This window comes from Triturus cristatus, chromosome 3_1 (assembly GCF_964204655.1).
Source record: "Triturus cristatus chromosome 3_1, aTriCri1.1, whole genome shotgun sequence".
Lineage (NCBI taxonomy): Eukaryota > Metazoa > Chordata > Amphibia > Caudata > Salamandridae > Triturus > Triturus cristatus.
The window spans coordinates 933,398,768-933,470,856 of record NC_140583.1 but is presented as its reverse complement, the minus strand read 5'-3'; positions in this window follow the sequence as shown (position 1 = coordinate 933,470,856).

The window sequence follows — 72,089 nt, the reverse complement described above, 5'->3', positions numbered from 1 at the left end:
CATCCAACTATAGGCATATTAGCCTGATCGATGGTGCCCAAAAGGTCTTCTTCCGTGCACTCCTCATGAAGATCATAGAATGGATGGAGGAGATTAACTTCCTATACCCCTTCCAAGCAGGGTTCCGAAAGAAAGTAAGCACCATTGATCAGGTTTTCCGATTTTCATTACTGGCTTGGAAAACAGTCACTATTGAAAGGGGCAGTCTTTACATAGCATTCATCAACTTGAAGTCGGCCTTTGATCTCATCCCCAGACACAAATTATGGCAAGTCCTGCAGGAGATGGGCCTCCCGTCATCACTCCTCATGTTGGTCATTCGCCTTCACAAGGACAATTTCGCAAGGGTCCACTGGCGGTAACAAGGGCAGCCGACAGACCCGGTCAGAGTCGATAGAGGGGTTAGACAAGACTTCTTTCTAGTGCCTACCCTGTTCTCGCTCTATATCAACCGAGTGGTCAACCACTTAGCGGAAGTCCCAGCTGATGCCCCCTCAGTGGGGAGCCCCAAAGTAACAACTCCATTATTTGCAAATGACACGCTGTTGTTCTCAAAGAGCCCCAGTGGTCTTCAACTGTTGTTGGATCGCTTTGATTATTTCTGTAGGTCGAGAGGCCTGGAGGTCAATACATCGAAAACAAAACTTCTATTGATGAACCTCCACAAATCCTTTAATGGAAAACTGACTCCCCCTCGAGAGAGTAGTCACATTTGACTACCTGGGTGTGACCCTCTCTGAGGAAATGGCCTGGAGGCACCACATGGCTTTGATGAAGGAGCATAGACGCTCCCAGTCAAGACCAATAGCAGTGCCACTACAGATTTATGACCATAAAATAGTGGGCTCTGCTCTGTACGGGGCTGTACTCTGGGGGTTTGAAAACTTGGAGGTTCTCCTTACCACTATGAACACATTTTTGGGATCCGCTTCTTCCTTTAAGATTAGATATGGGTAGACAATCTATTGTGGATATTGCAGGACTTCGCCCCTTGCTCTTTTGGTTACGTCTGAACTAACCCCTGACCTTTCATATTACGCTGCTGCAGCCAATGAAGTTTGCAAACTTAATTGTTTTAACAAAATTGGGTGGTTTACCCAGGTCAGATCTCTACTCACAGCAATAGGCTTAGGGAAATCCAAAAGCGCACATGAGCAATATATGGAGCTTATCACGATTCCACAGGACAGAAAGCTTTATATCCAATTTAGACTTGGATTACTTCCTGTGAACTCCTTTACAACTGCGTGGCGACGGCCTCCATCTGTGCAGTTACATTGGCCTGGTTGCTCCAATTCTGTTGAGTCAATTGCACACATTCTTTTTGTTTGCCCGATGCACAACTCCCCGATACGCAAATGGTTGGCACTTGTTTGCAGGTTGCTAGGGACACGTTGTCACCAAGAAGTGCTGCGCATCTTAAAATCCGATTCAAGACCACTTGTTGCTTGCACAGTAGCTAAGTTACTTGGAAAAATGTAGATAATCAGAAGGCACACATTAAAGAAGTGATACGGCGTGCCTTAAAGCTTCTCTTTTCTACCTTTCCAACACTCTACATGAGAACTAGGCAGTAACATTATGCTATTGTAATATTGCTTGTGGTTCGACCCTTTTATTGTGATCTTATAGTGGGATCTCCACTGCACCTTATCTGGGCTTTCCCCTTGGCTACCATACTTTTTATCCTTTTTTACTAACTATTTAATTGTTTTTATCTTGATTGCTATATTTCTTATTAATAATCAATTGTAATGCATTCAATGATCTTTTGTCACTTATTCAAACCTGAAGTTTTGTACTGTAAGCACTTGCACTTTTACGGTCATAACACATTTAATGTATCATTGCAATGTATACATGTTTGCAATTCTGTACTGTAAGCACTTGCACTTTTATGGTTGGAACGACCGAATAAAGTTTGGCTTGAGCCTGTATTTTATTCACTCTCTTTCTTTGAACACAGGGCTCTTGAGTTGTTGGGCATCAGGCGTAAGTGCCTCTACAAGCCCTGAATTATACTTTGAGGTCTGCTACTTGCATCATTGTTTAGCTCATTGTAAATACAGGACTGCAAGTGCCAAAACTGCAATTAAAAACCAGAAATCAATGAGCTGCTCACACCTAACCTAATGGAAACCTGAAATCAGCGTTAGGTCAATCTTTGAAAATTGATTTGTATGATGTTTTGTCAAAACTCCTGATTTTCTTTTTAATTCAGCTGTTTTAAATAGTGACAAAATGCCACCCATTGGCTTCTTCAGAGGAACTTGTGATATAAATATAGACAAATGGAAGATGACCATAATTGAAATCTGCTAACAAGAGCAGTCATAATGTATCATTAATGCATCAAGAGGTGTGCACCAAGTGGTGGTTGGTGAGATCTCAAATTTAAATTAACATCTCCTTGAATGTTGAACATTTTGCAGCTGCCAAATGGACCTATGTTATGTGCAAGATCTTCAGCCAGCTTGGCTTAATACCTGATGGTACCTTGAATGCTTAGGGACAGATTTACTATGGGCTTGAATTGTCCTTGCATTACACGAGGAAAAGCAAGGCACTGTAAATCCTTAACTGGGATTTACTAAGCCACTGAAAGCCATTTTACATGACTCTGCATGGTTTGGTAAATCCAAAGTAATGCAAGGCAGCACATTTTGCTACCTTGTGTTACCTTGAGGCAGGGAGGCATTCCATGGGTGGAGTGTGGGGGTTCCCATGCCCCCACATACGGGTTTTGAGGAAAATGCATTTCAGGACTGTTTTCTGCAGGAAGGTGTCCCTTTCTGCACAAAAGCAATCCTGCTCATAACGAAGGGCACCATTGCAACATGGCCCAAGGGTGCCTGCATTGGCACTAGGCAGCCATAAGTGCTCCAGTATTAGGAGATAGAAGAAATACACCTTTTCTTGGTACATAAAATGCATTTTTGTTGAGTAAAATGTAAGGACTGGCTGGATTCATGTCAAATCCCATGGCCCTAACTGGCAGCTATGAATATTTTGAAAGTCAGCACAATCTTGATTGTAGGGGTTGGGTGACAGAGTAGAAGCACAACCCCTTCACGCTCTCTAAAAATAAATAAAAATTGTTCTTTCCATGACTGGTAGCACCTGTGAGAGTGCTTTAAGGAAGCGCGGCAAAGGAAATGTCTGAGATTGAAGAGAATAGCTACTAAGAAGGAACACAAAATGGTTAACTCTACACCGGCTGCATCACTGATACCTACGCCTTTGAGTTATGCCTTTACTCCTTGACTGGCCAGTTTGACACAGATAAGCCTGCATGCTGTACTTTCATGAATAGTTGTCAGGAGGACCCAAAGAATTACATTGCAATGGAGTGTGTTGGCATTTGATCGATGCATACATTTTTATATACTGCCATGAATGGGCAGTAATCACTTTACTTTGCATCTCTGGCTGGACCTGGCTGAGTTCTCCCCTTGTTTTACTGCCCTGAGATAAGATGGTGGTAAGATTAAAAAGAAGTCACTTAATATAGTTAGGACAAGATATTAACCCATCATCTCTGGATCTTTTTATCTGGTTCAAATTTCAAATGAGGATTGCAGTAGAAACAATTTCTATGGTCTTGGTTAGGATAGGTATGAAGCATTGTAATTCTTAGGCCGGACGAAGAATGTAAGATTAAGCATAGAGTTCTTATCAGAGGGTTTAGCTTTTTTTAGAACAAATTCACAAGTAGGCATAGAGCCATATAGGGTCATATCTCAGTACGTACTGCTTCGCCGGATTAGCTCTTCTACTGGCTATACGGACACTTACATTACACTAGCGAGCCAACACAGCTCTGCCACTAGTTGCATGGCAGGGTGCAGTCCATAAATAGGGAACAGCAGAGAGAACCAACCTTCAGTAGGAGGAATCATGTCACCTTCTCAAGTGCCCCACATCCCAGGAATGGGACACCTTTCAGTCGCAATTCCCACAACTCATGTCACCGGATGATTTACCTCTATGAATTAGTTAGCACCCTGCACCAGCACAGTCGACACCCGGCAAGCATATCTACTATAATCTTTAAAACATACAAATCTACTTGTTAGCTTCTAGCCCCTCTTCCCCTCAACAACACACACCATGCCAATATACTATTAATCGCCTTCGCCACCCTGCCTACACCACAGCTGATATTTGTTTGCTACAGGGCATTACTCAATGTCCTCCAATACTTCCAGTTTCCAATCTACGTCCATGCCTCTCCCTCCCACATCCAGGTTGCATCATTCCCCATTGCAGTTCCGAAGTTGTTCTTTATTATTGGTCAAATGTAAGATGACACATTGATGTATGACAGTGCACCCTAGGTTTGATGCTACCTGCTATCTGCAAACTTTCATGCTTCCCTGCGTAGGGATTGCTTTACCATTGCTGTATATCTGGATGATTGTGAGAACTTAATAAAAACATTTTCTTAAAACAAAAACGAGCTATATGGAGTCACATTGTGCTCTTTAAATGTTGTATCAAAGTCCAAAACGGCTTCCAGCAAGGAAAGCATGGGAATTATTACGGAATGTAGTGTCTTGTGTATTATAGAGCGTGGGACCCCTATGGTCCCTAACAAACTCCACAGTCTTGTGATGTAAGTAATTGGGTGTAGTTAACAAACTTCATGATGCAGTACAAGTCAGTTAACGGTTGCACTCTAGAGAATAAAGACTTGTAATACCAAGCTCCGAATGTGGCGTGATTCATTTACATGTAACCATGCTGGGGAGGACGCTATGACTGGTGACGAGATAGGGGATATGCAAACACCGCAAACCAAAAAGTCAAGAGTGCTCTCCCCAAGAGTCTACTGAGGTTCAGCAAACTACTTGTGTGTGCCCCGTGCACCTTACACGAAGTGAAGAAACAAACGTTGCCATGAAACGTTTTACTTGTCATTGGTCAGAAAATTGCTAATACAACCAAGATAAGAAGTGCAACTCCACAACTTAACACAGAGCCATCATTCATACAGTATGGTAATGCTCAGGGAAGTGACCACCAGGTACAGAAAGAACGATAAGCAACGACTTCCAGATGCACAAGAACACTGTGAGGGGAAGAAGTTGAATGCAAAGAAAGGCTAAAGGAGGAAAGAAAACAAGTGCAATTCAGAAGGTTGAGAGTAGTGAAGAACAAGAGCAAGAGACCAAACCGCTAGTCATCGTCAGAGAAGAAGAGGGTGGCTCACCACCTTCAGGTGAGCATGACAGACCAAGTGCTGATGGTCATGGCGGTGTCTAAGCTTAGTTTGTCACTCATGTAGAACTCACCTGAGTATATTATTGTTTTGCTTTATGTTTCTGTTTTTTGTTTCACCTCACAACATTTCTATACATAGTGGCCCTTAGGAGGTAGTTAGAGATCCTTAGCCCTGAAGAATGCCCCAGACCCATTTGGGCTTCTAATGTGGCCAGAAACATGTTGGCCTAACTATAAAAGACTGTGTGAGCCATCGTCCTCATTAACGATATGGTTTGTTTTTAATCTCACCTATAGTTCCTACTAATAAAGGCAGTTTGCCCGGGAAGCTTAAGGTATTTTTAATTCACTGATCTGGATCCCTCCATTATACAATAGTTTTTTATCTAAGAACTTTCTCCTGCACCCACTCAAACAGGTGTTCGAGTCAGCCTTGGTGGTACTACCCTACCATGGCGGGGGGAGGTTGCTGATGATGAAGCATGACACAATTTTGGTGCCGATTCCGATCCGTTAAAAATATTCCCCGTACGAATTGTATCCGGATTTTTTTACATACGAATCGTACAAGTCCCGTACAAACTGGCAAGTACGATTTGGATGTAAAAAAATCCATACGAATCGCATTGGGAAAATTCCCCGACACGTCCTCGGGTCGGAAAAAGTGTCCGACACGTCCCCGGACATTTTTACGTACGAATCGGGAAAATGAAGTCCGAGCGCGCAAGTACGATCCGTCCCGTCCGTCCGAATGCACAACCGTATGGAAAAAACACCGTACGGAGCGAACTCCCATAGCAACCATGGAGACGTCCAAACATGTGCCCGCATACGTGCCGGACACCCCCCCCAGCCCACCCCCCCCTAGTACGCGCCGTACCCCCAGCCCCCCATGTACGCACCGTACCCCGAGTCCCCCCACATGTACGCGCCGTACCCCCACCCCACCCCCGTATGTATGGAGCGTACCCCCACCCCCGTATGTACGGTGCATACCCCCACCCCCGTATGTATGGAGCGTACCCCCACCCCACCCCGTAGGTACGGAGCGTACCCCCACCCCCGTATGTACGGTGCGTACACCTCATATGTACGGTGCATACCCCCACCCCCCGTATGTATGGTGCGTACCCCCACCCCCGTATGTACGGTGCGTACCCCTCGTATGTTCGGTGCGTACCCCCACCCCCGTATGTACGGTGCGTACCCCCAGCGCATAGCGCTGGGTGTACGCACCATACATACGGGGGGTGGGGGTACGCACCGTACATACGAGGGGTACGCACCGTACATACAGGGGTGTGGGTACGCTCCGTACCTACGGGGTGGGGTAGGGGTAAGCTCCGTACATACGGGGGTGGGGGTACGCTCCATACATATGAGGGGTACGCACCGTACATACGGGGATGGGGGTACACTCCGTACATATGAGGGGTATGCACCGTACATACTGGGGTGGGGGTACGATCCGTACCTAAGGGGTGGGGTGAGGGTATGCACCGTACATACGAGGGGTACGCACCGTACATAAGGGGGTGGGGGTACGCTCCGTACCTACGGGGTGGGGTGGGGGTACGCTCCGTACATACGGGGGTAGGGGTACGCTCCGTACATACGGGGGTGGGGGTACGGCACGGACATGGGGGGGTGCTGGGGTATGGCGCGGACATGGGAGGGGCTGGGGGTACGGTGCGGATGTGTAGGGATGGGGGTACGGTGCTTACCGGGCGCCCTTTTCGCCGTGCATCGTGGCGTACTTAGCTTTTCCGGCACTTTTTGGGTCCCGTAAAAATATTGCCATGCGAAGTGCTGTGGGTACGAATCGTACTTGCTGGTCCGTAAAACGCTGCCTGACTCCGTGCGAATGTCGCGTACGTGGTGTCCCGGATCGGAATTGCGGATATATTTTTGCCGGTCAGTGTTTTTTACGATTCGTACGGAAATGGTGTTTCCGTACGAATTGTACTTGCATGTTTGTAAGGTATTTTTCCCGGGTACGAGTCGGACGGAGAAAACGCTCCGTCCGACGATTTGTACCCGGTTTTTCCAGGATCGGAATCGGCCCCATAGTGTGTTAGGCTTCCTCTTCCATAAGGATGACCTTCCCTTCCCCTTGCACTTGCACAGGAATTCTGTTTTTGTCCAAATTGGACTTCTGTATATCTGGCTAAGGGTAGTCATACTGTTCCCTGTATTCTCCCTATTAATACCGTACCTGTTGGTATCATTGAGCGCTCTACTGGTCCGGCGCCATGGGTGTCGCCAATAGTCGTGGTACCTAAAAAGGAGAGTGGAGGGTCTGTGCAAATCTGTGTTGACATGCATCAAGCAAACAAAGCAATTGAAAGAGTGTGACACCCATGTCCGTACATTGCTGATATGATTACCCAGTTGAAAGGTGCCAAAGTCTTTTCACGCCTTGATCTGAACAAAAGGTATCATCAGGTAAAAACTAGAAGAAGTTGCAGGTACATTACTATCTTTTCAACTCATATTGGTTTGTTCAGATACAAAAGATTGAGGTTTGGAATTTCTTCAGGTGCTGAAGATGTAATTTGTAGCATTATACAGCCTGCCACGCATTCTTTTATTTACAGTGATGATATACTAGCATTTGGGGCCACACTAAAGGAAAATGATGGAGCCCTTACACAAGTGTGCCATCTACCAGCTGACGTAGGTCTTACATTGAATGATGAAAAGTACGAATTGCACAGAACAAAACTGAGATTCTTTTGCCACATCTTTTCAGAAAGTGGAATTACTCCAGAACCAGACACGGTTCAGGCTTTGTACTCTAGCATCTCTCCACAAGATGTAGCCATGCTGCGTTCTTCTGTTGGTATGGTCAGCTACTGTTCCAGGTACATACGTGACTTTGCCAGAGACCTAATGAAATTGACTATTTAATTTCAGTGGTCACTGGAGTGTGATCAAAGTTTCAAGACGCTAAGCATTCAATTGAAAATGCTAATAAAATGGCTTACTATGATCTAAAATTCCATACAGAGATTGTGTGGATGCCAGCCCAGTGGGCTTGGGCGCAATTCTTGTCCAACATAGTGGACATGCAAATACATAAAGGAGTATTGTAGCTTATGCTAGCTGAAGTTTTTCACAAAATGAATGAGCTTAATTGCAACCTGAGAAAGAAAGCAGAGCTATTGTGTGGGCTTGTAAACACTTTCATGTGTTTCTGTATGGGAAACATTTTACGCTAGTTACTGATCACCAACAATTGCTTAATATCTTTGACAATCTAAAGGCCAGGATGCCCCCTCATATTGACAAGTGGGGTCTGAGACTGCAAAAGTATGACTACACCATTTTGCCCAAACCAGGAAAAGATCAAAACCCTGCCGACTACTTCTCTCGAGTGACCATATAGTGTCAGGGTAACCCTTCTAAGGTGGCTGAGGTCCATGTTAACTTTATTGCGAGATCCAGCACTCCTGCTGCTGTGTTTGTGGAGCAAATAAGGGCTGTTACCAATGCAGACAGGAATATGCTCATCCTCAAAGACCTTATTATGCATCAATTCCTGGAGATTATATGCTCGACCTCTTGATAACGACAGTAAATACCATAGATTCAAGAATGTGCGTGATGAACTATCCATTACACAAGAAGGTATCATCTTGTGACGGTCAAGAATTTCATTCATGAAAGTCTACGGTAGCAAGTCATCCAAGTGGGACATCAGAAACATTGTGGAATTGTCGCCACAAAGAGAGCCCTCTGAGATCGTGTTTGATTTCCTCATCTTGATGAGCGAGTTGAAAGAGCGCTCCAGGCTTGTCATTTATGTAACTGATTATCTTCCAAACAACTCAGCATCCTTTGATCATCTCAGATCTTCCAATACACATCTGGGAGAAAATTGCAATTGACTTCTTTGGGCCCCTTGAAAATGGCCATTACCTCATGGTACTCCCAGTTTCCTCTGGTGGAAGACCTCTCATCCATAACTCATGATAGAGTAATTGAAAGACCAGAAGCATATTTGCAACCTGGGGTGTTTGGTACATTCTAGAATCTGAAAAGACCCACCATGCAATGGTTGGGAATTCAAAGGCTTTCTTACTCAGTTGAATATCAAGCATTAGAAAAGCAGACCTTTTTGGCCATAGGCTAATGACATTGTTCAGCTTATTTTAAGCACTCTTAGGAAGGCTGTCCAGAGCGCTGCACTACATAGGTTTGAGCACAAGTCAGTTCTTCACTCTACACATTTATCCCCATTCTCCAACCAGCAAAATCCCGAACCCCCTGATGTTCAGGAGAGCTATAGGCACCAAGATGCCACAGTGGACATTTGAAAGAACAATTGATGCTCAGAAAGTTCGACTCAATGATTCATCTCAAAAGTCCAGAATGAGTACTCATGCAACCAAGCGTCAATGTGCTCGGGTCATTATGTTTCAGAAAGGAGAGTATGTCCTTGTCAAGCAGTGGTAAAAACACAAATCTGATGCTCCATTTGATGCTGATCCATTGCACGTTGTGACTAGTAAGGGACATATGATTACTGCCCACCATCCTGGAAAGTCTATCAAGTAGGATTCCTCACAATTTGAGCACCTGCCTCAGAGTCTGTCAGCTCCAGACATCCAGAGTGAGACTTTGTCATCAGAGGGCCAGGAGAGCTCCAGAACTACATCAATGTCTAGATCACCAGTGCCTGCTGCTGTTGTGTCTCCTGTGTTTCCCTAGTCTCATACCATGAGATCTGGAAGAGTGGTTTGAGCACCTTGATGACTCATTGAGGAAATATGATGTGTGCGCCGTAATCTTGTTTCTAAAATTAATTTATGCCATGGATTCAACCTCACGTACACACCCGCTCTTGAGCGCTCTGGCTGTGGATCAAATAAAGGAAATACAGTGAGAGACGGAGGCGCCTGGGTTTACTCACCACAGAGCTTGCAAACAATCGAGAGCGCATCTCTACGCGTCGTGCTGAACGCCAGAAGACGGAGCCGGAGCGCCCCACCGGGACAAGAGTCTCCTTGTCCGGAGGTGAGTGGAGCTTTGAAAATTAGCACGAAGCTGAGTATGAAGCCAAAGCAGCTTGTGTTGACAGTGCTCGAGGGGCTCTGATGGCACGGACTCTGCCGTCCCATTGTGGCACTGCCATAAAGCAGGATTCAACAGACAACAAGTTAGAAAAACAAACCATCAGCATCCCAGATTGCGAATTGATATCAACAAGGAAATAGGGGTGTGTGTTGTACATTTAGCAATGGAGGCACGGAAAGCAAAGCGTGCTGATAAGATAGCACTTACTTTTCAAACGGGAGCGCGGGGAAAGACAAATGCTCAAACCACTGATAACACGGAACAAGCACAAGATCAATCACTAAAACAGTGTTTTGGACAGTTGGAACGCCAGTATAAAAGAGAAATCAATAAAAGCTGGGAAATAATTGCGCTAAAAAAATACCTGGACATTGACAGAGTACCCAGGGGGTTGAGGGTTTTCACTATGCCCACACACCCGGAAACACAACCTGTAATGTTGGAGGAGTGGGGGGCCAACAACATGGCATGTTCAAAAAACAGTATTCTATATGGAGAATTCGTATGAATCAGAAGGAACTGTTCAAAAGATGAAGAGGCGAGTAAGAAAATTCTTGAAAGTACGCTTAGACCTGTCCGAGGCGAGGCAAGATGGCCGCCAATAGGCCGTAGGGGGTAGTCACAGTCAAACTCTCTCCCCTGCTGCAGTAAGAAAGAGGCTATGGAGGAATGAAAAAATGCAACTCTGCTGTTACCTATTCAGCCGTTGGATCCGGCGGATCTCCCGCAGCCGTAATCTCCAGCAGCGGCATCATGATCTGGTGGTACTCAAGAGGACTGGGACGCCGGAGTTTCTGGAATTTAGCCACACGATACAGGTGCTGTGCCGGAGTGTGATCACTGGCAGTAAAATGGCACCACGGACGAGTAAACCTCCAAAGGACCCCAAATACGCCCAGAAAGAGGCAGCCACCGCTGTACATTTAACGGGGAAAGGCGCAGCACTGTCCCGGCGAGCCCCGCGAAAAAAAACCGAGGGAGCAAGCACTGATGGCGGCAACAATGGGAAGCAGATAGAAGGACTTGATGGGAAAGGTAAGGCTCGGGAGAGCACTTTCCGGCAACCTTCGCTGACAGAGACTTTCCTGTCAGCTACAGTGTTGGGGGCAGCAATTGCAGCGGGAGCCAGCGACCAGACCGGAGCAGACATTGACACCGGGAATCCTCACAGTGAGGATACAATGTTGCACCATCATCCTGGGCTGGCTGGCAGACAAGTGGAGTTGAGCGTGGAGAGGGCGGATGAACCAAAATAGCAAGAAGTGGCAGGTTCAGCAGGAGTTGCCGGATGGTACACCAAATAGTACTCTAAATAGTGAGTCTCCAGCAAATGGCCTGTACCCAAGAGTGACAAATAAAGGGGGAGTAGAAAATAAGGATAATTTGCCCCCTAGTATGAGTGTTTTGGAAGGGAAAGTAGCAGAGCACGTATCAGGACCCAAAGGCTCTAGGGTAACGTCCAGTTCCCCTGAAGGGGACTGCTTCTTTTCACTAAATGATGACACTGACTTATCACTGTCCAGTGATGGGAATCTTTCAGATGGGTCAGATTCTGCAGAAACCTCCTCAGTCACCAGAAACACAATGCATAAGTACAGGTCTAAATCTAAAACTAAAACTAAAGGGAGTCCATTCACAACAGATGCAGCAGTGGCAATAGCGACAGTTCGGAAGCTCACATGGGATTACTCGGCCACCACCCAGCTCTATCAGGAGGATGGGGGTATATCTGAACATACCAACTCAGCCGAAGTGGCTTCACCCCCCTCAATGGATCTAGTGTATGCCACGCTGAAACAAATGCAGGGGGAGGCCAGACTAGAAAGCCGTAGGGCACAGCAAGTAACTAAAAAACTGCAGGGCTCATTACGGAAGGTCAACAAGCTGTATGAGGATATGGCAGACAGGGTAACCTATGTGGAAGAAAGAACTGGCAAATCGGAAGACGAGGTTAATAAATGGCAGGCCTTTAAGGATACTCAGGAAAAACTAACTGAAGACCTACAGTGGAAACTCGAAGATTTCGAGAACAGGCAAAGAAGGAATAACATTAGACTCTTGGACCTGGCAGAGAACATTGAGGGAGGGGATGCAAGGGCATTCGTAGTATCTCTCCTGAAAGGTGCATTTCCTGATCTGGCGTCATGGAACTGGGAGGTCGAGATTCAGCGGGCACATCGGTTCCCACTGACCCAAAAGAAAGGGTATGTGGGTGGCACAGGAGACCAGCCCAGGGTCATGTTGGTGTATGTTGGCAACTTTCTTTTAAGGCAGGCTATTATGGATAAAGCAAAACCAGACGCCAAGCGAATATTTGAGGGCAATACATTTTTTGCTTGTCCAGATTTTTTCCACGCCACCGTCGAAAGGAGATGGTGGCTTAGGCAGCTGATAACCCCTTTCCAGGGGATTGGTTGTGAGGCCTACCTACTGTACCCTGCCCGACTAAAAGTCATTCATACTGGCCAGGTCCGAATGTTTTTCTCTGAGATAAAGGCACAAGCCTATTTGCCTGAACTGCTGGATAAGAGGGGGAAACCCGGGAGGGATTTGACGGCTCAGCAGATGGATACAAGAAGGAATAATACTTGAGCTAATATGGTAATCTGAGGCTGAAGAGGGGTACTCCTTGGTGATATGATGTGTCTATGGGAAATCAAAATGCACACATAATTATATGTATAATTAAGTTATCTCTTAGCGCACGGTTGCATAATTATTGATATAATTATTGATAAAACTAATCTGTTTCTTTGCATAACTTGGTGGGCGGGGGGGCACTGCGGCTTACTCTGCGGGCTTAAGCTGCCTCACATAGGTCATGACTGACCTATTTACCCGTGAGGGGGGAGGGGGCAGCCTTTGGGGGGGGCGAGGGGAGGGGATCTCGGGGGGCGGGGAGGGCTGGGGCACGGCACATGGTAGTACAATAAGGAATCTGAAATGTATAGTTAAATACAAAGTGAGCAGCAAAATAATTGAATTTAAGGAAGGAGAGAGGGCAGGAATAAAGATACTAGAGGAGGCAATAATTCTAAAGGATAACATGGTCGGACAGAACTTTGATGTTTATTGATGAGTTTGCGAATAGCTTCAGTTAATGTTTGTGGCTTGAACGATCAGGGCAAAAGACAGCGAGCAGCGGTGATATTAAAAACAATGCGCTTAGATCTTTTGTGTCTCTATGAGACTCATATAGAGGATACAAGAGGCAGTTTAATGGAATAGCTGGGGTTTAGCATCATTGCGTATACTAGACAGGGGACCAAGACTAGAGGGGTTGTTATACTTTCTAGATGAGCTGATATAATAATTAAGAGAAACTTGGAGGATAAGTGGGGTAGATGGGTCATGGTGGAGTATATGCTAAATGGTGAGACCTTAACTATATGCTCAGTGTATGGCTTGACGAAGGATGACCCGGATATCGTTGAATTTTTAGATTTGGAGCTCACCTCCTGGCCTATGCCAGTTATTGTATGTGGTGATTTTAATATAAATGGGCTGGGAGGGCTCTGGACGGAGATAGGAAATATATATGTGGGATGGAAGAAGAAGGTTTTCCGTGCGATCTCTAGCCTTGTAAAGAATAACTCTTTATCGTATGCCTGGATTCGATTGCACCCGGACGATCCTGGCAGTACATATTTCTCAACCCTGCACAAACTGGTTGTAAGACTCAATTATTTCTTAGTTTCAGACTCATTAGTTACCAGCTGTCAGATCGAGAAACTCCCCCGGATCATATCAGACCACAACCCTCTAGTGCTAACAGTAGCCATAGGGAGAGGGGGAATACCAGAATATGTATGGACATTTGAAAGAGGGTTGCTGAAGGATGCAGGTTATGTACAACATCCGAAGGCCTGGATAGAGAGTTTTTGAGATATTAATAGAAGTAGCACTAGTCTGAGGGTAGTGTGGGATGCATTCAAAGCGGGGGTGCGTGGGGAGACGTTGAGTTACATCTTGCATAAGCAGAAGCAGGTGACGCTGTTAGAAAAAAGGCTTTGTAAGGCAATAACGGGCATAGAGGAGGAGCTGAGCATGGCAATTGTTACGGGGGCAGCACTTGACGAGATATTGGTTAGACTGGTCTTAGCTAAATCAGAAGCTCAAGATCGTATAGCCTCCAAGGCAGCAGTACTGTTCATCACACGAAGGGAGCAATGTCACTAGCTCAGCGAGCGGGTTGGCCATACACTAGCGGTGCACCTAGGGCAAAAAAATGCGGCTGGAGAGATTAAGGAAATATTGAACGCTAATGGAAACATAGCAGATGACTCAGCAGGGATCCGAGAGATTTTTTGTCAATTGTATGGTAGGCTGTATAATGAAGAACGGGCGAGGAACCTTCCTGCAATACGGAGGTATCTCGGAGAAATGTTGATACAACCTATCAATGATGAAGATAGGGATGCACTTGAAGCCCCACTGACAACGGAAGAAATATATGCGGCCATAAACAGTCTTCCCTCTGGTAAAGCAACAGTGCCTGACCAGATAGCCCTAGAATTTTACAAGACCTTCTTGGAAGTAATTGGACCTGAGATAGTGAACATAATACTTTAAGCTCAAGCAGGGAGCTCAGTCCCAGAGTCTTGGGCAGGGGCAAACATAGTAATCTTCCTGAAGAAAGGGAAGCCTCCAAGAGAGCCGGGATCATATAGGCCAATAACTCTTATGAACGGCAATGCCAAGATTTTTTCTAAAACTTTGGCGACTAGGTTGAGTAAAATAATTGGCAAAATGGTAAACCCCACTCAGCATGGCTTCATCCCAGGGAGGGGAACAACGCAGCACGTCCGTAGGGTTATAACCCTCCTTGATGCTGCGGAAGTCTCAGGGGACCCAATGGCAGTCATGTTAATGGATGCGGAAAAAGCATTGGACCGGGTCTCTTGGGACTATCTCTGGGCGGTGATGCAGCACTATGGTATTGGGGTCAGCTTTGTTAGAGCAATCCAGGCTCTATACAAGGACCCAACTGCACGACTTAGAGTAAATGGGGGATATACAGCATCCTTAGCAATCAAGCGTGGTATACATCAGGGCTGTCCGTGTTCACCACTCCTCTTTGCGCTTTATAATGATCCATTAATCCGAAGGCTGGAGGTGAACAGAGGGATTACTCCTATGCGATATAATGGGCTAGAGTACAAAACTCCTGCTTATGCTGATGACATCGCTCTAGTCACCCCCAATTCGGTGGACTCCCTGGCTGCAATAGAGCTAGAAGCTCAAACATTTGACTCCATTTCTGGGTATGCTTTAAATAAATCTAAGACGCAGATAATTAAGAATACGGCGGCTGTGTGTCATGACTCATGGGTGCTTGATTCAGCTGTTTACTTGGGGATAACTATATCAGCAGATCTGGGGAAGACAGTAGAAAGAAATATTGAGCCAATACTTAGTAAAGCAAAAAAAGGCTTTGATAGAACGCATAATCTACGTCTATCGCTAGTAGGGCAAAAATTCTGTACCTCTTTAGGGCTATCCCGCTTGAGTTCGAGAAAAAGTGGTTCACCGCACTGGAGCACATGGTCAATAGGTTTATTTGAGCACACGGGAAAACTAGGAGGGCACAACGCTATATGTCTTTGCCAAGGGAAAGAGGAGGGCGGGCAGTCCCCGACTTCAAAATGTATTATTGGGCAGCGGCCTTCCAGTATATAAGTGGGCTAATTGGGGGGAGATGTGAAGGACTCCGGAGTTACGTCAGGGTCAATTGAAGTGTATGCAATACTAGTGGGAGAAGACGTTGAAAATAGCTTTTTGAAATTCACCGAGCCGAGTTTTTTTAAAAGAACTAGATTCAACACTTTGATGGCTGCTCATAAGATTTGGACGGCATTCCGCAAAAAAACTGGTTTAGGCAGATTTAATGGCTATACTCAGCTATTCAGAAATCCCACTCTCCCTGTGGAAATCTTTTCGGATTCTATAATGGCAGAATAGGAAGGGCGTGGGATTCAGAGAATGGGGGATTTAATGGGGCACCTCGGAATCCGGCAGTTCGAAGATATACAGAATACCTATGGCATTAGTAATAGGAGCTTTTTTAAATACCTACAGATTTGTAGCTTTATGTGTGGGAAAAAGGGGGGAGTTGGTGGATATAGTAAAAATAAAATTATGGATGTCATTAGGGAAGGGGAAGATTGTACTATCCGAGGGATCTATGCTGAACTCTCACTGCTAAAAAATGAGGATCTTGAAAAGAACGAGAAGTGGATTGATAAACTTGGAGTAGATCCTGACAGTTTCACAGCTTCTTTAGAATTGGGCTATACCCTTCTATGCTCTGCTGGGCTACAAGCCCAACACTATAAAACAATTTATATTTTGTACTACACACCAGCAAAGATTGCGCAGTGGGGGGGCAGACGGGAACTAGGTGTCCACGGTGTGACAATACGGACGCGGAAATATTACATATGTTCGCGACATGTCCGCAACTACAACCTTTGCGAAAAATTATCGAATTGTTTATGGATAAAACACTGGAAATCCAAGTCTCCCTTACTCCAATGGTAATACTCTTGGGGATACATAATGAGGGTAGGCAAGATGCGTCACAATATTTCCTCTTTTTAGCTATGGCAGTATTGCGTATATGCATCTCCACAGTCTGGCTGGACAAAATAGCCCCTACGTTTCAACAATGGCTAGCCAGACTATTGTCTATATATAACCTTGAGAAAAGTATCTACGAGAGAAAGGGAAAAAAGGGGAGATTACTAGGAAAGCGCATCTGGAGCCCCATTTATAGATGGAAAGAGAATCATCAACAGCAATAATGTATTTTATGGAGATGGCTGATCTCCATAAATGGCTTGACCCGTGGGTTTCTGAACCCGTTTACTCATTTGTGTATGTACCAATGTATGTGTAATATTTTTTCTTTATGCTCTGGATTATAGATTTTATTCCCCTCTCGCTTAAGGAATGGCATGCTGCTCACTTTATATACTATATATTGTATTAAGGGAAATGTATATGTCTCAGTTAATATTTGTATGAAAGACTGTGATGAAATAAAAAAATGTAAATAAAAAAAAAAAAGAAAGAAAGTGCGCATAGATTACAGGACAGGGGGTACAGACCTAGAGATTCAAATAAGAGCGCAAAAGTGACTCGAACGGATACTCTTATTCCTAAAGCTCTAAAAGACAAAGATCCCATTACACCGAGTGGGGAAGCACCAAGACTCCTTTTAACATACAGTAAGGAGAGCCCTAAAATTGACCAGATTGTACAAAAATACTGGCACCTTCTGAGTAACGACCAGGACATTAGTGGTGTGATTGGGGACAGACCACAAGTGACATACAGGAAGGTACCTTCATTACAAGATAATTTAGTCCAAAGTCACTATCAGACTAAGGCGAAAACATGTTGGTTGGATGATAAACAGCTTGGTTTAAAAAAATGTAACAAATACAAGGCATGCAAAATTGGAGCCAACAAAACAGAGATAGTAGACCATGAAGGAAAAACGATCAAAATCAACCAGAGAATCTCCTGTACAACTCAGTTTGTGGTTTATGTTATCCAGTGTGCATGTGGAATGAGGTACATAGGGACAACTGTCTGCATGTTAAAGAAACAGATCCTGGAACATATGTGCGATTAAAAATAAGGATCTGAATGCTACGGCGATTGGAGAGGCATGGAGTTCTTCGGTTTGGACACTATCACACTAAGTGAAAAAGCAGGGGATAGAAAGAAAAAATTAAGACAGCTTGAGTCCAGATACATTATTAAGTTACGAACTAAGACCCCTAGAGGGGTGATGAGGAACTTCATGTCCATCTATAAACTGTTAATTTGATTGGAACTATGTTGGGCCATTTCAAATTTTGAGCATAAAGTAGAACCTTATTTCTGATATTGTGAATGATGCTTTGCAAAAACATTTTTGTGCTTCTTGCAATTTATTTATTTTACTGATATAAATGTCATTTTGCTTCTTTTTCAGTGCGCCATGTGCGGTTTGAAATATGACCTAGTCTGTTTCTAGTTAAATTCTAATTCAACTGTCTGAAGGACACAGTGCGGATGAATTAAGTCCATAGATTAGTAGCAGGAATTCTGATACACTAGTATATTTGAGACTGCTCATGAAATCGGGTAACTGTGTGTCACTAAGATGCACATGGAAACTAAAGAGTTACTATAACTCAAGTAATGGCAAGTCTGTTGTTTAGAAAATAGCGTCACTGTACAGAATATAGATTATGAAATGACTTTTTTTACATCATATTAGTTGAGTACATTGTTTAAACACACCCTGTTATTCATTACATATATTGTCTGTGTTAATGAGGATTATCGTGAATGTTTGTAACTACAGCTCCCAGAAAGGCTCATTATGGGCTAAGTTGGGATAAGTATATAAAAGTGTATTGTTGGTAAAGTCCTCCAACGGTGAGCAAGGCCGTTGGCCGAAACGTGTCAGTGTGACTTACTAACGGGGTCCTGATGGTTTATCAATAAATAATATATGAATGAATCCTGAGTGCGGCGTAATCTTGTTTCTAAAATATATACATATATAAGTAATACCCTTTAAGGCATGGAGTGATGCATAAATTATGCAAAAAAGAAGCAGAGAACTCTGGGTAGTTCTTAGGTTTAGGTGGAAAGTAGCTCCTGTATGGAGCACCCTCAACACCAGCGACACTCTAGATCTGCTCAGCTCAAATGTCTGCTTTTCTATCAGAGTCTTTAAGCATAGGATTAGCACAGTGACATCCATGCCGAGATAGAAAAGGACAAAGTCTTTTGCCATTTCTACAGCTAAGTCTTTAAGAATAGGACTAGCACAGTGCTGTCCATGCCGAGCTGCAAAATGACAAAAGCCATTTACCATTCCAGGTACAGTATGTCAAATGTGTTGACTTGGAGTGTCTACTTTGTTCTTTAGTATCTGTAAGATGCAGAACCAGCTCCTGTTTGCCAGTTTATCCCTTTGGCAGTTAGTCTGCATGAATCCTGCAGGACCTATATTCCTCCTTATCTGACCTTCCTCACTGCAACACAGTGACCCGTATAGGCAATGGTGATTCCGATTAAATCTATTTCTATTTCTCATGCTTTTTTCATTACGGTTATCTTCGTGTTCTATGATTATCCATGTGCCTATGTTCTCTGTGTTTTGTCCTTTTTTCTTTCCTTCCTTCTTTTCAAGGTCATGGCATCAATGATTATCCCTATCAGACTCCAGTTATTTCAGCCCGCAATGTTCTTTATTTTCCCACTATTATCACGATTAAGCTTGTGTTCTCTGTTAGATAATATCCCTCACTGTCTCTGGTTATTCCAATTGTCTCTTCCCTTTCCCTTGTTATGTGAACACTGGTGTAAACCTCTTCATATTCCTCTCTTTCATTCTGCCTTCCTGACTCTACTATGGCCTTGATTAGTAGTTGCACGATTCTGAAGGGTGCATACTCTGCACTCATAGTTTACGCTACACTGCGATAACACCCTGCCAGTATAATGCAATTATGAGTTAAGCATCATTGAATGAGGTTACTAAGCAGAATTTCACTTGGGATTCCCTGTTTTTAGCAGGTGGTAAATAAGACCAGGAGGGCCAGGGAAGTGGAGAGGGAAGGAAGTCTAGGGCATCTCAGGAAGCGGGCTGGCAGGGAATAGCAATCCATACCCTCCCCCCATATTGTAAAAAGGAGTTGGCCAGAGTCCAGGCTGTCTCTATGACTCTAGCCCATGCCTGATTCTTAAGCAATTTTACTGGCTGAATCTTCCAGCTGGTAAAATCCTGCACGGTTGTTGGAATGTGTGAATACGATGTCAATGAATAGCATCATATGTGCAGGCCCGACAATGGCAACACCAATAAATGCACTATCAACGTATGCCATAACCTGTGCCTGTATGACGATGCCAATATCCGTCAATGCACTGTCAATGTATGTCATAACCTTTTAACCTGTGCAAGCACAGTAGTACCAGCCCAGTAGCACCAGCAATGATGATACCAAGGTATGTCATAATCCATGCACAAATGACAATACTGTTACTAGTAAAAACAATGTGTAAGTTATGACCTAGGTAAACCTAACTGTGTCAATACCAGTAAAGAGCAATATCAATGTATGCTATGATAACTGTATGCACAATGTTAAGGATGACGATAAAAATGATACCAGTGACTGCCATAATATTTTCAGGAGTTCTAATGAACTCACATCATTGCTGTCAGATTCACCCAAGGTAACCTCCCCATCAACCTGAGTCAGAGATATGTGGTTAGACAGGTTCTACAACACACACCTATGCCTATCGAATACCAGGTCACAGTTGGGGTCTCTCTTAACCCAAAGACAAACACGCACCCAGGAAAAACCCTGACCGATCCCACAAATAGACAGTTGCACCACAGGTAGGTCTGAGGAAATTGGCCCCAATAAAACACGTTTGGCCAAAGGCTCACATTCCCCAAAGATACCACATGTAGATAGAAACACTCCACCAATCAGGACACAACATGCACTCTACACAAAGTGATCACATGCTCCTCATGCCAGACTTCTGGGCACATACACACTAGCCTACACTGGCTCTCCCCGAGGTCGAGATCCATCTGTTTCCTTATCAGATGCCCACACTTGTTGATTTGTGACTGAGATGCTTTTTTGGAATGTAGAAATTGCTTTATTGTACCTCATGTACTGTATATAACAATGGCCAAAACTTTGTACACTGAGAGACTTTGAGCAGACACACTCTGTTGAGGCTCTCCCAGCTGCGGCATGTAATTAAACCAACTTGTTCCTGTTTTGCCAACTGCCTCATGTCTTCTAATTTATTTAAGGTAAATTTAGATCCGAGCAACACTGTATTCCAGCACTCAGTAATTCTTGGTGCAGGTCTACCAGGACAGTCATGACTGGGCAGAGCGGTGTCCCAACTGGGGACACTGCTCTGCCAACTCGCAATCAAAGCTTCTGTCTCTTTCCTTATCAGTCAGTCATTTCAATCTGGTTTGCCATGAAGTTTCTAAGAAGCCCACTTACTAACAGTGTGCCTCCTTGGGGTTTGTTGGTTCCTGAATTCCCATGCCTGCTTGCCATTCCAACAATAACTAATGTAAAATAAGTTTGCCAATATCAGCAAGGTGTGGTAGAAGCTGGTTAATCACATCAGCAAGATATGTGCCCACCAACAAAAGTGACAGATCGATATGATTGATGTCAACTACTTCACATGGATATATTTGATTGACAAGTCAGCTTTATTACAGAGCCACACAGCTACTGGTTCTCAATGATTGGCTGACCTTGAGCTGGAACGACCCAGTTTATCGTATTGAACTCTCACTTCTTGGGTTGGACCATTTGATGGACATCCTCTATGACGATCTGATCCCCAAAACTCTTCCTGAGATCACCGCGGTGGCCCTATAAAGCTGGCGGGAGGCATCCCGGAATATGGAATGGATGAAGATCTTGATCAGCCTAACCCTGTTGTGGCAGGGCGGCCACCTTAAATGCACAGCCCAGGTGTCAGGTTATGCCAAATGGAACAGGATTGGCATTACAACCTTTGCAGATATGTGTAGGCATGGACATGAGCACGGCTCGGGCTCTCCAGACACACTTCTGTCTTTCCAACACCCAGTTCCACAAGTATTTGCACCTATGACATGCCTACAGCACTGTAAATCCCAGATGTCTACCATCCCCAAACATATCCTCTGGTGGCCAAGGTACTGATAGGTGTGTTGGGGAAGGGGGGGATATGCCAGCCGAATTCTACTGATAGATTCCCATTCCTCAGGCAGAAACGGGAGGGTTGGGTAGGGCAGTTGGATGATACTGACTGGACCTTAGCACGACTGGCCACCTGTGGAAAAGCGATATCCTCTAGGCTCCACCGTATATAACTCAACTATCTACCTGCCCCTGTCTCACACCACTTCAACTCTGGCAGGCCGGTAGAATCCCATCTACAGGGTGTCCCCGATGTCCCTGTTCCAGCGCAGACTTATTTCACATGGTGTGGCAATCCCCCCCACATGGCTGCCTACTGGCAGCAAATCATGACTGCCCTAACTCAGACTACAAACTACAGCATCATCCTTGCACACATTCAGGCACTTTGAGGTGTCCTGAATGGGGTCTGGAGCTCATGGGGAACCAATCTCTGACTGAAATGGCAATGGTGGCGGCGAAACATCACATTGCCAGAAAATGGAGATCAGACACCTTGCCCATCCATACTGAATGGCACAGAGAAATGGACTGGTGTGCGCAATTGGAAAAATCTATCTACGTAGCCAGGGGCTGCCCGCAGAAACACTCTCGGATATGAGGCAAATTACTGGATTTTTATACTTTAGATGCTTGATCTCTCCGATATGTATTATTGCTGTTTAACAGGTGGGTGCCTGGGGTACTGGTAAGCTAGTTTGCTTTATTGTTGTGTTATATTGATTGCAATTAAAAAGTCAATAAAAATTATTTATCAAAACAAAAAATCCACAAACGTCTGTGGAATTTAGCGCCGGGCAGTGTGGCCTTTGGTGCTATTTTCTTAGGGCAAAATGCACCCTTGTGTCTAACAATGGATGCACTAATGCATTTTGCGCTAAGAAATAGCACTGCTAGATACAAAATGCACTTAGTACATACCCCTCGGTGCCATTACATAATTTGCAGTGATTACTGCAGAGTACGTAAGGGCGCCAAGGGGTATGCACTGTAAGTGAATTTGGTATTTGGCACTGCTGTGCATAACCCTCGCTGCTCTTTCGTACTCTGCAGTAATCACTGCAGAGTATAGAAGGGCGGTGCATACCCCTTGGCGCCCTTACATACTCAGAGATTATAAGCCTTGTATACTCTGAGTATATAAGGGTTCCAAGGGGTATGCACAGCAGTGCTGATTACATTTTAGTCTGTAGTGTTTTTTAAACATAGAAGAACTGCTTCCTCTTCCACTCTTGCTTAATAACCAAACACTGTAGATTAATTGTGGGGTTGGAGCAACAGAATTCATCAGTAATTCTGCATTACATGAGTAGCACGGAATAACTAAATTCCTCCAATTACGCTAGCAAAATAAAAATAAAATCCACCGAACCCGATGGAACCCATCATCTAGAAGGAGGTGGAGCTCTGGTCACACTTGGAGATGCTAGGGTTCATGGCCACCCGAGAGGAGGGAGAAGGGGTGGGTTGGAAACCCACCCCAAAGATTCCCACAATCGAAGAGGAAGCTGGAAAACTGCCACTGAGAATTTAGCCACCATCCAGGAAGTCATGAAACACTGGTATGACCAGAAGGCAACTCTGATCGAGGTTCAATGTTGAACAAGGTGTGGGTGATTGAGCCAGCAGAGCCCTAGGCCTTGCAGGACAAGCAGACTGTCCCATATGAGGTAAAGGAGCAGAAAGGTGAGAACACCTACCTTGTGGACCACCAGATCCACACAAACCCTTTAAGGGCCCTGAATGTTAACCGCTTCAAGTCACACTTTGAGAGGTCCAAGGCGCTGTGCTCTTGGTAACAGATGTGTTGAGGAGAAAGAGATTTAACCCTTCCCCCATCCCCAATCCTCAAACGAGCATGATGGATTGGTAGAGGAAGTGAACCTCTCTCCTTCTCTGACCCACCCAAACAAGAGAGAGACTGCTGCCAGCTGATGGAGAAGTTCTCCTCCGTCTTATCACTTACCCCTGAGCTCACCCATTGGTGTAAGAATCACATTGACACAGGGGACAGTATGCCTATGAAGAATAAGATCTACAGGCTATCTGACAAAGTGAGAACCGGTGTCATGGAGAAGGTCTTAATGATACTGGACCTAGGGGTGATTGAGCACTTCAACAGACCTTGGTCCAGTCCAGTGGTACTGGTACCCATGGCGCTTCACCAGGTGCCACCCCAGAACTCTGGTTCTGTGTGGATTATCGAAGGCTCAATTCAATCACGAAGACTGATGCGCATTCTATCTATACCGCAATATGAGGAGCTTATTGATCGGTTGGGAACTGCCAAGTTCCTAAGTACCTTCGGTTTGACATCAGGGTATGGACAGATTACCTTATCCGAGGGGACCAAAGAGTGGTCTGCATTCGCCTTCCCAAAGGGCCACTTCCAGTTCAGGGTGATTGCCTTTGGGTTAAAGAGTGCCCCTGCCAAGGTCCAGAGGTTGGTCAAACGGGTCTGCTCTGGGTTGGAGGCCATCAGTGCCGCCTACCTATCACACAGGACAACTTTGGGTTACCTTATTATATTTAATAAGTGATAACTCTTGTTTGAGAGCAGGTAGGAATATCATGTTTGGTGTCTAAGGAATTGTAATTTAAAATTCTCTTAAATGGTAAAGTTGGATTTTTAGTCACAACTCTGAAAATTGCACTTTTAAAAAGTTGCCATTTTCTTGTCGCAAGCATTTGGTGCGAGCAGCATGATCCTGGGTCACATGACCAGATGTAGTTGGTACTTGGTCTTTGTGCATTCTTCCCGGTAGCCACACAATAAAGGAACAGGGTATTGGTAGGCTGGTTCATCCTGACTTGTCGGGATAGGCAGAGCTGTCACCTGTCTTACTTGCACTTCAAAGATATTGCCTCAGATCACATACAAAGAACTTCACACTAGCCTATTGTGACCCCAGACACCCTGGAACCAGGTAAGGGAGGCATGAAATTCCATACACTTCTGTGGTGGTAAAACGCCAGAAGCTTCTTCTGCTTCAAAGCTGGCACCAGGTATAAAATTAGGACCCTCAGACACACTCTTTTTTACAGTCCTGGATCTGTGGACACTATAGAAGAAGGACTGCCCTGCTGAAAGAGGACTGCCCTACCGCTCCTTGTTCCTTCATCCCAGGCTCGCTAAGGGACTCCAAGGGCTAGTTAGCTGACCTTCTGTTCTGAGCTACGGGGACACAACAAGCTCCAGAGGCATTCTACAACTGCCCACCTCACCTGCTGCACTGGAGATGACTGGACCTGAAAACAGAACCTGCCTGAGACCTGCTGGCCTCTGCTGCAGTGAGGTCATGATCCCCATAGGCGCCTCTTGGGTCCTGGACATCCAGCTTGGCATCAGTCAATGTCCTCCTAAAAGAAAAAGAAAAATACTGAAGTTTTAGTCTCTTCTCAACTGTGAACAGGCCAGTTGCCAAAAAGTTCTTGCCACTTGTGCTAACCAACAATGCGAAGCTTAGGTCGGCCTGATCTTGTTTTACACCAGCAATAATGGAAAATCATCCACTACAAAACCCTGGTTTGTCCTATTTGGAGTTTTTAGGGCCAAAGCTGAAGGCTTCAGCAGGAGCTAAATAGTGATGAAGACAACTTTGGGGGAACCTCGCTGACTTCTCCTTCCTAACTTGCTCCACTGGAGGACTTGAAGTGCCAGAAAAAAAGCTTCTAAGTTAGATGGTTAAAACATTGACCATTGAGATCCATCAGGACTACCTGAGACCACTCCATGGTCAAATTAAAATCATGTGTAGGTACCAGTCAAGCACAAAATGTGACTTTCAAATGGTGGTTTGTGTTTCATTGATGCTTTTTGTCTTAAAACTTAGGGGCATATATACAAGCACCTATTGCCACGGGAACGTCACTTTTGGTGATGCTTCCGTGTCGATAGGGGCCTTTCCTTATGTACAAGGCAGCGATAAGCCACTTAACGTGGCTTAACGCTGCCTTGTACAAAAGGCACCCTTTCACGCTATGGTTAGCGTGAAAGGGGCGTGCAGTGCGTGTTGCGGTGGGCGTTCCACCGCTGCACCCATTGTATTTGATGCTGCCCACTATGTACAGGGGGGGGCGTTCATAGGAGGCAGCGCGAAAATTAAGAACAGGAAAACCCTGGTCTTAATTTGGCGAAACGAGGAGAAATGCATTATTTCTCCTCGTTTTTGCATTTTCCATGTGTACTGCCTTGTGCAGTACACATGGAAAAAGCAAAATGCCATGCTTTGTTTATGTACAGGGAGGTGTCCCTTCCTGTACATAAACAAACCTTTACAAAAATGCAATTCTATCACTTTCATGTGTGTTGCATGAAGCAGCACACATGAAAGTGACAGAATTGCATTTTAGGATTATTTATGTGCAGGAAGGGACACCTTCCAACACATAAACAATCTTCCCCTGCACGCAGATATCCTTGCACTCTGGTGCAAGGGTGCCTGCATTGGTGCTAAGTTGTTTAACTTAGCGGCATCGCAGGGGGAAACGCAAGGCTGCACCACATTCTTGTAAATATGGTGCAGCCTTGCATTTCCGAAGTGGCGGAGCGTATCGTTAAGCCAAGGAGGCTAACGACATGCTCCGCCACTTCATTGCACACATCCCACTTAGGGCCATATGTATCAAACTTCAAATTTGCAATTATCAAATTGCGATTTTTAGCGAATCGCAATTTGAGAATCGCAAATCGGTATGTAAATAAAACCTCGCAAATAAATAGCGATTCCCTAAAATTCTCATTTTCAATTGCGAGTACCCAAATAGGGATTCCTTATTTGGGTATTCGCTAATTTTGCGATCTCGCAAATAAGGAATCGCAAATCTGCTAATCAGAAATTCAGGTGCAGCTTGATGATATCACAACCAGGAAGTGTGACTACCCATGCTGCACCTGAGTTTCAGAAGCAGAGTGAGAGGCTGGGAGGAGAGTTCAGGCACCACTGCACTGCTACTGTGAAAGGAGACATGGCCAGCCAGGACATGCAGAAGGGGGAAACAACAAGGAAGCAAAAACACAAGTTTTCTGAAAGGGAGCTGGAGGTCTTGATACAGGAGATGGTGGTGAGCGATGAGCTGCTCTTTGGGAAGAAATCCCTGCGTGTGCCAGAGACATGCAAAAGAAGGATATGGGCTGATATACAGGAGAAGGTAAACTCCATTGGCGTCACCCACCGCAGCGTTGAGGATTTGCGAAAACGCTGGTATGACATGCACCAGTGCTCAAATGAAAAGGTTGCTGCCAGGCTGGAGGAGGCTAAAAAGACTAGTGGTGGGACCTCCACTGCCATCGCTTCCACGCCACTCGAGGAAATGGTTGAGGGGACTCTGCTACTGGAGAGTGTGAGGAGTGTGGCAGACCTTGACAGCTCCGACCACCCAGACCCAAGACAAGGTAAGACGCATGCCATCACACCCCTGATACCTCCCTACCTCACCCACACACCCAGGAGAGACCCAGGCACACAACAAAAAAGCAAGTCTAGTGCAGGGACACAAGCACACACAGCAATGCATTATGGGAGATGTAGTCACATGCACCTAACATTGGAGCAGTGACACCCAGCTAGGGTCAAACAGTATGTGTGCATCAGGAAAGGCAAAATACAGACAGTCAGGACCCATGTAACTACAAACAGTGTAATTTATTGCATGACAAACGCAAGGTAGGATACCAAATTAATGTGTGCATTTACGTCCACAGCACTACCAGAAACACAGGAACCGATGAGCGCAGGGGAGGATGAATCCCACAGCGCAGAGGTGTTAGGGCAAGTGGAGGAGGAGGAGGAGGGCAGCCCAGTCATCCCTGCAAAATGCCCCCGGCGCATCGCAGTGCCACCATTGCCACCGCTGGAGGAGGAAACACAGGACACTGATGATGATGCCCACCAAGTCCAGGGACAGTCTGAGCCACAACACAGAGATTAATCACTTTCAACTCCTATTCCAGCTATACCATCCAGGCGCAGGGCACGTCCATCCACAAATGCACCTGCCGCAGGAGAGGAGACAGTCTTCAGAGGGCTTTTGAGGGGCACATGCTTGAAGTGCAGCGCCTGCAGGGAAAAAGCATAAGATCCATTCAGAGATAAATTAGGGTGGGCTTCATGGGCCTGACGGGTGCCTTGACTTATGCACAAGGGCTTTCAACCGTCTGGCCTCAGCCACCTCAGTGCTGTCACAGCGCCGCATCAGCATGCAGCATGAGGCGGCACACTGCAGCCAGGACGTGGCCAGGGGACTAGTCCAGGTCACATGTGCTGTGGACCAGCTGCGGGCTAGCTGCCACTGCTGGAACAGGAGTCCTCAGTCCACTGGAGGAGGATGCCCAATAAAGCAGGAGTAGCATCGCTCCACCGCTCCCACAGGACAGGCGCCGTAGTGTGCGTCATGGCAGGGCTGCAGATGCAACTGAAGAGGGCACTGTGCACTCAGGGTGAGAAGCTACGAGCCGTCAGCGCCGATGTTGAGGTGCCCTGACTACCAAATGGCAATGGGTGTATCAACCCATTGCACACAGACACTTGTTAAGTATTGTTTCATCGCACTGTGTGACCAACATGTGCGGGACATTTAGAACTACATTGGGTGCTACACAGGCTGTGTGACGTAATATATCCTGAACTTAAGGAAATTAAACATAGTCTTGCATAAATATATAGCATTGTGTCATCATTTCTCACCTAGAAATAGTTCTGTGTGATCTCATCTCGCCTCTGGTGCCCGGCAGCCGCATCAATAACACCAGCTGGCCCGGCACCCTGGAGCTGGCCCCTCCTCACCTGATGATTCCGAATTGGTGAGCTCCACTGGGGTGCCTTTCCTGGTGGCGATGTTGTGCAGCATGGCACACGCAACCACAATCTTGCAACAGGTCTCAGGGCTGTATTGTAGTGCCCCTCCACTCTTATGTAGGCAGCGGAAACGGCTCTTGAGTATTCCAAAGGTCCGCTCAATGGTACAGCGGGTGGCTGTATGGGCACAGTTGTACCTCGGCTCCCCAACGTTGGCAGGATTCAGGTACGGAGTCATTATGTGGTCACGAACAGCATACGCACCTGTGGGGTGAGAGGAATAAGGTTAAATACTGTCCTGCCACTGCTGTACTTTACTAGGGTGTCCTTGTTTTCAATGCAATTACCTAGTAGGTAGCCTTCACCAAACTCCCCATTTGTGAGTCGACGGTGGATCCCACTGTGGCAGAAGATGAATGAGTCATGGGTGCTGCCTGGGTATTTCTCTACGATGTCATTGATAATACGCTTGGCATTGCACACCACCTGTATATTCAGGGAATGGTAGGACTTGCGATTCCTGAACACATACTCGGTCTGGGAGGGGGGATATAGTGACATGGGTCCCATCTATGCAGCCGAGGACGTGGAGGAAATTGTGCAATTTGATAGAACTCCTGCTTGGTGTCGTCTAGTGCCTGTAGTGTGCTGGGGAAGTGGAAGTGGTGATGCAGCCTCTGTGCTATTGCATCAAGGAACGCGTGGGAAAAGCGCGAAAGTGCACTCTGTGAGACCCCCTCCTGCTGTGGCTATCACCCCCTGGAAGCTCACTGATGCCAAGAGGTGCAGTGAGCACAGGACCTGTTTATGGGTGGGGATGGTGTGTGTCCTGCGCGTGGGGTGTTCAAGTATTGGTTTGAGCTCCTCTATTAAGTCCAGGATGCTCTCTTCATCCAGCCTGTAGTTAATATGGATGTCCTCCTCAGTCCGCTTGAACAGGGTAATGCGTGCTCTAAAGATCCTTTCCTGGCGTCTCCTCTGTGCAGCAGCTCTGAGTCGCAGCCATCTGGCTATTACATACAGCCCAGCCATTGTGGAAAAATACTGTGGCATTATGGGCCTCTTTGAATAGGTTGCACCTGGTTACCACATGTTCAGACTTGCAAATTTGCGATTAGCAAATTTGCGATTTTCAAGTATTCCCAAATTGCGATTTTTTCATGCAATCCGTTTAGCGAACTCGCAAATTGAGAAGTCCACAATTGCGATTTTCGCTATTGTGGTGTAGCAGTATGCGAATTCGCAAAAATATTCGCAGATTTCATCTGGCGCAATATTGCTAATCGCTACTTTAGCGATTAGCAATTTTGCGATCAGGATGTCTCTCATACATAGCGAAGCTGTGTTTTGCGATCGCAAACACTGTTTTTTTGCGATTCGCAGTGTTTGCGAACGCAAAACAGCTTCATACATATGGCCCTTAGACTCTTTAGTTTCTTTTTGGTATTCTTTTTTTCTTCATTTTTTCTAATTGGAGTGAAAATTTGTTTGCTACTGTTTAAAAGTTAGTTGCATTTCTCTGGGGAACTGCCTGCTGATTGCGCTATTGCTACCAAGGGATGAGAAGAGATTCTCTTAAGCTGTGCTGTGACCTAACAGGATTGTGTTTATTAAGTTTGTAGGAGTACCTTAAATCCAAACTAATAACCCACATTTTGACAAATCAAGTGTACAGGGCCCAGGTGATACCTAACAAGACCGAAAAAGGTAGCACTTAACGTAGCATACTGCAGGGCATAGATTAGGAAGAAGCCAAAAGCTTTTGCTGTCTGAGTGTGTAACAACCAGGCATGGAATTGAGAAGCATTAAGTGAGTCGGAAATTAAGACGTGCAAGACTTTGTTTTTGTTCAGCACCCAGCTCCGTGATAAAAGGCAAGCGTGTATGTGTATAAGCACACCCAACATTGGTGGCACTTCCCAGCTATATTTGAATGACGTAGAATAAAATGTACCATTCACTGGAGGGATAAGTTCTGCACTGCAGTGCACTAGTGTTTAATTTTCTGTTATGTGGGTGACTATTAGAGACCTATACCGGTATGTGTCTTGGTTTGGCACCTGCAAAGAATGTAGCAGCAGGTAGATGAGTAGGGTGGAGCTGTGTAGTGTTGCGAATGGTTTCGAATAAAAAATCTCACAGGAAAAAAATTATCAAGGAGCTTCTGCTGCTGCTTTGTGAGCACATGAGACGTGGAAAACCTGCACCAAAGTGTCACACACAGAAATGGAAAGGGACCAAAGCAACTACATGCTAGAGGGGCAATACCTAGGAAGAGCTGCTTGGATATGAAGAATTGTTGATCTGAGCAGAAGTCATTGTAGATGATGGATGTCAAACTGATTGGCGGGCCTGAATCTGCAGGATGCTGTGTTGAGGGCATTATTTTTGAGGGCTTCATTGTCTCTGTGCGTGGTCTCTCCATCAATCCCAATCTGTAGCTTCACAAATACTGTAGCCACCAACCTTCCACACACTGGGAATTGCTCGCCAAGGGTCAAGTAGTGTGCCTTCTTTTACCTGCTACAGGTTCAGAAGGTCACCAGAATCAAGAATGTCCACCTGAACAGTGAGGACTGGAACCTAAAGGAGTCCTACCTGGACAAAGACAGGGGGGCTTATTTATGAGAGGCTTTGATGTAATGAAGGAGGTCCGTAGGTTCTCTGCAATGGCTCTACTTCTGGCCAAACATGAGATAGCACTGTATCAGGGCAATAGAGTAAGGGGCATATCAGCAAGGGCCGGCAATAATTATCGCTAAGCGCACTTAGAGCTAGGATAATTATCGCCGACTAGCGTGGAATTTTATCGCTGAGATAGCGTGCTATCAGCAACGCTTATCTCAAAAGCGATAAAATTCCTCGCGCTAACAGCCAAAAGTGAGATTATCGCTGGAAATCCAGCAATAATCTCACACATTTTGGCGTTAGCTTGCTGATAAGGCAACGCATACTTAGCCATTATATCCACCTTACATTGGATATAATGGCTAAGTCAGGGTGAAAGCAGGCGTAAGGAAAGTAGCGTTAACTGTGGTTAACGCTACTTTTCTTATTGCTATGCCTGTCAGTGATTCCCTTGATAATTGGAGAAATGTCCCTTAGCGACATTTCTCCAGTTATTTTGGGACGGCACACCCACTTTGCATCTCATTAGAGATGCAAAGGTGGGCGTTATGGGAAAGGGAGCTAAAGCAAGGAATCACGCGTTAGCGTGACCTTGATGGTTAAGCGATACAATTATCCCCGCTTTTCGTCCGAAAGCGGACGCTAAAGCAGCAATGATTTTTCAGCGCCAGCTTGCTGATATGCCCATTAGTACGACTGTGCATGGATGGCTTAAGAGACTCACTTTTGGTGATGTTATAAGCGGTCAGTGCTTCCTAACAACCCCCTTCATCTCATCCATGGGACATTTGGCAACCATGTCATGCCTATTTACAACAGTGCAAACAGCAGGAGGCAGACAGAGATAGATACCTTGCTGACTAGTCTACACACCCTGGTACACTTACATGATTCATTATTGCCCTGTTGACATTTGTGTACTCCTGCAATGCTTGTATGTTGTTTCCTTGTAGAATGAAACATTTAATGATGTGCAGTATTTTTTGCAAAGATGATGTTCTTATCCGATTGGTCCATCCACTCTCGATCTTGTTGCTCACTTTCATGCTCCTTCCCCCACGCAGTGGGTTGTTATGACTGTTGTGTGTTTATTCACAACTGATAAATAAAGATTAAAAAAAATTAGAGACTTGCACCGCCGGAGCATCACTTTTCTTAAAGCTCCGGTGGTACAAGCCTCTCAGTCATGTCTATGAGGCGACACAAAGCCCGTCTGTGTGGCTTTGCATGGTCTCATAGATATGGAGTAAGACAAAACAGCGCAAGTTGATGCCTTTCATTACTCTGTGTCAAGGAGGAGTTCTATGGGTGCTGCAGTGGGTATTCCCATGCAACACCCATGGATTTTGACACTGCCCAAGATTTACTCAATCACATAAACCTGGGGCAGCACCAAAACCGTACACCTCCCCAGAGCAGGCTTAACGAGGAGAAATCTTTTTATTTCTCCTAGTTTTTTTCCTCTTTCCATGTGTGCTGCATTCTGCTGTGCACACAGAAAGAGAAATATGCCTCTCTACACAAAAACAATCCTGCCAGCAATGGAGGCATCCGTGCACCATGGTGCAAGGGTGCCTACATTGGTGCTAGGCAGCAAATTACGCACCAGCACAGGAGGAAAGGACACAAATGCACCGCATTTCATAAATACGGTGCATTCCCGCACATTCCCATGGGCATAGGGCAGCACTGCAAGAAGACTTTCAGCGCTGCCCAACACCATTTCCTCATAAACAAGGCCATAGGTGCCTAGATGCCTGCCCTGAGGAAGTAGGCCATATTTAGATTTTAAAAATTGTATGCAAGTAAACGTTGACAAAGTTTACAATTATTTCATTATATAGCATACTTGATTGAATTTTGTTATGCTTGAACTTAATCATGAGCTCATTTAATAATTAAGAAATGTTGACTCTAAATATATTAAACTGCCTTTTTCCCTTAGACCTACACTGTTTCATAGTTTGGTGAGAAAGACTCTCACCAATGTAACTTTCTTGTACTTAAAACATAACAAAGTGCCTAAATATTCTATGCACAGTATTCGGAAAAAAATCTGATTGAATACTGTTGAACCTAGCCATTACTGCAGGGTCACACCCAAAACCTTTTGCCTTCACACCTCTTGTGTTCTGCATTTCATTTTTGTTGGCATTAGGACTCTTTACCACTGCTAACCAGTTCTGAAGTTCTTGTACTTTCTTTCTAAATGATGATAAAGTTGGCTTACACCTGAGTGGCACCTTTAATTTACTTATAAGTCCCAGGAATATTGTACTACAAGGTATCCGTGGCCTGTAAATTAAATGCTACTAGGGACCCTGCAGCACTCTTTGTGCCACCTACTAAAGTAGCACTTTAATACTTGTATCAAGCCTGCCACTGCAGCCTGTAGTGTGGTTTTAAACTGCCCTTTGGACCTGTCAAAATAAAAACTTTGCCAGGTATAAAAGTTATTTTTTAATACATATAAGTCTCCCTTAAGGTTGGGGTACATTGTATTTAAAAAGTAGGATATGTGTTTTTATGTTTTACATGTCCTGGCAGTGAAAAACATCTAAATCAGTTTTTCACTAGGGTAAGGCCTACCTCTCCCTTAGGATAACATTGAATTACCTTATCACATTTATTAAGTGCTAACTTTTGATTCGGAGAAGATAGGAATATCAGGTTTTCACTGGGTCACATAATTGTGAATGGCTTGGCTGTTGGGCTTTGTGTATTCCTCCCAGACAGTGAGACAAAGGGGACTGGCAGGTTGGGCCATCCTGTCTGGATTGCAGGGGATGGAGTTGTTGCCTATCCCTCTTACATTTCAAAGGGCTGCCTTCAGCACACACACAAAGGAACCTGGCACTAGTTTTTTGTCACCGCAGACTTCGTGCAGCCTTGACAAGGGAAGGGAATAACTTCCCAGAACCAGCTGTGGGAGTAGCATAGATTTCCCCACATTAAAGGCTAGCACTAGGTATAACTATTGGACACTCCGACCAACTCTTTAGTACACTCCTGGACCTGTGGAAAACTTCAGAAGGCCTGCCTTGTACTCCAGAGGACGGCCCTACTGCTTGAGTCCTGCCTTGTTATTCATAGAACTGCCATGCTGCTACCAGAGGACTGCCCTGCTGCTTGAGGACTGCCTTGTTCTTCAGAGAATTGCCCTGCTGCTTGAAGCCTGCCATGCTACTTGAAGGAGAGAGGATCATCTCCTTGCACCCAGGACTACCAAAGTTATGCCAAGAGCTAGTTGGCTGACATCCTCTATGAGCTACAGGGACATACCAATCTTCTAACAACTTGAACCCTTCGCCTGGCCGTGGTGCCCCAAGGGCCTGGACACTTGGAAGTGGTGCTGCTGCTGCCTAACCCTAAAGGTTAGGACCTTTTTGCCAAAAAGTGCCAGAAGAACCGACAGAAGACTAGGACTCAACGGCCAGCTGATTCGCCCAAAGTGCATTGGCGGTCAGCCCAACTTGCTGTAGCTTTAGTCAGACCTCTGAGCGATGCAATGCAGCCGCGTGGAGTGCTTTTCGGCTATGGCTTACAGCTTTGTCCCGCTGGAGTTTTCGACTTCTAAAACGTTGTCTAAGTCCAAAGGTAAAAAACTTCACAGGACTCGATGGCGACAGGCTCCCATTGATGATGACAACCTCCACAGCCTTTGAATCTGGTTTCTCCTGCTTAGAGCTTTTCCTTGCCTTCACCAACGGCTTCACTGAGACCTCATCCAGCACTCCCCATTGGCAACAGCTCCTTCTTGGACACAGCGGGCTGCCTTGCCCAACTGAACTCTACCTTCTCCTTGACTTTTTGTCAGTATTTCTTCTAAGTATGAATGTAAGATGAGACCGGGACAATTCACCTTGTGTATCCGAACCAGGCTTCATCATGATCAGCCTTAACTTTAAACTTTGCCCTAGTCTCATGGGACCAGATACCCGAGGTTAGCACTTTGAACTGTGTTGTGTGCTGCATAAATACCTACCACAGTACTTTAGGTTAAGCCTGACTGCTTTTGTGCCAAGCTACCAGAGGGCTAAGCACAGGTTAATTTAGTGACTTTTGAAGTTCTACCCAACAAGAGATTGTGGTTATTGCTTGAGAAGCGTTTTTACCCCCCTCAACTCATAATTAAACTTTTTACAAAAACAAGTCTCAGTATAGCGAGTTACAGGTTATGAAATGGATGTGTGACACAAAATAGAGAGAATTATCTCATTTATAAACAAACTGAACCTGCAACCATAATTCATTTTTAACACAAAAAGCTACAATAGAATTATGTACGACAAACACAATTATGTACGTTCGAAAAAGTATCTCCCAAACAAAACCCTGGCCATATCTATTTCCACAGTGTGACCTACAGCCGAGCATTGAAAGAAGAAGGTGTATGATAGAGGCAGTTGATTTACCATTTTTAAAGGAGAAATTCTCAATTTTCCATTAAAATTGTGAGAAGCTTTCATACAGAATGCTGCTTCAACATGTCCCGTGTGAGAGGATATGTATAGCACAATAGATCATAGTATATTGCAGCAGAAGATAAATGGCATGGTAAAAGTGTGGAAAATAAAGGAAGGGATGGTGAGTGACTGAAAGGAGGTGAAAAAACAAATATATCTTGTTCTTCTCAGTGCTTGCATTCATGAGGCGATCTGCATTCTTGAGAAAGGAACGCCTTAGTTAATCAGCTGGAAATAGTTTTTTAATGCAACAGCCCATGTCCTTACCTCTCACTAAGTTTTAATCATACTTCCGCTTCTCATGGACATTTTTTCCAGAACAAAGAATAAAGCATCTTCCCCCCATTGTGGGTGTCCGTAGAGAAGATGGGAAGGCGACTAGGTAAGAGGACTTGGAGAAGGAAGACTCAGATAGGAAATAATAGAGATAATCAGAATGTAATTGAAGTATTACCTTCCATCTGATTTCTTTATTCCAATCCTTACATTCAGGAGGATATATCAACGTTTTTTGATTTGCAGCTCTATACATTTTTTGCAAAGGAACCCTATTAGCTTCTCCCTTAGTTGAACCTACTCCTCCTATTGATATGCCATGAATGTCTTTTGGGATTTCTTCTCCGATAGAGTTATATGCTTACAAAATAGAAAATCAAACAAATCTCCCAAGGATAGTTATAGTGGGTTCCCCCACTTTTCTGGGCCAGCCAAAAGAAATAAAAAATGATTCAGGTAAACAAAAATAGTTTGTTCTTTTTAAATACATTGAAATGGTCCATGGACAGCCAAGGAATGTGATTTTGTATTCTCTCCTTCAGGGCAGAAGGCAGGTAAAATTATCTCCTGAGAAAGATGGAATTGTAACTGTACTTTAGGAATGAATGCTGTACCGGGTCACATCACCTTGAGACACTCACTGGTGAGTAGACACATTTTACAATCCCCTGATTGATTGATAAAAGGATTACTCTGCCCTGAAGAATTTAAATAGGGAGGAATCATCACTTGACCATTTTACTCTTCCCTGTCTGTGTACCAATGTCATAGCTATTATAAATGTAAACATAGAAGTTAACAATTGCAAATGAGTGGAAGACAGAGATTCCACAGGAGATCTGTTCAACCCTTCAAGAACTGTAGTATAAGCATAGAATCTAAAGGAATTATGTTCTTTGACGAACCCCAGGATTCTGCAAAACATTTAATGGCTTCACACTGTGCAGTTTATTTAGAGGAGACAACATCCATCTAGAAATCCTCTCTGATAAATCCTAAAGGTTAAAGAGGATTGCATGTCTTGGAAGTCCCTACAATTTTGTCCCGACACCAGGATTCAAAGGGGCAAATTTACAAATGTTAACTCTGGTTTTGCAACACCAAAGTGAAACAAACCTTCACAAAATATTTTTGGTGAATTGCCTTTCTAGTGTAAAACAGGTTTTGCACTGGAAAGTTGCCTGAAAGTAACAAAAAACCGTGCAAAGCATTGTATTAAGCTACTCTGCATCAAAGGAACAGTCCAAAGGTGGTGAATGGGCATTCCTATGCAACCACTCATGTTCTTGTGCAAAACCCCATCTACTAACAAGAATAGACAGGTTTTTGAACCAAAAATTAACACCACTTTGAAGTAGGTGTTAAAAAGGAGAAATGTTTTTATTTCTCCTAATGGTACCCATTTTGCATGTGTGCTGCACTGTACAGCACACATCCGAAGTGGAAAAAGTTTTAAAGTTAGTCTAAGCAGAGTATTTTGCACTGGAAAGGTACTCTATGTTAGACTCACGCAGACACCATTGCAGACTGATTGTGCACCAGCACTAGGGAGAGAGCAGGACGGACCATCTCTCTGTAGATATGGCGCTTTCCTGCTCTTTCCCCTTCACGCAATGCAGCACACACTAACTTTGATTGCTTCCATTGAGTGCCATCTTTATAAATCTGGCCAAAAGTGTTTTCAGTGATTTAGGCAACAGGCAATATAGATGGCTTTCTGGATTCTAGAGCACCCTTTAAATTTCAGTCCTACAAATTCAATCTCCTGGCAGTGAGGTGAAGGCAAACTAGAGCCTGCCAGAATAGGTGAAGAAACTGTATGAGATCAGGGGACCAATTGAAGAATAAACAGAGAGAATCGCAATCTTAAGAAGCAAAGGGACCCAGTGACGAAGGGGTCAGAAATGGGCCTTCACTATCACTGTACAACTTCATCCTGAGTCATCCTCAGCACCCTCAGGATAAAGGGAATGGAAGGAAAGGCAAATATGACACCATGCGTGTCCACCTCCCATGTCTGCTTTATCCATGTCTCGTGCAAAATTGAGGAAGGGGAGTTATCTATTTGGACACAGGCTGTCCAAGCGTTAGAGTTCCAGATTGTTGTACTATCATATTGAAATTCTGTAGTAACAACTAAAACCCACAGAACCCTGTTTAAGTTGTCTGCTGACCTTTTACTTCACCCAGAATAAAGGCAGCCTGAAGGGATTTACATGACTCCTCCAAAGAACAGATCCTACTAGTTACTTGAGCCAGACCCAGACTCCTGGCCCCACCTTGTTGATTTATATAGGCTTTTGCAACCTATCTTCATGTCTGTCTTTATGAGAGGAGTGTTCCCTTTCATAATTGAAGCAAACTCTTAGAAAGCGTGAAGGATTGGTGATAGTTCCCTTCAATTGGAAGAACTATTTGCTTGGAGAAGGAAACCATAGATCTTACGCTTCTTTCTCCTGAAGTACTGCCAATCATTCCACCTTTCCTGACATATTGGTGAGGACTCCTGGAGCTTACGTAACTGGAGAGCCCCTTTTTTTTAAGGTGCTTTAAAGCCAATCACCAGTAGAGGGCAAGGGCTATGACATGTAACAGGAATTATTGTCTTGTACTCTTGAGAAGCTGTAGTTCAAATATATTGCTACCAGGCAGTATCCTGGAGCAATTGACTGGATCATCGATTAAAAGAATAACAGTTTTAATGGAGCATGTCGGACACACTTGTTTTGTCTATCCATATCTCAAATAGATGGAAAGTTCCATCTGGATATGGTATCAGGAACAGAATCAAATAGAAGCCTTTTCTTCTTTGTCCATGAGAGACTAGAATGAAAACATGCTTACCTTTGAAGAGAATCTGTCCTTTATGAAAGAGATTGAAGTTTCTCCCAATTCTGAGTTATAAGAGCACTCCCCCTTTGACCCAAGATTATTCTTGGTTATTTTGGAACTCCATGGGATATTCACTTTGGACTGTTTCCAGTACTCAAACATCAATACAGATTCAACAGACTTATTGAATACATGAATTAAGAAACATTTTGAAATAAAGCATTTTTTCATACATATTTGGATTAAGATGATGATTCCCATGTTAAAGATTGTAATCTAGTCTGCTGAGGGCTCCTGGTAACAGGGCAACGCGTAAAGCACAGCGCACCACATAACACACCATGGAATTAGGGAGCTTTACATGGTGGCACAGTATCAAATAGTTCTAATTTGATTAAATTCAAGGATAGCATCAGAGTGTAAGTCAGGGACATCATTATTAATTTCTCAGTGAATGGATTGTGCCCAAATTCTGTAGAATGTCTGGATTCCTCCTCTGACTGGTTATATGTTGGCAAAGTCAGGACATTGCTTCTATTGATTTTGTTCTTGGAGCTGGTGTAGGGTTTGTCATCTCAGTGCAGCTATAAAAGGAACATCTCTTCATTTGGACTCTCTTTGGTATTCTTCGGTTTACAAAGGACCTGGAATGATGTAGATGTACAACAAAAGAATTCATGACACAAATTATAATTGAACACTATTACAAGGGTAGCAGTGGTACTGTTGTGGAAATATGGATTTTTCTGGTCAGTTATGTCCCCTATCTTGGACCCCAACGGTTCTATGTGCATGTTACAAGTACATGTATGTTCCCTCCAGTTCCAGTTATGAAGACGCAAATACATGTGCGTCCACCGTTAACATGTCCTCTGTTGATCCGCCATGAATGGGCCGGATATTCCATTCCTAAGTATGAAAAGCCACCGGCTTTATATGGTTCACCTATGCCATTTTACAGTCCAGGCAAGTAGGCCCTGATTCTGTCATCTAACTCTTCTTGCCTTCTGCCTCTGAAAACTCCAGTCTGAGCCTGCATCTGTGACCATGAACTTTGTCTCATTCTCTGCGCGGCTCACGAAGCCTGACATCAGCCTATTCTCTGCCAAGAACTGTATTTCACCTTCGAGTTATCTGCTTCACCCCTCAGCCAATGCATTCCTGTCTAGTAGTTTAAGTAAACATTCTTTCCAGCTACCGAGCAAAAGGCCCGGCTTCTCTGTCTTTATACAAGTAATTCATAGCCTTGTTACTATGGAATATTCCTACCCCCTCGCATTTAGTGTAGACACTTAGACGCTTGTACACGCACGCACAGTCAGTATAGAATAGATTCTGTCCGAGAGTCCTTCTTTTGTGGATAACATAGTTCTTTAAACATAGGATGTTAGATATGATTTGGGATTAGGTTGACTTGACCCCCCAGACTTTTCGTCTCCACATGTAGAGCTAAATGTCAAGTCCCCTTCACCCCCTAGTTGCACGTCAATCACACGTCATGCTGCTGCGCGCGCATCTATGCCAAGTATTATCTTATAGATCCACCTATATATGACATCATAACCAATTATGTTCCTTTTTACTCCTTATTACACCCATTTTTGGTTACGCATATGAATCGTCATTTTCCTTATCAATTGTTACGCCTACTGTATTCGCTTCATTGTAATGTATGTACTATAAAAGTCATTTCTTGTCAATAATGTATGTACTTCACTTCCTGAACCTCCGTGGTGATGGAACTTGGAGCAACCGATTATAATCGTTCATTGGAATAAAGCCTATTCCGAACCTCTAATACCACGGATTCTGCCTCTCATTTTACTGAGCTATTTTATTATGTTTCCGTATCAAATTAAGTCCCGGTAATGTATTTTATTTACCACATGAATGGCGCCCGAACAGGGACACTTTCTCATCTCACGCGCCGGCGGTGAGTTGCAGGCCCGGTCTCCTGCCACAGCTGGACGGACAATAACGCGTACCAGCAGGATTTCCTGTGTCTCCCTCCGGTCAAGCGGGGGCGACTGAGGCTGCGATCAACACCCAGACGAGGCGGTGAGAAGTGCGAAGTATCCCGACCAGAGCCTAGCTGAGAGAGCAAGATCCGAGGTATACAGAGGCCCACCAGTTCGAAGTCGAGTCCAGTTTCCGACGAGTCGAGTCCAGTCCAGTCCGGTCCAAGTCCAGTTTCCGAGGCCTTCCGTTTCCGAAGCTACCCGGTGAGTACCATTACTGGAGAGGCATTTTCTGACGTGCACATAGGTTGTGCCGGTCAAGACGGGTTTGGGTACACAAATCCGGTCTGCACTGTTTTAGCAGTGTATATGTACTGTTTAGCAGTATATCAAGTATTCCGAAGTATCTAGTTATTGTCAAAGAATTATGCTTGGTGATTAGTTATGCAGACGATCATCATTGTCGGTTATTTTAAAGGTTAAAAAAAAAAAAAAAAAAAAATGTTTAATGTTTAATGTTTAATGTGTTAAACGTCCTGCATATTGTGGTATGAATGGTTGTTCATTATTGTGCTTTTGTACTAAGTGTGTTCAAAATCAAGTATCAGATCAGTTCTCAATATGCCGCTCTTTTCGAAACTAAGACAGATCACTACAAGAAAAGGGGTACTCGAAGAAGCCGTCCCTATTCCTCCTGGGGACACTCCAGGGTACTTCATGTATCATAAACATGGCTTAGATGCTATATTATTTCTTGATTTATGGGTAGACTACACCAAGGAATTACCAGAAAGTCAGAGGTGGCCCACAGCGGGAACCTGGGATGCAGAGTGCATCATGAAAGTAGAAGAAGAGTTATGGAAAAGGAAAGTCAGACAGTCACAGAAAGATGCCATTGAATTATGGCGTAAAGAATCACATAGACGAACAGAAAAAGCACGTAGACAGGAAGAGAAGAGTAAAGAGAATTCTAATAAAGTTCAAGAAAATCTATTAATTGAGGAAGGTATCCGAGTGAAATCAGAACAAGTAGACAGACAAAGAAATGCCCTTATGAATGGTATGTATCCCCTTCTGGCCGAAGGATTACCTAAGGCTACTCCAGAAATACCGAAAGACTTGCCAACCCCATTGTTCCCGATAAAGGTACATCCTAAGGGGCATCCTAGAACCGCAGAAGATGTTTTTCTTTCCTCATATTTAGATGACGCAGCTCCCGAGTATGCTAATTCCGCCCCACATAGACCGCCTGTCAGGGAGGTTCAACGCCAAGATCCGGTACCCGTATCTCTACAGCAACGAGTTCCGGCAAGCACATCTGTTTCTACATCTGTTCCCACAGCTACTTCTATAGCTGTGTCCACACCTATAGTTGCTGTGTCACGTTCGACGAATCCTTTCACGTCCGACACCCCAGATGGGGCTACGGGAGGTGCTAGCAACATCTTTTCTACGCCACCCAGAATAAATAAACTTACTTTTCAAGAGTCAGGACATTCACGTACACCCAAACTCATTAATGCCCGTACGCTTAAGGAACTTCTTATAGATTGTAGATATGACCCTGTGCCCGGAAAAGAGGACGAAATGACCCTAGCATCATTGCGTATCAGACGAGCCGCAGTGTATTTAGGGAAATTACCAGGAATGACTGCGCATCTAGATAAAATATACCATTTTGTCCAAACAGGGCGAGATCCAGAATGTATTAACAGAGCTATGGAATACCAGAAAGTGGAGATACAGGGGGAACTGTTACGTTTCCTCATAAATTGTGTGATCAGAAATGAAGACCGACCGGGGGTAGACCCGGAAGCAATGCAAATTCTTACCCGATGGAGCCAGAATATATCAGAAGGTAGACATGATAAACAAAATTGTATAATAGCCATGTGCCGAAAGATCCGTAAAGAAATAGAACGCCTACACGAAGAAAGATTAGCGGTAGATCAGTTCGAACAAAGCGAGGAAGAAGCATCAGGACTGCCCACAGGACAGTCAGAAACTATAGCCTATGTAGGTAGAAGAAGATCTTGTAATAGTACTAGACGTCCTATTGACCCGATACGTCCGATATGTCCAGATAATAACAGGAATTTCCAAATACCTATAATTAACATCAGGTCTAACGAGCATTCGTTCCAAGCCGCCGACAAACTACTCCGAGAACGAAGGGGTTATCATTTCCTCGATTCTATGGATGAACAAGATTTAGCTAGGGCAGCTGTCCATTGGGTGGACAGTCCCGGAAAATATAGTGATGATACAGTAGCACGCGCATTTTTGAATCTCACCCCAGATGAACAGCGGTTAGCTGGGATTTATATGATTCAACAACTCATTATACTATATCAGAGTCAGCATTCGGACCCTGGTCCCTTACCTGACATATTGACTGAATTACTCATGAATAGATGGAGAGGTTCAGGTACTAAATTAATTAAAGAAATTCTAGAATCAAGAAAGCAATACATTCTTTTTGTATGTTCAGAACATGTTTCACTGCCCATCAAGGAAAGAACCACGTATTACATGGATAGACAGAATCCCTTACGAGAAGTGCACCCAATAAAGGGCGAGGACAACGAGTTTAAGCGCGTATTTGTATATACGCCCATATCAAAAATAGAATTGTTAGAAATGAAGAAAGTGGTACCCAGTCATGACAAAGACCCAGCGGGTTTTCACCGAGAAATTAAAGACATGTTACTCATGGGAGAGTATACCTATCCCGACATTATGACAATATTAAAGGTATTGATGCCTGCCGGCATTTATGAGAAACTCAGGGAAAAAGAGTGGGAGGTAGGAGACCAAAAGATAGAATGGTCAGTATTAGAAGCAGAAGAAAAGGCCCGAACTGCAGGAGCAGGACTTGGGGATAAAACTAAAGCACTACCAGGTTTATTAGTACAGGTACTGCCACGTTTATTAACTACGAAAAAGGAAGATTGGGGTACAATTTCAGCCTGTAAACAGAAGCAAGATGAAGACACTAGTGATTACTATGCCCGATTCGAAAAATGTTTTGGTATAAATAGTGGCCTAAAGGCAAGTAGCGAATCATACCCACATCTGTTTGTAACAAAATTAGTAGAAAATGCTCTACCCCAGGTAAAGAATAGAGTATTAAAATTCGAGAGTACCTGGCAAGGTAACACTCCATCACAAATGTTACAAATGTTACAATACCATCACAATAGAATTAGAGAGGAACAAGAACATGAACACAGACGCATGAAAGACACGAAAATGAAAATGCTAGTTTCTCAGACAGTTCCAGCTGAAGGACATAAGAAGGGTATGACACATTCCGGTGATTCAGCAGGACCTGTAAAAGGGACATGTAATTATTGTAAAAAGCCAGGTCATTACGTACACGATTGTCCAGTTTTGAAACATAATATCGCCATAGGTAAAACACAAGAAAGATCACGGCCACCTAGACAGGACCAGAATGAACAAGGAGCTCCGCAGCATGCACAGTCCATGCCAGCTCCACCACAGACTGTGCAGTTTGTGCCAGCTGCACCAGCGCTGCCTGTTGCTGCCACACAAACCACGACACGACAACTGTATCAGACCGCACAGTACGACTATCCTGATTACCAACGATACGCATGAACCAGCCTAGAGAGGGAAGTTGACTTACCCCTTATCGAGATCCCTGTAGATCAAGAAGGACCTTATGTACATAGTGAATTGTTAGGCCAAGACAGAAAATTTTTACTCGATACAGGGGTAAGTCGAACAACCATAAAACGTAGTGAAGTTCCAGGGGCACCCCTCTCAGGCTCACAGAATATTTCCCTTGGTTTTTCAGGAAAGCCTATTGTTAATGAAGTATCACAGCCTCTCCCACTTACGATAGGACCTTTGACCCGAACTACAGATTTATTACTTACCAAATCATGTCCAGAAAATCTGTTAGGAATAAAAACACTGAAAGCTCTAGGAGCCATAATATGTTGTTCTCCGGAAGGAGTAAGGTTGTTTTTACGTGATTTTAAAGGTCATTATGTGTCTAGAGACATGGATCCCCGACTGCAGACTTTACCTACACATCTATGGGCACAAGGCCCTACTGATGTTGGATGCATGAATATTACACCATATCGAGTCACATTAAAGGCAGGAGTGGTGCTACCACGAATGCGACAATACAAGTTACCACCAGATGCTGTAGTGGCTTTACTACAAATCATTGACGAGCTCATTGCCCAAGGAGTGGTTGTAGAAACCGACTCCAATATATGTAATTCACCAATAATTCCGATTCTTAAACGAACAGATCCAAAGGCCCCGCCAGTATATCGATTGGTTATTGATCTGCGCGAATTAAACAAATGCATTGTGCCACAATTTCCCGTGGTCCCAGATATCTCGTCATTACTGACAGCTATTGATTCCGAAGCGACATTCTTTACTGTAATCGATCTCAAGAATGCCTTTTTCAGCGTCCCAATAGATCCGGAAAGCCAATATTTGTTCGGATTTAGTTTAAATGGACGTAGCTTTAAATTCTCACGCGCACCTCAAGGATTTACAGAAAGCCCCAGCATCTATAGCCAAGCACTGAAACGAGAACTTGACAGTATCCACATGCCAGTTAACACTGCTCTGCTTCAATATGTCGATGATCTGCTGATCACCGCCCGAAGCGAACCCGAATGTGAAAAAGCATCACTGACAGTTTTACAATTTCTAGCCGAAAAGGGGCACAAGGTGTCCCCTTCTAAGCTGCAATTCTGTGTCCAGCGAGTTATTTATCTTGGACACTCGCTGTCCAAGGAGGGAAGGCAGCTTACACCCGACCGCATTCAGTTAATAGCTAACATGCAAATACCCAAGACACAAAAGGAGGTGCGGGCTTTCATAGGCCTCACTTCATACTGTAGACAGTGGATCCCGCAATACGCATTTCTAGCAAAACCACTCATTCAGTTGACAACACAGGAGGCAGCCACATCGACTGTTCTCCCTTGGACCCAGGAACATACACAAGCTTTTGAAAGCCTAAAGAAAGCTTTATGTCAAGCACCTGTTTTAGCAACGCCATGTTACAGAAAACATTTTACACTCTTTGTTACAGAACGCGAAGGTACTGCCCTGTCAGTACTCACACAGGAACAAGCAGGAGCACACAAACCATGTGCTTATTTTTCTAGCACATTAGATCCAGTAGCTCAGGCTCTGCCTGCGTGCCTGAAATCAGTGGCAGCGACAGCATTAGCAATCAGACAAAGCGATGCCATAGTGTTAGGACATCCATTGACAGTTCAAGTACCACATGCAGTAGAGGTTCTTGTAAATAGAACGCAAACACAACACTTGACTATAGCGCGACTTACAGGGTACGAACTTACATTGTTTCAGCCACACATAGAAATCAGACGCTGTAACACATTGAATCCTGCCACACTTTTGCCAGTAATCGGAACAGACCCACTAGCCCATGACTGTATTGAAGTTATTACTATAACGACGAAACCCAGACAAGATTTAACCGATGTCCCATTGTCAGATCCAGACCTGACGTTGTATGTAGATGGTTCATGTATGAGAACAAATACAGGAGAGTTGGTGGCTGCTTACGCAGTCACAACAGATACTGAAGTCATTGAAACTAATCGTATAAATATTTTGTCAGCTCAAGCCGCAGAGCTTATCGCTCTGACACAAGCCTGTATTCAAGCCACAAGTAAAAAAGTCAACATATACACTGATTCACGTTATGCATTCGGAGTTGTACATGACTTCGGCGTGCTGTGGCGAGAGAGAGGTTATTTAACTTCCCACGGTGCCCACATTCAGCACGGACCCCTCATTCATGCCTTATTAGATGCAATACATCTACCTACTGCAATATCAATTATGAAATGTAAGGCTCATACGAAGGTTACTGATATCATTTCTCAAGGCAATGATCTAGCCGACAGAACAGCTAAACAGACTGCTCAAACCCAAACATCCGACATGACAAAGACAATAGTCCCGATGCCGACACATTGTATGACAGTTAAAGATCCTACCCTTGACGTAATTGACATACAGACACATGCTACACCAGACGAAATAAAGAAATGGACTGAATTAGGAGGGATCCAAACGGACCAAGGATGGATGATGAAGGAAAAGTCTGTATGGTTCCTCCCTGATTCAATGGTCCAAGTCATTATTAACACTATCCATAGTCCAGCACATCTAGGAGAAAAAGCTATGCTAGATAGCATTCAACACATTTGGTTCAATAAACATTTACGAGCAGCAGCCAAACAAAAGGTCCGTACCTGTATGATCTGTTGCCAGTTCAACCCAGGAAAAAGTGTTCCCGTAGAACAAGGTGGATTTCATCCTCCTAATCACCCTTTTGAAGTCCTCCAGATGGATTATATCCAGATGGAACGATGTCGAGGATTCAAATATGTTCTCGTAGTTGTCTGCGCTCTGTCCCGCTGGACGGAGGCATACCCGGTTTCAGATTACACTGCCCCGACTACTGCCAAACAGTTGGTTCGAGAATTCTTCCCACGATACGGTTTACCACGTGTTGTTCACTCAGATAACGGCCAGCCGTTCTCATCCGAATTAATGAAACATGTTTCACTTTTGTTAGGTTATCAGTGGAAATTCCACTGTGTCCGACACCCTGAGGCAGCAGGTCTCGTAGAAAGACATAATCAGACCCTGAAAATTAGATTGTCCAAAATATGCAGGGAGAAAGGTGTCGACTGGGTAGTAGCACTACCAGTTGCACTCTTTTTCACAAGAATGGTAGCACACTCTCGAACAGGGCTATCCCCGTATGAGGTGATCTTCGGCAGACCACCAAATATGTGGGGGACGCCTATACCACGCAAAATAACTGATATTGACTGTAATATGCTGACAGATTATTTGGCTTCCTTGATGTCTGCACTACAATCTTGTCGTTCACAGGTAGCTGCAGCTTTTCCCGACAACACTGAGGTGAAACCCCATGACGTAATTCCGGGGGACCTCGTCCTTGTGAGGAATTTCGACCGAAAGACTCAGCTGGAGCCCAGGTGGAAGACACCCAAGTTGGTCTTGCTGACCACAAGGACAGCCGTGAAGATCGAAGGCAGGAAAGGATGGATTCATTCAAGTCATATCAAGAAATTTCATGGACTTCCTTCAGATGTAAACAGCCCACCTCGTGTGTCCTCACCAATTGACTCAAAACTACCTCTGGCTGAGACCGACAGTAAAGAACTTTATAAACTAAAATTAAGGCCTAGGCCGTCGGACGATTTGATTGTTTAAGTCCTCTCCTAGGTGAAGCGGTTGAATCTGTCTACGACATGTATCGCCTAGACCTGAATCATGGACAGTCGCGAAAAATAATGAAACGACAGGCGTATTGTAAATCACTGCGTAGCCATTGCATAGTGACATTATTAATCTTGTTTTTCTTAAGTCTTTTAATAATTACTGCAAGTATATTGTTACACACATATTACCCTATTGCCAGAAATGTTTACAATGTTACTGCTGAACATTCTTTTAGTGACTTACCTCCGCATGAATTGTCTTATAGACTTGCGCTGCGCAATAACACTTTCATTAGTATGTTACATCATTCCCATCAGACTAGTAATGCAACTAATTGTTGGGTGTGTGGCCGGCTCCCTCCCTATCAGAATTATGAAGGAGTCCTGCCTTTCTTTCCACATCCGTTTACACATAATGGCTCCTGTGGAGCATGGTTTAGTTTAATCAATTCCATAGACTCAGATACAGCCGTTTACCAAGACCAGTGGGTATGGGGAAATCTGAACCTAGTTTTATTCAAAATCTGTTACCCTGACAAGGAGGGTCGCCCCAAAGGAACAGGAACTGATCTAGAAAATGAAGTATATGGATTAGGTAACTTTACTCCTAATCTCATGGTTCTAAACGTCGAATCCGAAGTTGAACTAGTTTTACCAACCATGTCAGTATTCCCAGCGAAAGGTGAATTGTGTGTAAGAAAAGTTGGTTCCATACATATGGGCCATAGTAAATGCACTACTATAGTAGAATTCAGTGATCAAGGCAAATCCTCATTCAGAGCTTATCGCCACTCCTACTTTATATGTGGTCAGACTGCATATATGCGTCTACCTCTAGATTGGGATGGTACCTGCTACATTGCATTCCTTTTGCCACCTGTTTTCCTAGCTCCTCCTGATTATTATAGAAATATTCATTTAGTACACAATAGAGAGCGGAGAGATCTCCCAATTGTCGATTACACTGAAACAGCATGGGAAAAATACACAGATTTCAATAAAGGCATCTTTCCCTACATAGGTACTGTTACTAATAGTAAGCTGATACGTAGATTAACTAGAACCCTTGAAGCAGTAGTGAATGAAACTATTTCCGCCTTAGGCAATTTAACAGAAGAGCAGTCTGCTATGCGGATTGTTGTGCTTCAAAATCGTCTTGTCCTTGACGTCATCCTGGCTGATAGGGGCGGAGCTTGTAGGGTCATCGGATCAAGCTGCTGCGTATTCATACCAGAAAATTCGCCATCTGTATATAAAGCTATAACTCGCCTTCATAAGATTGTAAGCCAGATACACCAGAACCCAGGCACTTGGACTTGGTCCGGTTGGTTTTGGAGTATAATATCTACCCTTGGATGGAAGGTTCTATCCTTCCTAGGTATTGGCCTTCTCATACTATTCAGTTGCTGTCTATGTCTACAATGTGGACCAGCGATCTGTGGTCTGTGTGCCACATCGTGTATTCCACCACCAAGATCTCATTCGTCACGGAAGAAGAAAGAAGAACAAATGATGTTATATGAACAGATCAATGGATTAATGAAGATTGATATCTCTTGACGGGCAAGTAGGGGACAAGGAGGGAATGTGGAAATATGGATTTTTCTGGTCAGTTATGTCCCCTATCTTGGACCCCAACGGTTCTATGTGCATGTTACAAGTACATGTATGTTCCCTCCAGTTCCAGTTATGAAGACGCAAATACATGTGCGTCCACCGTTAACATGTCCTCTGTTGATCCGCCATGAATGGGCCGGATATTCCATTCCTAAGTATGAAAAGCCACCGGCTTTATATGGTTCACCTATGCCATTTTACAGTCCAGGCAAGTAGGCCCTGATTCTGTCATCGAACTCTTCTTGCCTTCTGCCTCTGAAAACTCCAGTCTGAGCCTGCATCTGTGACCATGAACTTTGTCTCATTCTCTGCGCGGCTCACGAAGCCTGACATCAGCCTATTCTCTGCCAAGAACTGTATTTCACCTTCGAGTTATCTGCTTCACCCCTCAGCCAATGCATTCCTGTCTAGTAGTTTAAGTAAACATTCTTTCCAGCTACCGAGCAAAAGGCCCGGCTTCTCTGTCTTTATACAAGTAATTCATAGCCTTGTTACTATGGAATATTCCTACCCCCTCGCATTTAGTGTAGACACTTAGACGCTTGTACACGCACGCACAGTCAGTATAGAATAGATTCTGTCCGAGAGTCCTTCTTTTGTGGATAACATAGTTCTTTAAACATAGGATGTTAGATATGATTTGGGATTAGGTTGACTTGACCCCCCAGACTTTTCGTCTCCACATGTAGAGCTAAATGTCAAGTCCCCTTCACCCCCTAGTTGCACGTCAATCACACGTCATGCTGCTGCGCGCGCATCTATGCCAAGTATTATCTTATAGATCCACCTATATATGACATCATAACCAATTATGTTCCTTTTTACTCCTTATTACACCCATTTTTGGTTACGCATATGAATCGTCATTTTCCTTATCAATTGTTACGCCTACTGTATTCGCTTCATTGTAATGTATGTACTATAAAAGTCATTTCTTGTCAATAATGTATGTACTTCACTTCCTGAACCTCCGTGGTGATGGAACTTGGAGCAACCGATTATAATCGTTCATTGGAATAAAGCCCATTCCGAACCTCTAATACCACGGATTCTGCCTCTCATTTTACTGAGCTATTTTATTATGTTTCCGTATCAAATTAAGTCCCGGTAATGTATTTTATTTACCACACTGTGATAGAATAAATATTAATACTACTTTTTCACAGTCTTTGAAGGGTAGGTAACACCTTGCTTCCAATGGCGTTGGCTGTATTGATCAGAAACCAACCATTAAACACATACATCACAATTAACAAAAGTAAATATATTATAGCTGCCACCAGAGTAACAAACCTCCAAATTTAAATGTAAGCAATATATCCATATTTGTTGAAACAGCAAACTTTTATTTCCTGTCAGGTACGCCTTCCATCAGAATAGGCACCATGTATTTCATCCCTAATTCCCTACTCTGTGTCAACTGAGGTAGGAAGCTTTATAGCCACACCTGTGTGGAGAGGAAAGTATGCCAAACTATAGGCAAATATGTAAAGGACTTTACAACAGTACCACTCATGTGTAATCTAAGGGCCTTATTCTGACTTTGGCGGACTGGGAGCAGGCCGCCACACTGCCGCCCCACTCCGAGACCGCCAAAGTCATTAAATACAGCCCGCCAGAGTATGGTTTATTTTTACTCTGGTGGACAGTTCTTTGGCAGTCTCACTATGGTGCCTTTGAAAAAGGCACTGCAATGGGGGTGTCAAAGGCAGTTCCTGCAGGACATGGACTGTTAAGTCCATGCCCTGCAAGAACTGGGGGTACAGGCACAGAGAGGGGCACAAAACGTGCCCCCTGCATACAACCCATGGCACAGAGGCAATAGGGGCCCTGTAGGGCCCTCTTTGTTTCCTCACTGCCCCACTTTTCATAGCGGTCGCACCACCATGAAAAGTGTGGCGGTGAGGAAACTCCTAATGTGCTTGGCGGTGCAGCAACATATTAGGGGCCTCAGACCGCTGAGCCACCGCAAAGGATCGTGGATCCCTGGCGGCAGCAGCAGTCCTATGGCGGTACAACCCCGACAGTCCTAATGTAGCGGGCGGACCACCAGTATGGCAATCCACAGACCGCCACCACAGGTTCGGTGGTCCATTGGACCACTGAACTCGGAATAAGGGTTTAAGTTAGAACTGTTTTGAGGAGTTCCCTACTTAGAAAACGTGTTCCGGGGTGGTATCTAGACTGAAGTATTGCAGGCGTCAATAGCAGTGACTTCCTCCTCAAGAAGGAAATCTCTTCAACATGTCTCGCTGCCGCAAGCAACAGCTTCCCCCTCTAAGTGAGATGAGCGTGCCTCCACAACAGGGCGACCAGGAGTCCCGGATTTGCCGGGACAACCCCGGTGTTTACCACCTGTCAGGGCAGATTTTGGTAAATTTAACTGGTGCCCCGGTTTTCAAAGAGATTCAACTGAAAACAGAGAGGCATGCTTTTTATGTGTTGCAACGCATGACTAGTTACTAGTTCATATCAGTAAGCAGTGTAATTAACTGGTATGAAACTGAGTTTAAAATTTGCATTTCATTTATTCATTTAGTGGCCCTATGTCTTCGATCTAGGCTGTTTTGCAGTGTCATTCCGTGTGCTTCAGTTGTTGTAAAGTTATAGTCCTTCTATTTTTGTAAAATGTCCCTTTTTGATTTTCAAAAACTGGTCATCCTACTTCGCATTCATCAGTAAAAAGAGCCACATGTAATCAAAAGAAGGCAGTGGCTACCCTCCTGCAGCGATGTTCTTGCTAATAAGTCAAAACTTTGAATCCAGCACATCTTCCCGTAGGGAAAAACACCTCTAACCATGGATATGTTCCTGTTACGGGGAAGGGGGCTGCCCTCCCGCTGCGAGGCGTGCTGATTGCTGAGGTGCACGCCACGGTGAAATAATGAGCCGACTCTCGTGTGCGGTAGTGCGCGGACTGCTCCCGGCAGCTCCGCCCTCCTTATTTATCTGGACGCTCTCACGCTAGCCGGTGTGAGCGCAGGGGCAGGGTTGCGGAACGCACACCAGCGGGAAAATGCTGGTGTGCCAACTGTTACATCCCATCTCAACTCAGTCTTTGACAGGAGTATGAAAAGTCTCATAGTTCACTTACTTGGCAGGCAAAGTCTCTCAGGCGGGTGCTTGGTGGTGGATTTTCTCTCAGCGCATACCTGGTAACCCCTCTGTTGATTGGGGGTGTGTGGACCGGGGTGCCGGGGGTGGGGACCAGGCCTCGGCTGGTCTCGGTGACTCCTGGACTCTCCGGCGCAGGGAGTTCTTCGGATTGTTGATCATCGGTCCCCGGGGGCTCGCTCTGTCGATCTTCAGTCTCCTCAGTGTGATTATCGATGGTGGGGAGAGAGACAGGTTGATCTACCTGTTTGAACCAGGAGATGTTGCAGGTCACCCTTTCTCCAGCTTTCTCGACGGTCACCATTGTTCCTTGCCTGCCAACCACTGTTCAGTGTCCTTATTCGTAGCGAGTACGGAATTTTCCTCCTGGTCTTCTGTCTTTCAGGATAACGGTATCTCCTGGCTGGAGCAGGCGGACTGCTGCTCTCTGGGTCCGACTGGCCTGGTTGTTGCGGTTCTCTCTTCTTCTGAGTGCCCCTTCCTCATCAAATGGAGGGGGGACCAGCCGGGGGCAACGGGGATACCATCTTGGCGGGTGCCGGAGAACATGAGCGCCCAGGGCGCTTGGCGTGTTGAACAGTGTGGCGTGCTCTGATATTCTCGTAGAAACTTCTGGAGTTCTTGTTCGGGGTCTCTCTGTTCCGCCACTGCGATGCGAATAGACTTGCTTATCGTTCGCATGAAACGCTCGATCTCTCCGTTGGCTTGGGGCCATTGGGGGGTGATGCGCCGGTGCTGAATGCCATGGTGGAGCATGAATTCTTTGACATTTGTGTCCTTGGAATGGGGGGTCCGTTGTCGCTGCGGAGTTCTTTCGGACATCCGAACATTCCAAATATTTTCTCCAGAACTGGGCCGACATGCAGGAACGCTATCGAGGTTACCACTTCTACTATCGGGTATTTGGAGTAACTGTCAATGAGGGCCAACGTGACTCGCCCATCCGGAAAACTCCCGAAGTTCACACTCACTTTCTCCCTGGGGCTCTGACCATGTTCTTCGGTGTGGACAGGCGCTGGTCTCTCGGGTCCGCTTGTGATCTGGCATGAAGGGCACTTGTGGACTAGTTCCTCTATCTGGGCATCCATCTCTGGGGACCAGACCTTCTCTCTCATGCGGGCTTTCATCCCTTCCATCCCCTGGTGTCCACGGTGGACTAATTGTGTTGCCCGCAGTTGCAGGGACGTTGGAATGACGATGCGGTTCCCTCTCAGGAGAAGTCCACTTTGGGTGAGGCTCAGCTCGTTTCTTACCCGCCACATGTGCACCAGACTTTCCTTTTCTGGGCTTGACCACGCATTTGCTGACTGAAGGAACTGTCACCACAGCCCTCCTTGGATAGTGTCTTGGACTTTGACTATCGCATGGTCTTCTTTGGTGGGTATTTCTTCAATCGTCAGCACTCGGGGGCACTTCAGGGCTGCCAGCATGCCCCGGTGTGCTTCTGTGTCGTCACCGATGGCCCACCTCTCAATGCGTGGTGGAGGGTGGGCTGCCGATCCTCTGAAAAGGGGCACTAGGGGTTGGTGGTCTGTGACGATGGTGAATGGGTGTCCACAGATGTATAGGTGAAAGTGTCTGTCGCCCCATCGGATTGCCAGGGCTTCTCTTTCAATCTGCGAGTATCGTTTCTCTGTTGGTGTGAGCGATTTGCTGGCATAGGCTAGGGCTGCCCATCTCCCTGGTTCCTGCTCCTGTGTAAGGACCGCTCCTAGGCCCACGAGACTGGCGTCTAGAAGTATCTCAGTTCTATTCGCAGGGTCAAAATGCACCAGCGTGGGGTGGTCGAGGAGCGCTTTTTTGACTGCTCGGAATGCCGTTTCTTCAGCCGGACCCCATGTCCACATGGCATCCGTTCGGGTGAAGCTTCAGAAAGGTTATGCAAGGGTGGCTAGGTCGGGGATGAAGCGGCCGCAGTATGTGGCCATTCCCAAAAAGCTACGGACCTCGGCAACTGTGAGTGGTGCAGCCGCTGTCTTGATAGCTTGGGATTTCCGTGGGTCGACTTCCTGCGTGAACGTGTACCCGAAGAATTCAATCGTCTGTTGGAACAGCAGGCACTTCTCCTTGTGTAGGGTGACCCCGTGTTCTGACAGTCACTTCAGCGTCGCTCTCACATGTTGGTAGTGCTCTTCTACCGTCTTCGAGTGAATGAGTATGTCATCACTCACGTTTAAGACACCAGGGAGTCTGACTAGGATTTCTTTTACAGCATTTTGGAAGATCTACGTGGCCGATTATATGCCGAAATTCAGTCTTTTATACCTCTGGAGGCCTAGGTGGGTACTGAACGTGGTTATGTACCGGCTGTCTTTGGCAAGTGTCAGTTGGTGATATCCAGCGATCAAATCTAGTTTCGAGCACCACCTGGAGCCGTTTAGATCAGCCACGATGTCATCCATGGTCAGCGTTATGTGGCGCTCGTGCCGAAGGGCCTTGTTTGGGTGGCGCGTATCTATGCAAAGCCTGATCTTTCCTGGTTGACGGGGTTCTCTGCTATTACCATGGTTGACACCCATGGTGTGGGCCCTGATACTTTCTCAATAACTCCCTTTTTAGTTCCTCTTCTACCAGCGGGCGGAGGTGAAACAGGATCCTTCTGTGCCTTAGGGCTGTTGGTGGGATGGTGGTATCGATATGAAGCTTTATTGGGGCTCTCTTTATTTTGCCTAGCCCTTTGAATAAGTCCTTGAACTGGCTCAGCAGTTCGGACGTCTGATCCATCTGCACTTTCCTGGCGAACACTATTAGTCCCAGATCTTCGGCTGCGTGGCTGCTGAGTAGCGTGTCCACCTCTTGGTTTATCACGTGGATGTCGATGGTGATTTCGACGCTTCCAGACTGTACCGGCACAGTCATCTTGCCTTTGAGTGGTGGCGGCGTGTTGCTGCCGTATTTGAATATCTTGGCCTTTGACGGTCTGAGTTCCAGTTTGGGCCTCAGCTTGTTGTACTGCTGGATCCCCATCACAGTTACCGAAGCACCAGTGTCAATCACCGCATTGACATCGGACCCAGCGACCTGGATCATGCATCGAGGTTGGGGTCGCCTTCTGCTCTTCAGGGCTCGGGTGAACGAGACTAAATATGTCTCTCCCTCGTCGTCCGACGTGGATGTATCCTCTTAGTAGGCTGTCTGTTCTCTTTTCTTGCTCCCAGATTGAGATGTCAGCGAGACCTGTGACAGCTGGCGGACCATCCTTTTTTCTCATTGGTTTAGGCCTGTTCCCTTCTTTACGCTGCGTCTTTCTCCTGCACACTGATGCAAAATGATTTGCGATGCCGCAGTTGGTGCATGTCTTCCCTTGTGCCGGGCACGACTGTGAGGGGTGTTCTTCGTACCCACAGTATCCGCAGCAGTTCTTAGAGGTCTGTGGCTGACGATCTCGCGGCCTGTGGGTCCTGTCTTTTGTCCTAACTGTGTCCGCCTTTTCCGACTTTACTGTGACGCTCTTTTCTGGTCCTCTCATCAGAGCTACGTCCATCTCTTCTGCACGCGCAGCCGACAAGTCATGGGACCACGCTAGCACCAGGATATCATTCATCAATATGTTCGGCTGCCGTAATATGAGGCCACGTAGGGTCTTGCTGCATATCCCAAGGATCAACTGGGCTCTGATTTCTTCCACGGCTCGGTCGCCCACGAGATGCGTTGTGGCTAGTTCCCTTAGCCGTGGGTGAATAGCGTCAACGGACTCGCCTTCCCGTTGCTTTGTTTGTCTTAGTTTGAAATGTTCAAAGTCAGGGTTCATTTGGGGATCAAAATGGGCGTTCAGGGCTGTGACTGCTGCGGCATAATCATCGGGGGGCCTGTGTTTGGTAAATGCTTGAACAGGAGGTAGATCTCTTCTCCTGCATAGTGGAGTAGAAGTAAGCGTTTCACTGCCCCATCCTTTTCCCGCATAGCGATGAAATGGTCCTCTAGGCGGCCAAGCCATGTCTGCTACCGTGGCGCAGCCGTTGAGGTGTCCGCTGACTCACTGAATGGAGGCAGGACACCAGAGGGAGGGTGATGTGGTACTTCCGGTACCGGGGCTAGGGCGACGTTGTCTTGATCCCCCATCTTGCGTGGCGTGGGCACAGGTTGGCGGCCTAGCGAAGATGCCTGTTGCTGGCAGGCAGTCCTCAGGCACAGGAGATGGCGCAAATGCACTCAGTGATGTGTATGCCTGCGTGTTTGTAAGCGTGGGTACTCACTCAGGCTGGGGAATGGTACCAGGGTGTCTCTGTGGCACTCCTTGGGGCGTGTGTGCTCCACTCTTTACTCGCACATGGCACCAGCGACTCACTGGGCTAATGCGGTGGGGAGAAGCCAGGGATTTCGCCTCAGCCACCAGGAAACTGCTTCCACATAGTTGGGGCCACGCCAGGTGGGGCACATGAGGTGAGCCTGCAGAGGCCTGGACGGGGCTCGTGGTTGCAGCAGTGCCGGTGCTGCCAGCTACACTCCTCGTGCTTTGTGGACTAAAAGCACGCTAGGGCATCCGATCCTCGTCACCAGTGTTACGGGGAAGGGGGCTGCTCTCCCGCTGCGAGGCGCGCTAATTGCTGAGGTGCGTGCAGCGGTGAAATAATGAGCCAACTCTCATATGCGGTAGTGCGCGGACTGCTCTCGGCAGCTCTGCACTCCTTATTTATCTGGACGCGCTCACGCTAGCAGGCGTGAGTGCAGGGGCAAGGTTGCGGAACGCGCACCAGCGGGAAAAGGCTGGTGAGCTAACTGTTACAGTTCCCATCAGATATGAAAACTTCCAGGGTTCTCCTCCATCTAGTACAGGATTCAGGCACCAAAATGCCCTCAATAGAGCAGGCAGCCTCCTGGCACACTGAAATAAATAGCTAAACCTTACCGTAAACGAAACCCGGTCCCTGAAAAAAACTGAACCAAGATGTTCATGTGAAGAAGGAATGCGGTTAACACAGAATTGGAGAGAATGCAGTGGCAGCTCCTAAGCAATGGTGGAGGAGCGGCACCGCACTGCCTGGCGCAGAGCCAGCAAACGATAAATAAATCGATGCTCTAACATCGTTTCTATTTCTTGTTTGCCAGCTTGTTCATGGTGGGGCAAGGGCAGGTGGAGGAGTGCTTGTGCACTCCCTAAGTGCTCATGTGTGTTTGGCCGGCCGTCTCAGGCTTACCAAAACACACATGCTCACTTAAGCCTTTCCAGCAGGCCTGCATTAAGCAGCCAGGCTGGAAAAACCACCACAGACTCTCTGGTCTGATCTGGGCGTCTTTTCAGCCTGCTCAGACCAATCCCTGCCCCGCTCTGCAGCACAGGGATTGGCTGGGAGTTACTCCCAGGGGCCGCTGGGACACAGGAAGAGGCCAGCAGGAGCGACACGACGAGGGAGGTGGCCGGTGATATCAGGTACGTTTTTTAAATTATTATTAACCCGTCCCGTTTCCCCCGTGCACGCTCTCTCCCCACGCTCCTCCCACCCACCACACCACCCTTTGTTAGTGGCGGCCACCACTGAGAGAATGAGATGGAAAAAAGTCTAGCATGTTGTGTTACATGTCTATTTTCTATCTGCCTAACCAAGGGAAATCTGTCTTACTTAGGCTGTCTATCGAATCATGAATGTAAGGACTGGGAAGAGGGTGTGGTACTGGGGGGACTTACCTCATTTTCATGCATGTGTGATTAGAGAAATACAAAAAATAAACAAAAAAGGCTTAGGGCTCAATTCACAAATATTTTCCTATGAGTAGGTGTGTCTTATTTTTCCAGTATGCCTGACTTACTCACCAGGAGCATTACAAGAGTAGGTCATAGCAAGCTTTTTGTGGTTCGGGCTGATAGATCATAGAAGTGTGCAAGCAAACAAATTAACAAGTAGAGCTGAGCCAGCTCGGATCTTGGAGTCCGTGAATGAGCCGAGACTTGAAAATGTTGCTTTGTAAATCATACAACAAACATCATGTGAAATACTAAAAGTCCCTTCAAAAAAATGTATTTCTTTAACACGTGGAAGCTTTGACGACAATAGGGCACATTATAACACTGCACTGAAAAGTACCTATTAAAAGTGTTAGTTTTGTACAACAGATAGTCTAAACTCACATATTTGAAAGTGCTTCTGAACGATAATGAGGAAAAACGTTTTGGTGAAATAAATTATTTGCCTGGGATAACACAATTTAAGCACAGAAGCTGGGATTTATCCAGGCGCTCTGATTTCACTTTGTACAACTCAGCCAATAATTGGGTATTTATTTGTCTTTCCTTATGTTAAGGCTTTGTTTTTACCTATTAGTGCAATTTTCAGCGTTTTTTAATATTTAGTGAATACCACTCTCTCTATCCTTCTTGTACCTTATCACTCTTCACTATCATTTGTTCTAATCTCTGCTCTGTGTCTTTCTCTCCCTTTCTTACTCTTTCTGTGGACATCTTGATCTCTTCCCCCATCCCTGTCTATGCCTATGTGTCTCTTTCTCGTTTCCCGCCTTTAGATTCTCCTCTACGTCTTCTGTCTCTGCCCCCTCACTCTTCACCTCATCTCACCAAGTTCTTGCTCCTTTTCTCCTTGGCAGAAGGCATCACAGACAGCAGACAAGCAGTGGCAGAGAATGAGCGCTATAGGGCCCTGAGCATGTGCAGATGGTACAGCAGGGTAGAGATGAGGGGAAGAACACTGTTGTCCTCCAACAGAGATGTAAGGGGTTGAAAATTGCCCATCTGACCTGGGTTCCAGCAAGGCTGCTCAGGACATCACCCCCACTTCTCCCCACCCTTCATGAGTTTAATGTCCCAGCTAGCGGGGAAATGGGTCAAGGAAAAGACACTATCAGTTCCCAATGGGGGGTGTCATGGGGTGAAATGCAAAAGACACACACATGATGGACGGAATGTGACCAAATCAAACATTCACACCCAGTCAAGAGTTCTGGGTTAAATCTGGTGTTCTTTTGCTCACAATGCCCCCAGTTTAGACCCAGCCATTTGCAAATCAGTCTTGACCCTGCTCCACATGGGAACGGTCCAGCCAGAACTGCCAAGCCAGTTCCACCCTGGACCAGAAACAATTATCCTGGGACCGGTTTCGGGGTGTCACCCCTCATCAGCTAGGGTAGCTTGAATTCAGTGACACAGTGAGCCAGGGACCCGACTCTGGGCATACCTTGAGCACGTATGGTGAGAAGCAAAAGACACACATGCCACCCCTGTTTAGAACCAGCCATATGCAAATCAGTCTTGACCCTGCTCCACATGGGAACAGTCCAGCCCGAATTGCCAAGCCAGGTCCACCCTGGACCAGAAAAAAGTATCCCAGGACCGGGGAGAACATTTGCATTTGTGACCCCGAGTGGGACGGGTATGCCCAGACGTGGGTACCCTGCTCTCCATGCCACTGGAGTCAAGCTAGCTTGGCTGATGAGGAGTAATACCCCGAAACCAGTCCCAGGATGCTTGTTTTTGGTCCAGGGAGGACCTGGCCTGGCAGTTCGGACTGGACTGTTCCCATGGGGAGCAGGGTCAAGACAGATTTGCATACGACTGGGTTTGAACTGGAATGGCATGGGGAGCAAAAAAACGATGCATTTAGGCCCAGATCTGTGTACTTGGGTGAATGTTTGACATTGTTCAACATTCTGTCCATCAATTGTTTTTTTTTGCAAGGGTTGAAATGGCCAATCTCACTTGGGCTCAGATTAGCCACTCAGATCAACTCCCCCACTTCTCCCCACATGTCATGGGCTCAATGTCCCAGCCCAGCGGGGAAAGGGGTTAGGGAAAAGACACTATCGTCCCTAGTGGGGTGCCAAGGGGTGAAAATGACCCTTCTCACCTGAGCTGCAGCATGGCTGCTCATGCTCAGGCCCACACCCCCACCTCATACAATCTGCACCCATAACAGTGCCTGCAGAGGTCAATGTTCCATAACCTAAAAGTTGGCCTGGCAGGGGGCAGGAAAGAACAATATCAGCCTTCATTGGAGTGAGGGGGAGAGGGAGCAGAGTGAAACTTGCCTCTGCTGTAGGCTTCCAGAAAGGCTGTTTAAGCCCCATCAGTCTGTCTGCAACAGTCAAATGAGAGACAGACAACCAAAGAGCAAACATACAGCTGCTGGCCCTGAGGTACCGGTGTGTCGCCCAGTGCCAGAGGGCCCACCTTATTAATCTGACCCTGATTCTGAATTTCACAGCCTGTCAAAGCCAACATATAGCCCGATTAGGATGTTGGGCGGACCACCACCGAGAGGCCGTCGGTCCACCCAACAGCAAGGATAGAGGTCCGACCGACTCATTATAATGCAGTCGGTCAGGGCACAGCGGGCAGAGGGACCGACCGACGCAACCGACAGGCTCAAGGAGCCCATCGGAGCATTTGTCGGCCATAATCTCTACAATTGGGACAGTGCCTGTGGAAGCACCGCCGTAGAGATTACAATGTCCCTTTCCTTCGGCCTTTACATGGTGGTCCGACCGCCATGGAAAGGCAGCCAGAAATTAACTTTTGGGGCCCGTAGCAAAGCCCCGCCCCGTGGGCCTCCGCTGTGTGGTCAGCCCAACATCCCTGCACCGTGGGGCAGGCATCACATGGTGCCTGGCCCACAGTGCAGGGATGTTTGCAAAATGCCTTTTTCCATTGGGGCTTGTTCTGCGGTCCTTTTGCGGGTCACAACACAAGCCGCAATGGAAAAAGGCATACAAGGAGGTTGCATCTTAATTAGGATGGTGAAACCACCGGCTACATATCGGCAGTTCCATTCCCGCGGCAATGGTGTTTGGACACTCGTCTGACTGCCATCGCAATCAGAGCCATGGTGTTAAAATAATATGAAATACCGATTCAGAAGCCTTGATGATTTGTCAGACGTGTCAAAAGGCAATGCTTTTGTGTTGGCGTTTTTTAGAGTTTGAACACAATGTTGGTTTTCACAGCCTGTGTTAAAACTATGAAACACTAACACTGACGCATTGTCTATTATCAGACTTCCCGAAAGACAATGCGTCCATTTTACAGGATTGTTGGGGCTAGTGGCTAGGTTCAGCTTGTGTTGGGCTCGAGGGTCGAAGAGAACCCTGAGCTGGGCCAGAGCAGGGCATCTGACTAGAGCCAGGGTCGAGCTTTTAAGGGCTCGCTCACCTCTAATAGGTCATTAGACTATGGCTAATCTCAGGGTGATACCGATGGGCCAGGTAAATAATATAAATTGCCAAAAAGAATACATTGTGTAGTTGCAGGTAATATTTAATTTCAGTTTTATTGACCCATCATTGTCAATTTGGGAAAGCAATGGCATTTGATGAAAAATTGTCAGGATTTTGTATTGTCGTGTAAAAAAATTACCTAAAGATATACATAGCAACCTATGTGTCACCCACCAGTAGATTTGTCTAGTACTTTCAGCACGTATTATTGGCAGTATTAAGACAGCACTGAAAGGCAGTGAGTGCATAAGCACTGTCTTTCCAGTTTCATTTCAGTAGCTCTCCTCATGATGAAGCAAAAGTGGCGGGGGCATCCCTTGCTGGTAAATGCTGATATTGACTCCTTCTCTTACCTGCGGGATCCTGGGACATCTTAAATACTCTGACTCTCAATAAATCCCCTTAGCCTTTGCACACCTGTTGAGACCACCCTGCTTGTGGTCTTACGCTATAACCATGAGGTGGCCAGGAGCTAGCAGCAAAAAAGATGTGTAATGTCAAAGGATTACATTATAAGCCCTATGCAGCTGATCTGAATGGCCCAATTCCATGTGAAAAAAGCACAGTAATATGCAGTGAGTTGCCAGATTGTAAAATCTACTGATAATCAAGAAGATGTGCCACAGCCAACATTCTGAAACTATATGCATTGAGCCTGCATGTGTGCTGCTCCACATTTTACCTAATGGAGAACTTAGTGACACCTACCAAACAGAGGTGAGTAAGCCACTTAAAGTTCAGACTAGCCTCGAGACAAATGTCTGGATCGGGCTTAGCCTGAAGGTCTCTTGGATCATCATGCCCAGAATGAGTTGAGCATTCATGTAGCTTCTACCTGCCTCACACGCTCCAACCTGATGCACCAAGTTTTAAATAGTAGAGGACCCTCTAAAGGCTGAATTGCACAAGGTGAAACTAGAAAACCTGAAATCAATCCTGCTTCACCAACTTGTGGGAAGTTATTGTATTTATTTCACCTTGAAAAATGTAACATTGTAAAATAACGATGGACTGGGGTGAGGACCCGAGTAATTACCAGTAGCTGAGAATAACTCAAACATTCAATCCATCACTTATTTGTATACTTCAATTTGTCGCCCTGAGTGTGACGGGTAAACCCAGATGTGGGTCCTGTGCACACTATGCCACTGCAACCAAGCTACACCTAAGTGATGAGCACTAATCAGGGCAAAGCTGGTCTTGGATTTCTTGTGTTCCATTTCAGGGAGGACCTGACCTGGCAGTTCTTGCTGGACTGTTCCGATTGGAGCAGGGTCAAGACTGATTTGCATATAGCTGGGTCCAAACTGAGGTGGCATAGTGTGCAAAATAACAATGGACTGGTATAAGGCTCTTAGTAATTACCAGTAGGTGATATTAATTCAAACATTTCATCCATGATTTTTTCACAAAGTTAAGGGCAATGTCATGAGTGTGAAAGATAAACCCAGATGTGGGTCCCATGCTTACTGTGCCACTGGAACTAGGTTACACCCAATTGACGAGCCCCAATCAGGGAAAACCGATCTTGGGTTGCTTGTGTTTCAGTTGAGGGAGGACCTGGCCAGGTAGTTCAGGCTGGAGCGTGCCTACTGGAGTAGGGTCAAGACTGACTTGCATATGGCTGGGTCCAACCTGAGGTGGCATGGTGTGCAAAATAACGATGAAATGGGATGCAGCCTGAGTAATTACCAATTGCTTAGATTCATTCTAGCCTTCCTTCCATCACTTATTTGTATACTTCCTTTATCTACATTATCACTGAGGAGAGCACCTTGAAAAGCCTGAGTTCAGGATTTACAATGTAGAAACACGTCTTGATTAAGTGTTTGAGTTAATAAAGATAATGCTGCTTCATGGATAATAACCTAGGCTACATATAGGATGCACATGACAACTGAGCTGCCTCTCAGTTCTCTAAAGGCATTGTCACCATAGCAGGTGGGGGGCATGAATGTCTCTAAGGTCCACTTTTGCAGATTCTGGTGCGTCTTCACCCCAATAATTTTGCAAGGGTCAGATGTGGAAGTGACGGCCATCTATCATCTAGTTTCCCTGTTGAAAGAGGGGTAAGGCAGGGATGCATCTTGGCACCCACCCTGTTTTGCCTCTATGTTAATGGCCTCATTTCCCATCTGAACAATGTGCCAAATAGAGACGCCCCGCGACTTGCGGGCATAGGTATCTCAGCTATTATGTTCGCTGATGATACCTTGCCCCTAGCTAAGACTCCCATGGGCCTGCAACGAGTTTTAGATGGCTTCGCCTCTTTTTGTGTTGATCGGGGGTTGGAGATTAGCACAGCTAAAACAAAATTCAAGATCTTCAACCCCCCCCAGGTCCGCTCGCCCTAACCCGACTATTAATGGTATAAGTCTAGAGAGGGTCCACACGTTTGAGTACCTGGGTCTGACTTTGAACGAAAGGATGACATGGTCTCATCACCAGATAAAGTCAAATCTAAAGTTAACGCAAAAGGTGGGGGGTATCTTGAAGCTATGGAACCAATCCATGACACACCCCATTGGCCCGCCACTCGAAATTTATAAAATGCAGGCCGGTGGTGCTCTAATTTATGGCGGAGAACTTTGGGGTCACAAATGTGCCCCAGAAATTGTTGTAACTGAAAATAAGTTCCTGCGGAATCTGGCTGCATTGCCAGCGAGCACACCACTTCTCCCCCTTAGGCTTGACCTGGGGATGAGATCAATAAAGGAGGAATTAGAAGTGAAGCCCTTAACTTTTTGGAGGCGACTTTGGATAACTCCTGAACTCTCGAGTTATCGCTCTGAACTTATGGAACTTTATCATCACCAAGCTTTATCCAACATTCCATGGTTCAAGTATGTAAAAAATGAATTAACAGAGCTGGGTCTACCTGCCTGTGGACTAATCCGCTTGAGGCTTGTTGCACTGTATCCCATAATGAGTTGGTGGCATTATATCACGATCGCAACTTGACTGCTTCTTTGACAAGTGACATACTGGGGCCAATGACTAATACCTTCTTATTAATGAAGGACTTTTATAAACTTGAGACAGTCTTGGACGATATCAACCCCATTGGTTTGAGGAAATTATTTCTCCAATGGAGATATAATGTACTCCCAATTAGAGCCCTTACTAGTAAATGGCACCCTTCCACCCTAAAAAACTGTCCCGCCTGCAATAATGAGATTGAGAACGACACCCATTTAATGTTTTTTTGTCCTTTTTATGCAAATTCCAGGAAAAAGTGGATTATTCCCATCTGCAGAAATTGGGGTTTTAGGCACCATTTAGATGCCTATCGTTTGCTGAAATCTGATTTATCCCCCTCACTGTATTTGCTGTTAGCAAGTATTTAGCAGCTGTATGGAATATCAGAAGAACTTTTTTAATGAATTAGAAATTTAAATTGTATTATATGAGTCCTAACTAGCTGCAAATTTCTGTAAATGATAAATCCATTTTCAAATGTAGATGTTTTTGTCTTGGAAAATTTTGTTTCATTTTTTGTTCTTTGATTGTACTGTATTCTTTTATGACTCTACGAGTCGAAATAAAGATTTAAGAAGAAGAATAAAGATAATGCTGCTTCATGGATAATAACCTAGTCTACTTATAGGATGCACATGACAACTGAGCTGCCTCTCAGTTCTCTAAAGGCATTGTCACCATAGCAGGTGGGGGGCATGAATGTCTCTAAGGTCCTGTTTAAAAACAATCACTTATAATAAATACCTCTCACTGTAGTCATATTCTGTTGAAATGCTTCTGTGTGTTAAAGAAATAGACTTTTTTGAATTTTGAAGTGAATTCATCATATTTTTACATGGCAAACATTCACTTAGAGCCAAGCTAGACCCTTGGCTCTTCTCTGACTCTGCCCTTCCTGTTACTTCTTTGTCTCGCCCACCTCTATTATCAAAGCAACAAAACCTAAGTATGAAACATATTGAAACAAAATGGGTGTGAGTGTAAAACAATTGAACATAGAGTAACCCAGGAAGTGCAATAACGCACCTTCTGATAATCTGTATTATTAGAAAGAACAATGGAAATATGTATAATGCAAAGCCACACTGCACACAGACGTTAAAGGAAAATACAAGAGTGATTCAAAACTCTGGGCCCTCTCCTCAAACACTCCCTTGAAATGGGCCCCACAGCAATAAGAAACTATCAAACAACGGACTTATTTTTATTTCAGAGTTTTGTAAATCACTGCATTTCACATTGTGGTAGCCTCAAAGCTTGTTCGATTAGACTATATAGAAGTGGAACAATGGGTAGTAGTCTTAGAAAAGCGAGCATCAGACAAACAGCCAGCCGTAGCATACAGACAGTTGATGAAAGCATACCGGCATTTGCTGTTTGGTAAAGGTGATAAACCATTGCGAGAAGGTCAGCAAAGCCCAACGCAACTTGGATGTTGAAGCAGTAGCTGGTCCTTGCTGTCTAACTGGCTAGGCCATGGGACAGCACAGGAGATCATGCATCTGGTTTATGTAATGTGATCAGTGGTTGAAATAGAATTAAAGAAGTGCAGGCACTCATCACCCCCAGATTACCTGTGTGCTCTGAGAAGTGTCAACACTCTCCCATTAAAAGTATTGAACCCCTACTAAGAAGTGTTGGTACTCTCCCTTTAAAATGAAAGAAGTGCAGGCACTCATCACCCCCAGATTACCTGTGTGCTCTGAGAAGTGTCAACACTCTCCCATTAAAAGTATTGAACCCCTACTAAGAAGTGTTGGTACTCTCCATTTAAAATGAAAGAAGTGCAGGCACTCATCACCCCCAGATTACCTGTGTGCTCTGAGAAGTGTCAACACTCTCCCATTAAAAGTATTGAACCCCTACTAAGAAGTGTTGGTACTCTCCCTTTAAAATGAAAGAAGTGCAGGTACTCTGTACCTGTGTGTACCTGCCCATGTACATTACTGAATGTAATTCAGGATAATTGTAAGTAATAATCTAAACCTGTGTGGTATTTTCGCCCACAGCCCAACTATCGTGCACATATCAGTGGTATAACGCAAAATGATGGAGTCTCCGTGCAAAAAGTGATGAGTCTCCCATATCTCACAGATATCTATTTACCTTGCGTGCGCTGAATGGGGGGCTGATGAAGGTTTGGACCCCATGAAGAGTTTGGGGCCCCAGTGCACTGCAGTGGCTACAGGGGCCTGCATTGCATCCCTGACACATACAGTGGACGTCAATCACATAAACAATGACCCTGTTATAGATTGGCCCGATCGGGTGGCTGTTTTTGCTTTCAAAACACGGAAGGCATTTTGACTTCCATTGCATTTGCCTGCTATTGCCATTGATTTCAATAGTATTATATGTAACCCTCATTAGTAAATTTGTGAGCTCATTATGCATTTACAAATTTCCATTCACTTAATGATGCATCTCTTAAATGTTTGTGTTTTGAGGTTGTGTCTTTTATTTAAAAGTTCATTTAAACTTCATTACCACTTCTAAATGTGCCAAAAAGATGCCCATATATAAAAATGTTATTGGAATACATAATGAACATTTTCTGTGTCAAGACATTAATGTTTGTTCACAATGTTTTAATGAAGGAAGTGATTAATTCATTGCCTTTCGCTCAACATTTTTATCATTTTTTTCATTTTTGGAGACCATCTTCTGAATTAAGCATTAGGTTTATTTTTCTATTTTTACGACGATTGTGAGTCTATTGTTACGAGAAAGAGTTTCTCAACCACATATATATGAGCAAGAAAGTTCAGCAAGAGAGAATTTGGTGGACAAAATGACAGACGAATGCTTATCTTGAAAACAACCGTCTATATGCTGTGGTTCACCCTTGTGTTTCACCTGCGATCTGTTGAGGATTTGCCAACTTTGTTAATGGTTGTTGTGTATGGGATCCTATGTAAATTTCCCCGTATCCACCCTAGAGATACCAACATAGCCCACTTTAAACAAATGAGCTAAGCGGGCCCTTAAGATTGCAACAAAAACCCTTCTCTTCTATCAGTGCTCTGGGTTGACAGCTGCTGTAACAGACCCCACCATTGGTACCTGGCTTTTCCACCTAAAACCGTTATAAGCATTTTTTCTAATGGTGGGATACAAAGGACGAAGGCAATGTGAATAAGACAACTAACATATAAAACTGAATTGCTTAAATAGTCCCTTGCACAGAAGACAAAATGTAAATATTTAGAAGTTATTTTAATCCTCTAAATCATTAAATTGTAACTAACTGATTTTGCATAGTGAAAAGTTTGATTAAAAGGCATTGAGATTCTTGCTGAAAGCTGTGTGTCTCATTACTCTCAGTAAGATCTGGGACAAACCCTAAGGAAGAGGCTTGTGTGTTATTTCATTACATAGCATAAATTCCTTCATTTCTGGGGAGCAAAACTAAACACCATTGTCAGTTAAAGGGATGTTGAGCAGTCCCTCTCATACGTAGACCCCCTAACAAGAAGATTATGAGTAAGGTCAGGCTGATATCAGAGACAAATTTGATTTCTGGTAATCTTGAACACAGTCTACTAAAACTAGAATGTATGGGGAATTTCTCTCTCCAATCAGTGGCCCAATGCTATCCATTGATACATCCGTCCAAGAGCCTTCTGGTATTGTGGGACAATGCATGGTTGGAGTGTGCAATTTTGCTACCTTCACTGGTGGAGCTGGCTATGCAATTCCTTATCTATCTTTCCACCAGTATATCCATCCCACATCATCAAAAATCTAAGGGCCTGATTACGAGTTTGGCGGTCCTAACGCGTGGTAGAGGTGCAGTGGCAGTGGGAGACCACCGCACCATTGGTCCAACCTCCGTATTACAAGTGCGACAGTTGGACCATTTTGGGACCACCATAACCACCAGGGAACCACGTTCCCTGGTGGTGGAGCGGCAATCTGGAGAAGCAATATGCTTGGCGGAGCCGCTGCGGCACCGCCAAGCATATTGAGTTTTCCCACCACCAGCCATTTCAAGGTGGTGAGCCCAGCATGAAAAGGCTGGTTCTGGGGAAACCAAGGGGGTCCTTCAGGGTCTCCTGTTGTCCCTGTCCACTGGGATGCATGCAGGGAGGCACAATGTGTGTCCCCCTATGTGCATGCACACCCAGTTCCTGCGCGGCACGGACTAAACAGTCCATGCTGTGTAGAAGCTTGTTTTCGCATTCCCATTGTAGTGCCTTTTTTTAAGGTACCACCGTCGGAATACCAAAGGACCAGGAGAGTGACTGCTGCCCGCTCCCACACCACCAAAGTCATAATCAGCCCCTAAATCTTTCAATATTATCTTGTGCACATATTGCTTGAGGCATCCTAACTTTTCTGTGAATACTTCAGCATATTCTTTCTCAAAATCAGATCCCACCTCTACATCCTTGTTAACATTCTGTATCAGTATTTGAGATTCAGCATTGGCATTTTCCTAAAATGTTATCGCTTTTACATGAAACCTAAACTTTACATACTTCATATCTGCTTTTGTACTTGGTCTTACTCAAAAAGTATCCGATCATCTTTATTGGCTGGCCACAATGCTCTCCCGGGTGTATATCCATTTTATTTAGCTGCATCTGTTTCTTTAAAAGTCTCATAAGTACCTCTTCTGAGATTATTGTTAGCCTAGAGCATGAATCAAACATGACCCTAAACTTGAGGTCTTCTATCCTTACCACATCTTTGCTGTTGCTTGACCCTCCATCATTCATCTGCAGTACAATTTCTTTGCACACTTCAGATGCACCTTGTTTCTCAGGTTTCTTGCTATCAGAGCTATTTCTGCAGCATGCAATAAAATGCCCTTTCCTCCCACACTTATTATATACAGCATTCTTTGTTGGACATTCCTTACTGTTCACCATGTGACCAACCCTCCCACATCTGTAGCATTGCCTCTTGAAGGTTCCAACAGTCCTCCTGCCCTTTGTCATAGGAGGGCCCTAAACTACTTGTACCTAATTTCTCTCATCCTCAACCATTCGTACATTTTCCTTACTATTCGTGTCTTGCTTAATTGTTTTCACACATCTCATAATGTGCTCTACTTGTTTTGCCACAATCAACACCTCCCCAATGTTGGATTATCTTTTAGCTAAGTTCCTTCTGTATTCTTTCAATTTAGCAATTCAACAGAAATTGGCCCCTGATGCGTTCATTATTTGTTGCTTCAAACTTACGTAAGGCTGCCAATTAACCAACTTAGAAACACATACCTCAACTGTTTTTACTTCCTTGTGTGAGCGCTTCCCAAAATGATAACACTCCATGATTATACTGATCCCAGTAAGGAAATGATTATCTAATTTCCTAATACTTATTTATAATTCATTTAAGCTAATGGATCCATCAGGACACAGATCAGGTAGATGCTCTTGGATTTCTTGTCCCTCTGTTACTAGACAATGTTCCAATAGTGCAATCTTCCTCTCTAGAGCCAAATCGGGCCCACAAACAATGGAAAAGATGTGGAAGACTTTTTCCATTTGATCCACTTCATTGGGAGTTACTCAGGGGACATTAACAAGAATGGGGAGGAGTAACACTCTGCATACTGATTTTTTTTTCTAATGCACATAACATAACCACTACCCCATTTTCTCCAATCAATCTACCCTCACAACCAAGCAGTATATGGCAAAGCACCATGTATTCACACACTGAGTTACTGTTCTATTTTGATCACTGCCAACACTAGTGTGGTGTTCCTCAACTGCTTCTGGGAGGTGCTGGCTCTGTTTAGACATGATAGGGATGTGAAGCCCAGAATCATCGAGGTGAGCACTCATTGCAGGCAACCACTGGCAACCACCGGGCAGTGGGTGGCGCATCACAGAACGTTTTCCCACGACTCCTTGCAGATGCTCCTCCCTCCGTGCTCTTGCAGAACCCCACAGAAATAAGGATGCCAATTGCACCTAAGAAGGCAGATTTAAGGATGTTGAGTGGTCCTACTGGTGTGAGACCCTACTTCTGGCTCTTGGGTGCCGACTTCTCCTCATTGTGCTGCGATTACAATGAGTTAAAGGTGGTGTAACCCTCACACTCATACCAGTTAATAACTGCTTGTGAGCAACGGCAATCACTCTCACATTAGTTTGTAGCTACTTGTGTGACTGATTCTCATGTTCATATTTTGAAGAACAAAGGTCCGTGGCATAGGGGGAAATAGTATAAATATTTCAACATAGACTACAATGAGCACTATGGAAGGTCTTCCAATGTCCAGCCGGACAGAGGAATATTTATTCAATTAAGATAACAGGATGGACAAAATACAAGGCACAACAGAGATGGCAAACGGCACAGTCCTGTACCGAGCGTTGAAGAGAAGGTATAGGGAGTATGGACACAAGAAGGAAACAGCAGGCAAAAAATGGTTGAAGGAAGAGCAAAAGGCGGCTTACATTTACATAGTAATACTATGTAAGCTCAAACCAACAAACAACGCACTCATTTTATCACAATGGTTAAATTGTGGTGTTTGCTACAAAGGTCGACGTTTCGATCCCTAGCTCTCAATACTATGGGATCATCATCAGGACTAGAAAATGAACTGTTGCCTGATAGATAGTGTCAAGGAGCCTGTAGGGTAGTAAGACAGGAAACAAAGAAACAACAAAAAATAATAAATAAACAGTAAAGCAAGTCCACCTTACTTTGAGCATATCTATTCAAAAAACCGTTTGAATGGTGTGGAACAATTCGCTATGTGAAAACGCGTGAATGTGATGGTACACATGCGGATGGGAATGGCAACGTTGCTGGGTGCAGTGACGCACATAGTGAAGACAAGACCGAAGAGGTCAATGACGGTGAGGGGGCAACAAGAGATGTGAAGAGTGCCCTTTGGAATCAGTGAGAAGGGATGTTAGCGATGCGTGAGCCGATGAGGAAAGAAGGTGCGGCCAGA